Source organism: Odontesthes bonariensis, chromosome 3 (genome assembly GCF_027942865.1).
Source record: "Odontesthes bonariensis isolate fOdoBon6 chromosome 3, fOdoBon6.hap1, whole genome shotgun sequence".
Lineage (NCBI taxonomy): Eukaryota > Metazoa > Chordata > Actinopteri > Atheriniformes > Atherinopsidae > Odontesthes > Odontesthes bonariensis.
This window is the reverse complement of record NC_134508.1, coordinates 448,803-520,564: the sequence shown is the minus strand read 5'-3', so window position 1 is coordinate 520,564 and position 71,762 is coordinate 448,803. Positions and strand designations below refer to the sequence as shown.

Sequence of the window (71,762 nt, the reverse complement as noted above, 5' to 3'; positions counted from 1 at the left end):
GCGGATCTCCAGCAGAATAAAGCTGGATATGTTCACAGATGCTTTTACAACTCGTGTATAAAGCAGTTCCAACAGAACAATGTGCAGAGAAAGAAATCAGGTGGAAAAATAGATATGAATAGAGATGAACTTTATTTGTCTGGAAGGTGGAAACACTGAAAAGTGTTTGCACACGAGTTCGCTCATCATTACCCTGCAGTTATTTACTCCTGTAACTCCTCCTCTTCCCTCGCTTTGCTTTATTATTCACAGACAGCCATCTTTTTGTGGATGTATCCTCACACATATTCATTAATAGGTACCAGGGAAGCTCTTTCCTCTCGTGTTTGGGGGTTCAGTCGGTTTAAAGAACCTGAGTTAGCGTCTCAGATGTTGACCTCCTGCTGAACTCTTCACCCGTCGGCTCCTCCCCGACACCCGGCCTGTTTTACGGCACCAGGAACTCGTTGGCCGCTGCTTTTTGAAGTGGACGTTCATCAACATTTCGTTGGCGGAGCCGAACTGTGCGGCTCGAGGGCACGCGGGCACATTTTACACAGGAAGTGACACAACTGTACATGCACTCTGGGCAGTTATTCAGCCGGTAAACTCTGTATTTACCCACCAGGCTCGGGTTTCATGCAGTAAAACCCAACAGAACGTAGCTGTATTCTGCTGTAGCCCCAGTATGAGGGGCTCTGGAGCTCCTTCAACACTCCCAGAGGAAGCAGTTTGTTTCCTTATTGTTGCTTTCTGCCCCCACTGGAGCGCAGGAAGTTATTGTGTTGGTGCCACAGTAGTCTCAGGTTTAATATGGCTCCCTGCGCCGGCACTAACTGGGATCCCCGATGGCACATTAGAGAGCTGAAGGGGGACCGTGGAGCCATTAAAATGATATGAATGATATATCTGCCTCCAGCCATTCAGTTAGAAATAAATCCTTCCAGAAAATGTGAGAAATATTCCGCAGGGATTCCATATTCAGTATATTTTTACTTATTAACCGGCTGCACAGGGACAGCCAGAGTAACACAGAAAACTCTCAGAGAACAGAAAGAAAAAACCTTCTTCAGAGCAGAAGAAAGTAAAAACCCATCAGTAAACAGCAGGCAGAGTCGTGGCTTATTGAGCTGAAAGTCAGAGTTTTCTGTCCCGAACACCTTTAACCTCTCAGAGCTCCTTGTGTTCAGGGTTAAATCCTCCATAAAAAGCTCCATCCTTCCAGTAACCGATGATATTTCAGGCAGGGAAACCCGCCACAGATACAGGAAATCAGTCATTTAGCTGCCACACATGTTTTAAACCTCCAATATATTAAATTATTGGAAACATGAACACAAAAAGATAAATGAAAACACTTTTCAGAGCAGAACTCTTTCAGTGGGGGAATATCTTGCATTTAAAGTGAGTAAAAAGCCACGAACCAACACAGAAAGAAACACAGGAGCAGATGTGTGTATATATATATATATATATATATGTATATATATATATATATATATATATATATATGTATATATATATATATATATATATATATATATGTATATATATATATGTGTATGTTTATATTTATATATATATATATGTGTATGTTTATGTTTATATTTATATTTATATATATATATATTAATGCGATAATCACGAGTTAACTCGCCCAGGCCTAATTTTCTGTGAATGAGATCTCCGTAGGTGGATTATGCCTCTGAACTTCACTGACACGCCTGTGACGTGCACGTGACGTGCACACGCTGACGTGCAGCCCCACCCAAACCTGCTGACACGGACCCCCACCCTCCCACCATTCAAACAGTGACGTGCCCCCTTCAGTTGCCATGGAGACGGCTGCATTAGCTCTAGCTCTTTATTTCTTTATTTCCCGTCGGTCCCTGGAGTCCATGTGTTCTCCATCCAACCAGGAGTTCGGTGTTCGGACCTCGTTTTATCTCCTTCTGTGCAGTTTTCTGCTTTTTAATCCGTCCAGCTTCCCGACTCTCAGACACACGAAGAGTCGGCCGATGCCACCTTCGTTTCCAGACTGTTTTCCTGCCCCGGCTGGGTAACCCAACACCGAATAAAAGGAAACCCAGAGTTCTGGTTCTGGTTCCTCCCTCTGTTAGCTGTCCTTAGACCTCATTAAGGATTCCATCTCTGCTTTGTGTAACTGCTCCGCGGTTCCTTTGTCTCCCTCGGCTGAGATGTGACCGTTTCCCGATAATATGATTTAATAATGATGTTTTCCAGCTTTTTGCTGAATGTATGTGTGTGTTTTTATTCTCCTTTTACAGCCCTGAAGCTCCCATAAACCGCAGAACAGAAAGTTATAGTAACACCAAATAGCATTTGGTTTCAACTGGAAGCGACAGCTGTAAGAACTCATAAGGAGTCGCTTAGATCTGGTCTGAGTGGACGATTCAGGCTTCTCAGAGAAGGGAAATCCAGCCTGTCCATGCAGAGTCAGTCAGAAAGCATCAGAATCAGGCGGGATGGTCAGAAAACAGCTGATCGGTAAAGGTTTCCACCCAGAATCTGAGGAGTCCCACCTCGGGTTAATGTGAGGACACCTCCTGCTCTGAAAGGCAGCAGAAGTCTGGCCGCCCGACACTAACACACAAAATAAAAACACCTGCCTGGGAAGGATCTGGAGAGAATCAGCTACAAGATGGAGATCAGGAATTCAAGCGTCCCAAAGAGGAAGAAGATGTGAGGAATTAGGAAACAGATACAGAGGAAGCAGAACCAGAACCAGACCGGGGTGAGAAGGGGAGAACCTTTCTCTGGGGAACCTTTCTCTGGGGAACCTTTCTCTGGGGAACCTTTCTCTGGGAGCCTTTCTCTGGGGAACCTTTCTCTGGGAGCCTTTCTCTGGGGAACCTTTCTCTGGGGAGCCTTTCTCTGGGGAGCCTTTCTCTGGGGAACCTTTCTCTGGGGAGCCTTTCTCTGGGGAGCCTTTCTCTGGGGAACCTTTCTCTGGGGAGCCTTTCTCTGGGGAACCTTTCTCTGGGGAGCCTTTCTCTGGGAGCCTTTCTCTGGGAGCCTTTCTCTGGGAGCCTTTCTCTGGGGAGCCTTTCTCTGGGGAACCTTTCTCTGGGGAGCCTTTCTCTGGGGAACCTTTCTCTGGGAGCCTTTCTCTGGGAGCCTTTCTCTGGGGAGCCTTTCTCTGGGGAACCTTTCTCTGGGGAGCCTTTCTCTGGGGAACCTTTCTCTGGGAGCCTTTCTCTGGGAGCCTTTCTCTGGGGAGCCTTTCTCTGGGGAACCTTTCTCTGGGAGCCTTTCTCTGGGAGCCTTTCTCTGGGAGCCTTTCTCTGGGGAACCTTTCTCTGGGGAACCTTTCTCTGGGGAACCTTTCTCTGGGGAACCTTTCTCTGGGGAACCTTTCTCTGGGAGCCTTTCTCTGGGGAACCTTTCTCTGGGAGCCTTTCTCTGGGGAACCTTTCTCTGGGGAGCCTTTCTCTGGGGAGCCTTTCTCTGGGGAGCCTTTCTCTGGGGAGCCTTTCTCTGGGAGCCTTTCTCTGGGGAACCTTTCTCTGGGAGCCTTTCTCTGGGAGCCTTTCTCTGGGGAACCTTTCTCTGGGAGCCTTTCTCTGGGAGCCTTTCTCTGGGGAACCTTTCTCTGGGGAGCCTTTCTCTGGGGAGCCTTTCTCTGGGGAGCCTTTCTCTGGGGAACCTTTCTCTGGGAGCCTTTCTCTGGGAGCCTTTCTCTGGGGAACCTTTCTCTGGGGAACCTTTCTCTGGGGAACCTTTCTCTGGGGAACCTTTCTCTGGGAGCCTTTCTCTGGGGAACCTTTCTCTGGGAGCCTTTCTCTGGGGAACCTTTCTCTGGGAGCCTTTCTCTGGGGAGCCTTTCTCTGGGGAACCTTTCTCTGGGAGCCTTTCTCTGGGAGCCTTTCTCTGGGAAACCTTTCTCTGGGAGCCTTTCTCTGGGAGCCTTTCTCTGGGGAACCTTTCTCTGGGGAGCCTTTCTCTGGGGAACCTTTCTCTGGGAGCCTTTCTCTGGGGAACCTTTCTCTGGGGAACCTTTCTCTGGGGAACCTTTCTCTGGGAGCCTTTCTCTGGGAAACCTTTCTCTGGGAGCCTTTCTCTGGGGAACCTTTCTCTGGGGAGCCTTTCTCTGGGGAGCCTTTCTCTGGGGAACCTTTCTCTGGGAGCCTTTCTCTGGGAGCCTTTCTCTGGGGAGCCTTTCTCTGGGAGCCTTTCTCTGGGAGCCTTTCTCTGGGGAGCCTTTCTCTGGGGAACCTTTCTCTGGGGAGCCTTTCTCTGGGGAACCTTTCTCTGGGAGCCTTTCTCTGGGGAACCTTTCTCTGGGGAACCTTTCTCTGGGAGCCTTTCTCTGGGGAACCTTTCTCTGGGAGCCTTTCTCTGGGAGCCTTTCTCTGGGGAGCCTTTCTCTGGGGAACCTTTCTCTGGGGAGCCTTTCTCTGGGGAGCCTTTCTCTGGGGAACCTTTCTCTGGGGAGCCTTTCTCTGGGGAACCTTTCTCTGGGGAGCCTTTCTCTGGGGAGCCTTTCTCTGGGGAACCTTTCTCTGGGGAGCCTTTCTCTGGGGAGCCTTTCTCTGGGGAACCTTTCTCTGGGAGCCTTTCTCTGGGGAGCCTTTCTCTGGGGAGCCTTTCTCTGGGGAGCCTTTCTCTGGGGAGCCTTTCTCTGGGGAACCTTTCTCTGGGGAGCCTTTCTCTGGGGAACCTTTCTCTGGGGAGCCTTTCTCTGGGGAGCCTTTCTCTGGGGAACCTTTCTCTGGGAGCCTTTCTCTGGGGAGCCTTTCTCTGGGGAACCTTTCTCTGGGAGCCTTTCTCTGGGGAACCTTTCTCTGGGAGCCTTTCTCTGGGGAACCTTTCTCTGGGAGCCTTTCTCTGGGGAGCCTTTCTCTGGGGAACCTTTCTCTGGGAGCCTTTCTCTGGGAGCCTTTCTCTGGGAGCCTTTCTCTGGGGAACCTTTCTCTGGGGAACCTTTCTCTGGGGAGCCTTTCTCTGGGGAGCCTTTCTCTGGGGAACCTTTCTCTGGGGAGCCTTTCTCTGGGGAACCTTTCTCTGGGGAGCCTTTCTCTGGGGAACCTTTCTCTGGGGAACCTTTCTCTGGGGAACCTTTCTCTGGGGAACCGACCCGTATCGAACTGCATAGTGGAAACGAGGCTTTTGTGGCCTCTTCAACACGATAATAAAGTTGTGTGCATGACTGTGCATGTGCAGGGCTCACGGTGCTGTTACATCTCATACCTGCAGGGGGAGCCAAAGATCCGATAAATAGTGTTTTGGTCCACATTAACGATATTTATGTAGCATCTTTAACCTCGGACAGGTTCCATAAACCAGGGGTTCCCAAACTTTTCAATGCCGAGGCCCCCCAAACAGCTTCTGGCCCCTTTGCAAACCACAGACAATGCTACAAAATATGTAAAGAAACATCAACTTTTAGAAGGTATTTTCTTTCTTTTCTTCCCGGACAGCAGCTCGCTGTGTGAACGCAGCCTGACTAAATGCTCTTCTTTACGTCTGAAGAAGTCTGCCGGATGTTTTTGTATCAGGTGACGCTGAAGTTTCAAAGGTTTTGATCACTCGTTTGAGAGGGTCTCCAGACAGAGGACGCCATTTTTCTGTACGGCTGTAAAGCCAAACTTAATGTATGCTGCCTCATACTTTCTGATTTTAGTCGGCCAGTTCTTTCAGTCTCTTCCTAGTCAGAAATCTGTCCATTTTGGCTAAGCTAGCTACACGCTAGCTTGAGGAGCAGCGCAGCTTCAGAACAGGCGCAAACCGCCATGATACCATGTTTTGACTGGCAGCCAATCAGAAAGACAAGCATGGCAAATAACATTTCCATATGATATATTATTATAAATTGTATTTTACAATACTGATTTTTTTATAATGATGTTTAAAAAAAATTGAATTCTATTTTTGCATTTTTCTCTTATCTTCACTCCAATTTTCTGAGGCCCCCCTAGCGCCCCGTGGTGGCCCCCACTTTGAAAACCACTGCTATAAACCACTCAACTCACACGTTTGCATGTCTCTGTTTATTCAATAAGAACGTTTTCTCAGTCACACGACCACAAACCAGGAAGCACATCGAGGATAATGATCGGTGACTGGTCCAAAGAGACTTTCCCTCAGTGAGAGGTCGCAGATAAAACCTCCGGCTGCTCCATCCACAGCTTTGTTCTTTGGTTCCTGTTGGGATTCGTGTTGCTGATTCATCTGAATAACAACAATCGTTGGTAATAAAATTGTGTTTGTGAGTTTTTTAAGGTTTGAACAGAAAACATGCGCTGGCAGGGCCGCGGTCTCACCTCAGGATGCTGGACACGGCCTTTTGATCTGTCTGCACACCTCAGCGCTTTGCTTAAACACGGAAAAGGAAAGAAATAAACACAGGACTGTAACACCAGCCCACACTCCAGATGGGCCTGAATATAGAAGTGAAAATTATAGCTGAGACTTTCCCCTTCTGAATGAGACGCGATCAGGAGTGACTCAGCGCTTATGATCCGTGTCGCGGACGTCAGCCGTCTGAGCTGCGTGTCACTTTTTCTCTCTTTACGGGAGTGGTTTCACATGTTGGGCGTATTTGCTTTGAATTAGATTCACCAGGTTGCATCTTGCTTGTTTGGTTTAATTCACATGACAACCGGCACACGGATGAGTCGAGCTGTGGAAGGAAGCTAAAGTGGCAGCCTGGTTTCAGGCCTCCTGTCTGACCTGATGTTCAATTTTCTTTTTTTTTTTTTTAAAACACCTAATAGTAAGGCAGAAAGTGTCATAAAAGACACAAATAACGTACAGCTACAAGCAAGAAACAACCACATATGAACATGCTTTGAATCTAGAATAAAACAGAAGACAGAAGACTGATCTGATTTAAATATTTACATCATCCACACGCTACATTTTTAGGCTAACATACCTGCTAACTTTATCTGGTTTAGACTGACATGCTAGCTAGCCTTTTTCTAATGTAGCAGCTGATTTTATCATTGTTTTTCATGTTGACAGGCTTAAATAGATGCTACGTTTTTCTGTTTTACAAATGTAGCGACTAAATGTTCTTTTCCAACAGCAAACTACCTAGCTGACTATATTTAAGGCTAACAAAGCTGCTTTGTTTATCTGGTTCACACCAATGTAGGAGCTAAATGTTTTATTCTAACAGCCAGCAAACTAGCTAGCCAGTCAACCAGCTAACTATATTTCCTTTATGTTGCAGTAGACGCTAACGCTAACTCAAGTCATAGAGGGAAGTATAAATGCATATACAAACATAACAACACCGTTTCTACTTCTGTATTTCACTTGTCAGCGTTTTCTGTATCATTTACAATAGTTGTACCTTCTTGGGTTTTTGATTGGTTGTGCAGGCAGATCACGCCAGGTTATAAACATGGAGAAGTGCATTAGCCTATTAGCCAAAAAACACCAAAACACCCAATGTGCCAAGTGTGGTGCAGCCACTTTAGCCCCATTCATTAGGGGCCGAATATTCTGCACGTGCCAAACATAAAGCTGTAACACTCCACCACACTGAAAGATTGAAATATTTTAGTCTATCGACACTCCCAGGTTACCAACTCGGTCAGTGATTGTAAGGTCCCGAGTCTCAAGATATTTACCAACGCTGACCCTCTTCTCTTTGCTACCAAACAGAATGATCTCAGTTTTGTCTTCATTTAATTGTAGAAAATTCTCTCTCATCCAGGTGTTTACTTCCTCCAGACACTGACACAGTACGTCTGCTGGGCTGCAGTCGCCATGGTGACAGAGACGCATAAAGTTGTGTATCGTCGGCAGAAACTGTGATAACTGATGTTAAAGTTCTGCAATATCTGACCCAAAGGGAGCATATACAAGTTAAACAGAAGAGGTCCAAGAATGGACCCCTGGGGGACTCCACAAGTCATGGCCACTCGCTCAGATTCGTAGCTGCCAATTATAACAAAATAACTTTGGCCTTCTAAGTAGGACCTGAACCAGTTAAGGACCGCTCCAGAGAGTCCAACCCAGTTTTCCAGTGTTCTGTGGGTAGGTTTTGGGCAACGCCAACAACGCCGGTCGCTCCGGCCGCTCATCGACACCAGTCCACTTTGAAAATTAATGGCAGCTAGCCGCTTTTGGTGCGAGCGCCCGGTTCGTCGACTGATTTTTATGTACAGAAGCCGTTGAGCAGCTGATGATATATTCTATGATTTTATGAAGCTGACGAGCAGTAGGTGGAACTAATTTTTATATTTCTGTCAAAGAATTTAAAAACGACAAAAACTGATGGCAAAAAAGCATTTTTATGAAGAGTATTTATTTGTTGGAGTTTTGGGACTAATTCTATTTCTTTAAACTTTGAAACTTTCTATGTGAGGCTCCAGGACTGTAAATTTGAGGAAATTTGGAAGAAATGGAAAATTTATGTTCTCCCGAGACGCCCAACCTATGTTTAACAAGAAGGAAGCATATTAACATCTTGCTTGTATGTTTTAGTGTTTTTTTTTTTTGCTTTGTGGTTTTATTTTTATATTTCACCTCATGTTCTGTTCTAATTATTAAAAAAAAGTAAAAGGATCAGACTGTAAAGGGATGTAACCTGTGATAATAGTATGATTGATTTGTAACGATCCTAAATAAAGACAAAATTAAAAAAAGAAACTGCATCTGATGCAGCTCAGAGACCGAAAAAACTCAAACTTCTGTAAAAATGCATCTCAATCTATGACAGACTGGCATCCATCTTCTGCTGTGGATAAATCCACCGATTCTTTATTTTCATCTTTGCTGTTTCTTTGTTAAAAAGATGTTAAACAGGCTTCATAAAGCTCGAGTAGTTCAGCTGATGGAGGCTGAAGGTCGTCCTGGGTTTGAGTCCCAGGCCAGGTTGTCTTCCTCCCACTTTCTTATCCACATACCTTCAAATAACGGCCGTGAACAACCCCAAAAGCCTCAAACATAACGTATCGTATCATGTAAAGAAAATGAACATTTAGAGGAAGCAGGAAGCTGTGGACGTACACACCTCCACACACTCGCCTCGCCTCGTGTTGTCCCTGAAAAACAGCTTATCATAACATTTACAGGCCACCCCGTGAAGGTATTTCTGCAGCCCATATTTATGTGGTTCTATTGGGTGTATCATAGCGTGGCAGCTCCGGGCGGTTTTACGTTGGAGTGGCAGTGTTTATGAAGAGGGTAAGAGTGGGAGACAGGCTTCCAGCCGGGTCCAAAGCTAACTCTGTGTGGGTGTGCAGTCTAAATTTGTGTAATTGTGTTGGCGAGGACGTCCAGCGCCGAAGGTGTCCAAGTTGGAAACTGCACAACTCTGCATGCATGGGATGTTTGACAGAGAGAGTCTGACACAGGCATTGCTTCTTTAAACAGCCGAAATATAAACCATTTAAATGGAATAATTACTCAATGCTGTCAGAAAGCTTCCAACGTTACCCTTCATTAATAGAACGGCAGTGCTGGTAAGAATAAAAATGTAGTGGCAGTAAAGTGGATTTATTTACCCTAACCCTTAATCTTAAATCTTTATCTTAAATCTTAATTTAGATGAAAGTCGTGGTTCTGTACCTTTAAGTTAGATTATTAATGCCGGGGAGTGTTTTCAGTACTTCTACTTTGTGTCTAATCTCCCTTTTTGAGGACTTCCAGAGCATCAGAATAACGGATATCTGGACCAAGACTTCCTGATTTATGCTCCCGTCACTGCGTATTTAAACATGTTAATAAAAGGTTCAATTACAGCCAAAAGTAGAGAATAGACAGAATACTTCATTTATCCCCAAAAGTAAAGTTTCCAACCAACTGCTAAAGGTTTCAGTTTGTGTCTGAATCCGTCTTTATGGAGTCCTGAAACAAATAAAGGTGCTTTAAAAAGATAGAGAAACAACACGTTAGTACCGAGTAACCGCGATAGTAGTACCGAGTAAACGCGATAGTAGTACCGAGTTAACGCGATAGTAGTACCGAGTTAACGCGATAGTAGTAGCGAGTTAACGCGATAGTAGTACCGAGTTAACGCGATAGTAGTACCGAGTTAACGCGATAGTAGCGAGTAACCGCGATAGTAGTACCGAGTAACCGCGATAGTAGTACCGAGTAACCGCGATAGTAGTACCGAGTTAACGCGATAGTAGTACCGAGTTAACGCGATAGTAGTACCGAGTTAACGCGATAGTAGTACCGAGTTAACGCGATAGTAGTAGCGAGTTACCGCGATAGTAGTAGCGAGTTACCGCGATAGTAGTAGCGAGTTACCGCGATAGTAGTAGCGAGTTAACGCGATAGTAGTAGCGAGTTACCGCGATAGTAGTAGCGAGTTACCGCGATAGTAGTAGCGAGTTACCGCGATAGTAGTAGCGAATTACCGCAATAATAGCGAGTAAAGGCGATAGCAGCGAGTTTACGCGATAGTAGTAGCGAGTAAAGGCGATAGTAGTACCGAGTTAACGCGATAGTAGTACCGAGTTAACGCGATAGTAGTACCGAGTAAAGGCGATAGTAGCGTTAACGTGATAACAACGAGTTAACTCGCCCTAATATTAATCATCTTAAAGCTGCAGTCTGCAACTCTTTTTCAAGCATAATGTCTGGAACTGTCCGGGGATTCTGAAAGTAGTACATTAAATACCCCAATACAAAAAAAAAAGAGTTCTCTAGGTCCCCTATATGTCCCGCTAGGTCCCTCCAAAGCCAGCAGGTTTGTTTACAAAATTGCAGACCGGACCGGTAAAAGGTAACCAATCAGGTTACGAGCTGGGCTCTGCTGCCTGTCAATCACCGATTGTGCACGCGCGATACAAGGTAGGCTCGTCCCCACGCTTATTTATCTGGACTATTGAACTTCATTACGGGCTAGTCTACTTACTGTGTCTTCCATGATCGCAAATGACAGGTGAGTTGATGAATGAGGAGTCGTGTACGCGCATCTGGCGTGCACGTAGACGTGCACGAGTTCTCATGTGTTTTGAAGGGGCGGGACAGGAAGTTGAATAACTTTTTATTTTTCGGTTAAAAAATAAGCATTTCTTGCATTTTGTGACTACGGAGGTCACCGTTTTCAACTTCAAGCGTTCTGATAGATCATGTAAACTCTTAAAATGCCAAAAATTAGGACTTTACGTATGACAACAACAAATCCTGCATACTGCAGCTTTAATGTATGATATTTCTGTATAAGCAGCATGATGTCAGCGCCTGATTGGTTCACAAACAGAACTGATGGAGCTGCATGTTGGGCTCAGAATGAGGCTCAGATTGTGGGCTTATCTCTTCCAGAGGAGATCGTGTTGTGTTGGACATCTTTGGACATGTTTGGACATGTTTGTGTGTTTGTGTGCTCGTTCAGGTGTCGGCCACATTGGGAAGGAGAAGACAACGAGGGGAAGAGAAGTCGAGGCGACAGGTACTTGGCAGCTTAAAGAAGCCTTTCTGCTGCACACATGGACGCACTTAGAGCCAGAACATGTACTGAGACACAAACGTTTCCTGGCATGTGCGGAAAGTTAGATGCATGAAAACATACGGAAAGGAAAACATGTAGCAGGGAAAAGGCTTCAGTTCCACTCAGACAGACAGATGTGTCTGAGCATGTCCACAGACCCAAAGCTCATCAGTGGGTCTCTGTTCCAACCCATCTCACAGAAAAACCTGTAATACCCACGTTGGTCCACAAGGGAAAACGTGGTATTTGCAGTGGCCCCCAAAATTGTGACTATAGCTGGTTTCAGTCACGTGGTCGTAACGGGGCGCGGTTTTCAAATGGTTGTCAGGAAGTAAATATGGCGACTACGTCTATGGAGGAAACCGTTCCAGAGAGATTTAGAGCCAGTTTCTAGAATCTGATACAAACAATTAGTGAGTAAATATGTTGGGCGGGACCCGTACCTCATGAAGACGAGTGAATTTTCTGGAGAATATAAGGATTTGCCGACCTGGATGCTCGGCTGTCTGCATCAGATCTGCGCTCATACCCGGGCTCTCAGCGGTCTGTTGGAGATCCAACATGGCCACTGCACATGCCGACCGTGGTTGTTGGTCCTCCTTGAGCTTCATCCTTTGCTCTCGTTGAAGAGATGCCTCGGATTTCGGCTTAGTGGTTTCATAACCGAGCTTAACCGTTGGAGCCCAGTCTACCGACTCAACGTCACCCCAAGCGCTAGGGACGCATGAAAAGTCACAATGAAGCCCATATTAGACTACCGGAAACGTAATAATCATCACTAAGTAAATGAGTATTTAACAACACCCCAATGCGATATAAACACAGCCACAAAAACAAAGTTAGCAGTTAGCTAACATAGCTCTGCTCCTCCCGACTGCAGACGTAGGTTTGAAATCCATTTTTTACGGCGTTGTTCTGTTAGCTTTTTACATTTCTCACCTTTGTGTACGACCACCTTTGGTATTTAAAAAAACTTTTTTCTTTTTCACGGGTAGAACGGTTGGAGCAGCCGTAAACAGCACAAAACACGGCCATCTTGATTTTTTTACACAGCAGTTCTATGGGCAGACTTCACTTCCTGACATCCACGTTTTATTTGGCCTGTTCATTTACACTGCTTCCCAACCAGGTCACGTGACTATCAAGTTTCCCTCAGCTGAAAAAGGAAAATGGCCGACTGTCAACCTTTTTTCTGTGAAAAACATAACATTTTAATTGCATTTCGATGGCATTTCTAGCAAGAACTATGCATCATATTTTCAGAATCTTCGTTCAGAGAATGTAGACGATCTTTCGTTTATTAGTTTCGCCGAAAATTTTGGCATCTCCTTGAAAAAATGTAAGAATATCACGTTTTCTACCGTTGTTAAGGTGGTTGCTATGGACGCTGCTATCTCAGCCGAACTGTGAGAATCCCACGTTTTCCCTTGTGGACCAACGTAGCTATCACACGTTGTTCTGTGAGACTGGGTTGGTGTTCCTCGCAGCTGTTCAGCTGTAACTCTGCACACTGAACGCTGTTCAGATTCTGGGAAATAAGTCTGGATGGGATGGACATCGGGTCAGAAAGCCCCCTGAACAGCTGATTTCTGCAGGAATCCTTTCAAACGTTTGTTTTCAGGAGAAGCGAGAGGAAACAGAAATTGGAACAGAAATTTCACTAACATCAGGTCCTCTCTGTGGGGAAACTCTCCGGCTGAGCTGCTGCTGTTACAGAGAAGGAAACTAACTCTGAGTTTCATCACCAGGCCGTCCAGGTAAACCTGAGAAAGAACCTCACACACAGAGCGGCTCAGCAAACAGAGTAATTATCTGGTGGAGGAGTCCACCAGCCGTGGGTTCTGGGCTGCTCAGGCTAACTCTGTAAATGAACTCGTGTGTTCGTCCTGACTGACTGCGATAAATGGAGCGCTCAGAGTCAGGCACAGCGTGGCAGAGTTAAACAGTTAAACAGCAGCATTAATTATCTGAAACCTTTTGCTCTGTAAATAAACGTCTGTTTCACGGCTCCGTGTTTCCCTGATCTACAGCCGCCGACTGATTAACGGGCCGAGTTTGGGAAGTGACCACAGCAGGGAGAGAAAACACTTTCTGCTCAGGTGCTCTGCAAATATACAGCGAGCAGCACGAGTCCGGCTCATTCAGGAGTCCATTACAGAGCAGACGGGACCTAAAAGGGCCCAACAGAGGGACAAACCGACACCACAACACAAAGTGCCCAAAGTTTAGGGCTTAAAAATGTCACGGCTGGATTGTAGCCGTCTGAGAAATATGAGGACTCAGAGCAGACGAGGTTAAATATAAAGGTGTTTATTATATAGTATGAGAATGGAGAGTGCAGACTGAATCCAGGAGATAACCGGGGAGGCCCCCAGGCACTCACCCTTCCTGGATCTATTGAAATCTGTGATCAAGGATGGAGCGTCCAGGAACCCAAGAACGCTCCTCAGGACCATATCCCTCCCAATCCACCAGATGCTGTAGGCCCCGCCCACGTCGGCGGACAGAGTAAGCGGGCTGATCACCAACAATCCGGGCGGGAAGAAACAGGTTTAATAAGAGACACACGGAAGGTAGGATGAATACGCCGGGACAGCTGCAGGATTGGTGACCGAGTCGATCTCAAAAGGCCCAATAAATTTGGGGGCCAATTTCTTGGAGGTGGATTTTAATGGTATGTTCCTGGTGGATAACCAGACTTGTTGGCCACGAACGTGTGTAGGAGCAGGAATACGGTGGCGGTCTGCGTTCCATCGTGCGCAACAAGGCCTCACAAAGGATTTTAGGTCAGTTTTTGGTTGTGTTATATAAGTTGACCTCATTTTAGTTGGGCCCAAACTTGTTTTTTTGTATGATTTAATTGTTATTCATATTTGACTTTTTTGGATTTATTCATTTTTTGGAACTATTAAATTGAAATTGTTCCCAATTTTTTGAATACCTTTGCCCTTAATTAAGCATGGTCCCTCACACACACTGACAGCATTCCCCAGCCTCCAAACTTTGTGCTTCTGATCAGTTTTAAGGTGAACCGCCCTTCGTTCGGGCCCAAAGCTGTTTAGCTTTACGACACCATGTCACGCACCGGCGGCTGGACAAAAACACACGTTTACCACGATAACCCAGGTTAAAAGATTGAAAAAAGACGGCGTTTTCACTGCAAATAAAGTTTTAAAAAAGCCAAAAACAGCACTAAGGGAGGAAGAAGAGACGTACAGCGTTAGCTTCATTCATGCTAGGAGCTGGTCTCTGGTTCTGACCCGTTTGCTCTGGTTAAATCTTTATCTTTCCTCCATCTGCTCTTTGGAGGCTGTAAATCAGAGGAGATGGAAGCCGTGATAAAGTTTCTCCACTTTGGTCTCTAACAGGAAACATTACAGCAGCCTGTGAGCCATCATGATGTTATTCATCGCTGAAACATGTTGGATCCTTATCGCTTCATCTCTGACTCAGAGGGGATTAGCTCCTCAGTTCTGCTCCAACATGGAAACAAGTTCTCCTCAGTTTCAGCCTTTAAAACCTTCAGTCTATAAACTGGAACATTTGACTGATTCCACACATTCAAACCCTTCAGAAATCAGAGTTACAGATAAACTGGGACGTTGGGTTTATGTTGGTCCATCTCATACATTAAAGTAAGAGCAGAAACAGTCTGTTGGTGTTACAGGGTTTGGGTCCTGTAGCGCCGTCCTGCCGTGGCGTCTGAGGGTCCAACGCATGAAACTGTTCACGGTTCAGAGGCAGGTCTGTTTTCTGGAAGTTTTCTGGTGACGCTTTATTAAATGGGGCCTTAAACCCTCCATCTGCCCCGGGCCTCGCTGCCCCTGCTCGGTCAGCAGCTTTTATAACATCGGAGGTCTGTTTTCAAGACAAACCGCGGCCTCTTCTTAGGTTTGGTGAGTCAGGAGAGAAGAAGAAAACGTGTCTCAGAGGTTCTACTGAAAGATTCTCAAAAGAAAAAGTGACTTATTCCATGACCGCCCCTCCTGCCTCTGATGCGGTCAGTGTGTTGGGGTAGTTATACGTTGGAGTGCTTAGATCAGCAGCAAGACGTCGTCCTCTGAGGCAGTTCCTGATCACAACTCGGTGTGTTATAGGGCTGTAGGGATACACTAATCCCACCATACGATTCAATACGTTCAATATCCTACGATTCGATTAGATTGATGCGATTCAATACAATTCGATACCCCAGAGAAGAGGAAGATGGATCACAGAAGAAAAAAAGTAAAGAAAACCAGTGGAAACGTGTTCAAAATGTTCAGGAGAAGTTGTGGAATCCAAGGCACCGCACGCAGTGATGTCATCAGTGAAGTCATCACAAGCAAACCAGGTGACTAAACTTACGACCTTTTTACGACAGTTTTTATTCCCATTTCACTTCACCTCTGAGCATTTTTCGGACATTTAGAAAACCGAGTTGTTTATTTCTCTCAATGCTTCCTCGCTGATTTTTAAAGATTCTTTCAGAAGTTTAATTCCACATCAGGTAATCCCATAAAAAAAAAGTAAGAATTAGGGTCAAAATGTTATTCAGACCAACCAAACTAAACCTTTGTTCCGAAGTGAAACCAACAGAAACTGATATTTGATCTAAATCAGGTGTTACTGAGAGCTTTTTTATCTCCTGAAATGTTGAATCTGACAATATCCTGTTCAGCTGTTTTCTTTCACCTAAAATATTTGCTGTAAGAGCCTCCGTAACCTCTGATTTCTGAGACAAACTTGTTGTTTTTCTGTGCAGGACTGACTGTGCTGTGACAGGAACTCGTATTCATCTTATTTCTGACATCCCTGAACAAGTGGAGAATTAGTTCTGGGCGAGTGGAGCCAAAGCACACAGGTGGTCAAAATGTTTCTTTAAAAAAAAGCCTTTTATGCAGCTGGAGGTGCGTTCTGTAGGAAGGGAGTCGGGCTGGATGATGAATCACCAGCACTGATATCTCCTGTTTTCAGCACCTGGTAATGATAATGGAGCTCCAGAATGTGTCTGCAGTCCAGCTCGGTGTGTGGTCGTGGAAGCTCGTAAGAGGCTGAAAGTGAAGCCGACAACGAGGAGGAGAGTCCTCACTCCTTCTAGCCGGGGAGCCTCCCCTCTGCTAGCTTCCTCCTGTCTCTCTGCTAGCTTCCTTCTCAGCTAAGATGCCAACTGATTTCCATTAAAATGCTAACTTGAAATGTTCCCTTGTGTTTGTTCCGCTCAGTGGACTCGATATGTGAACTGGCTGCTTGCTGCTGAGATGCTGTAGCATTGACGTTGTGCTATCGTGCTAAGCTAACTGGCTTCTACAATGTAAACACTGTACAGAAGGAAGCTAGCGGAGAACAGAAGGAAGCTAGCAGAGAACAGAAGGAAGCTAGAAGAGAAGCAGAAGGAAGCTAGCAGAGAACAGAAGGAAGCTAGCAGAAGGAAGCTAGCAGAGAACATAAGGAAGCTAGCTGAAGGAAGCTAGCAGAGAACAGAAGGAAGCTAGCAGAGAACAGAAGGAAGCTAGCAGAGAAACAGAAGGAAGCTAGAAGAGAAGCAGAAGGAAGCTAGCTGAGAACAGAAGGAAGCTAGCAGAGAACTGAAGGAAGCTAGCAGAGAACAGAAGGAAGCTAGCAGAGAAACAGAAGGAAGCTAGCTGAGAACAGAAGGAAGCTAGCAGAGAACTGAAGGAAGCTAGCAGAGAACAGAAGGAAGCTAGCAGAGAACAGAAGGAAGCTGAGGCTTGGCTGGGCGGTAGAGACACCTTTTCATTTCTGTCCTGTATTTTTTCAAAAAGCAACTTGTGTTTATTGTTTTGGACAAATAGTGGTAAAAACAAGACAAAGCTTGACAACAGTTATACACACTGACCAAAACAATCAACAAAGTTACATGAAACAGAATAAAAGAAGCACAAGATGATGATGTCCTCTAAATATTCCAACATAAATAAAGGGAAACACAGCTGTTCTGAGGAGGAACAGAGTTGTGGGTGTGTTATCAGCTGAGGAATCCAACTCTGAACTATAAATCCAGCGTTAATGTTGACTTTAACACTCAATTTTTAGATCAAACCAATATTTGATTGTCCTCCTTGGAAGGAGGATCAGCCTGAAGTCTCTAAAGTGGTATTTAAAGAGTTCCAAATTACCTCTGAAGGGCCCAGCTGACCCTCGCTGTACTGTCAGAGTTGTTATTCCTGAACACAGAAACAAACCAGCCTGATTATGGGCTGTGATCCTTCATGTGTACACACAACAACTACACTGTTTCCCCTTCTGTTTGTTAAGATTTCACCAAATCGACTAATTCTAATTATAAAGCGGTTATTAAAGATCCCATTAGGGTTTAGATCTTCAGGGTGAAACCCTCCGGGTGTCTCTGAGTATCTTGGAGAACGAAACTTCTCTGACCTCCTGCATGTTGCTGCAGAGATTGGGTCAAATATACAGCAGAAAGCATGACGTCTTCAATGTTTGACACTTTTTACTTTCCTTTTGGTTTATCCCTTTGAATCCTCATGAAGAACAAACCATCAGAAAAGCCTGTCAGAAATATTAGGAATTATCTACTGTCTGTTTTTCCTGTGAACATCATGAAATGTGTTGCTCTTTTGTAAATATAATGTGTAATCTGTCAGAGTTATGACCCAGATCTGTGCCCACAGGTGAGGGTTGGAACAAAGATGGAGCAGTAACCTGAAAGCTTCCGGCTCAGCTCCATCTCGGACTCCAACTCACCATCACTCAGTGGGGTCACATGGCTCTGAAAGGATCGGATTATTGGCTAAATTACAATCAGACTGAGTTCAGGTTGGCTAAATTACAATCAGACTGAGTTCAGGGTAATTCTCCTTGGATATGTGGCGGTGAATGAATGGGATCAGAGGCACAAAGCGTGTCATACCCCGGTATGATAGGTGGCGCTGTACCCATTCCAGCTGTTGCTAATAGAGCCACTTCCTGTTGACCTCTTCACCACCAACAACAACAACAAACTCAGGCGTTGGAGAAAGATGGAGAACGCAGAGCCAGATGAAGCTACGTCCCTCTACATTTGCTCTGTGATGAGCTGCTTGTTGCACAAACTCGATGCCCAACGGAGCGTTCTCCATCGCGTTGTTTGTTTCTTTCTGACGGCGACAGCAACAGGAATATCGTCTCCTTTGACTTCCGGGTCACGCCCCCGGGAAAACATCTGGAGCATGCGCAGAACGCAAAGTCTGATTCACCACGAGCTTCAGCGTCTACAAGCAGGTTTAGAGTGACTTTCAACCCACTTATCTCGGGGTCTGAATCCCATCCGATCCAGTTCTTAGTCAGATTAAGGTGTCTACATGCACTTAATAACTCAGTCTTATTGTGATTTAGCCAATAATCTGATCCTTTCAGGGCCATGTGACCCCACTGAGTGAGAACAAGATCCAGAGATACTGAAACCCCTCCCCCTGAGGCACAGACTCCTCCCCCTCAGGCCAACAGAACCACATCATCTGCATACAACATGTATGCAACAATCTTTTTATTGATGTAGGTTTTTTGTGTGTAACTCCTTGAATCTTTCCAACAAAGAACAAAGACTGACCCAAAATGTTCTGACACGTTTCCATCAACCAAATTACATCCACACCTGGATATAACATGGATTAAATCAGGCTTGTTGGGGGTCGGCTTGGTTCAGTATTTGAATAAAGTGACGAAAGGTTGGAAAAGAAACAGCAGGAACAAGAATAAATGGAAATGAATGGATCTTCTGTAGCCCAACATGAACGTATGCCTCCTCCAGATGTCTCCCAGGATGGAGTTTTTAATGTGTGAAGCAGCAGCCCTGATTCATGACTCAAAGTCGGAGGTTACAGCTGACTCAGCTGCTTTTTGACAACCGGTCGGAGATGTTTAACTCTGAAGAGAAACACCCCCTCCTGGCCACGTTTCTCAGATCAGTAAAATCAGTTTTATGGAAAGAAGAAGGACTCAGATAATATGCAAATAAAGGCTGAAGCCCTCACAGCTGCGAACGTAGGCGTCAAACACGGCGAGCCAGAAACAACGGCGCTGTTTTCCTTCTTCACAGCTATTGGCGAGGCTCGGTGATAAAGTTCCTCCCAGATATCTGTCAGATAAACCTCCAGCACTGAAAACCTGAACAGGGTCAGCTGGGCTGAGCCAGATCTGATAGCAAAGAGAGCCTGGGAAAGCGCTTTGGAAGGAGATGTGGAGGAAACCTCAGAAACAGTCTCAGATGGTGATGAGGACCGCTGGGACGGAAGGAAAACCTGCAGATAATGAAGGAAAGGCTTTTAAAATAAAGAACAAACCTTTATGTGGCGATAAGCAACAAGGACTCAATGTCATCTCATACAAAGGAAGAAACTGTCTTCGTTTTCCTCAAGACCTTCTGCATGTTTGGTAGTAAGTGAGGTGGTTAGTGAGGTAGTTAGTGAGGTAGTTAGTGAGGTGGTAAGTGAGGTAGTTAGTGAGGTAGTAAGTGAGGTAGTTAGTGAGGTGGTTAGTGAGGTAGTAAGTGAGGTGGTAAGTGAGGTAGTTAGTGAGGTGGTTAGTGAGGTAGTTAGTGAGGTGGTTAGTGAGGTAGTTAGTGAGGTAGTAAGTGAGGTAGTTAGTGAGGTAGTAAGTGAGGTGGTAAGTGAGGTAGTTAGTGAGGTGGTTAGTGAGGTAGTAAGTGAGGTGGTAAGTGAGGTAGTTAGTGAGGTGGTAAGTGAGGTGGTTAATGAGGTGGTTAGTGAGGTAGTTAGTGAGGTGGTTAGTGAGGTAGTAAGTGAGGTGGTTAGTTAGGTAGTTAGTGAGGTGGTTAGTGAGGTAGTTAGTGAGGTAGTAAGTGAGGTAGTTAGTGAGGTGGTAAGTGAGGTAGTTAGTGAGGTAGTTAGTGAGGTGGTAAGTGAGGTAGTTAGTGAGGTGGTTAGTGAGGTGGTAAGTGAGGTAGTTAGTGAGGTGGTTAGTGAGGTAGTTAGTGAGGTGGTAAGTGAGGTAGTTAGTGAGGTGGTTAGTGAGGTAGTAAGTGAGGTAGTTAGTGAGGTAGTAAGTGAGGTGGTAAGTGAGGTAGTTAGTGAGGTAGTTAGTGAGGTGGTAAGTGAGGTGGTTAGTGAGGTGGTTAGTGAGGTAGTTAGTGAGGTAGTTAATGAGGTGGTGAGGTAGTGAGGTGGTTAGGTAGTTAATGAGGTAGTTAGTGAGGTGGTTAGTGAGGTAGTTAGTGAGGTGGTTAGTGAGGTGGTAAGTGAGGTAGTTAATGAGGTGGTTAGTGAGGTGGTAAGTGAGGTGGTTAGTGAGGTGGTAAGTGAGGTAGTTAGTGAGGTGGTTAGTGAGGTAGTTAGTGAGGTGGTTAGTGAGGTGGTAAGTGAGGTGGTAAGTGAGGTAGTAAGTGAGGTGGTAAGTGAGGTGGTAAGTGAGGTAGTTAGTGAGGTAGTTAGTGAGGTGGTTAGTGAGGTAGTAAGTGAGGTAGTTAGTGAGGTGGTTAGTGAGGTAGTTAGTGAGGTGGTAAGTGAGGTAGTTAGTGAGGTAGTTAGTGAGGTGGTTAGTGAGGTGGTTAGGTAGTTAATGAGGTGGTTAGGTAGTTAATGAGGTGGTTAGTGAGGTAGTTAGTGATGTGGTTAGGTAGTTAGTGAGGTGGTAAGTGAGGTAGTTAGTGAGGTGGTTAGTGAGGTAGTTAGTGAGGTAGGTAGTGAGGTGGTTAGTGAGGTGATAAGTGAGGTAGTTAGTGAGGTAGTAAGTGAGGTGGTAAGTGAGGTGGTTAGTGAGGTGGTTAGTGAGGTAGTTAGTGAGGTGGTCAGTGAGGTGGTTAGTGAGGTGGTTAGTGAGGTAGTTAGTGAGGTGGTAAGTGAGGTGGTAAGTGAGGTAGTTAGTGAGGTGGTTAGTGAGGTAGTTAGTGAGGTGGTTAGTGAGGTAGTTAGTGAGGTAGTTAGTGAGGTGATAAGTGAGGTGGTTAGTGAGGTAGTTAGTGAGGTGGTTAGTGAGGTGGTTAGTGAGGTGGTAAGTGAGGTAGTTAGTGAGGTGGTTAGTGAGGTGGTTAGTGAGGTAGTTAGTGAGGTGGTTAGTGAGGTAGTTAGTGAGGTAGTCAGTGAGGTGGTTAGTGAGGTGGTTAGTGAGGTAGTTAGTGAGGTGGTTAGGTAGTTAGTGAGTTGGTTAGTGAGGTGGTTAGTGAGGTAGTTAGGTGGTTCCAAACCCAACCAAGGGGAGGAAACCAAGAACAGCAGCTCAGGAGGCCGAAGCAACTCCGAGACATGGGCTGTGTTCCAAACCGCATACAACATACCAGTTAGGGTTTCCAGTGGTTAGGGTTAGCGTTTCCAGTGGTTAGGGTTAGGTAGGGTTAGGGTTTCCAGTGGTTAGGGTTAGGTAGGGTTAGGGTTTCCAGTGGTTAGGGTTAGGTAGGGTTAGGGTTTCCAGTGGTTGGGGTTAGGTAGGGTTAGCATTTCCAGTGGTTAGGGTTAGGTAGGGTTAGCGTTTCCAGTGGTTAGGGTTAGGTAGGGTTAGCGTTTCCAGTGGTTAGGGTTAGCGTTTCCAGTGGTTAGGGTTAGGTAGGGTTAGCGTTTCCAGTGGTTAGGGTTAGCGTTTCCAGTGGTTAGGGTTAGGTAGGGTTAGCGTTTCCAGTGGTTAGGGTTAGGTAGGGTTAGGGTTTCCAGTGGTTAGGGTTAGGTAGGGTTAGGGTTTCCAGTGGTTAGGGTTAGGTAGGGTAAGGGTTTCCAGTCATCTCCTTCCCGTCCCCTCGGAGGAATGAAACCAAACAGAACAGAAGAGAGGAGGAGGAGGCCTGCCCAATAGGAATCTCTCCCGCTTTCTCACCTAATTAAAAACTATTTGGATTCATGAAGTGTGCAAAGCTGATCTAGAGGTGCCCAAGATGAAGAGTTAATGACAGGAAATGATCCCGGCCACTTTAATAGGATCAGAGGGCTTCTTCTTCTCCTGTTAGGAGTACATGCACCTGTAAAAGCACCTGACTGCAGACACAAGTTCAGGCTTTTAAACTCGGCAGTTTTCATTGTCTCTGCACAGAAATGAAAAGTGTTCGACGCTGTTGGAAAGAATAACTTCAGTGAGCAACTCACCCCGTGTGATGGTAAATAATGTGCAATAATGCACTGGAATGTGTAAAAGGCTCCGGGACATAAGCAGAGCTTTGCTGCTGCGCTCACAGCTACAGAAATAAAGAAGAAGAAGGAGGTGAAGTCCTGATGGAGTCTGTATACAGATCATCTTATTTCTGGGAGATTCACAGACGTGTTGGGAGCATTATCAGATGTTAAGCTACAGTTTGATTTTCTGTCATTTATGTTCCAGAAGAAGTTTCATCCTGTTCTTCTATCAGGACTTTCTGAAGGAACTTTAATCATCATGAGATCAGAAGAGAAAAACACTCAGATTTTAGATGAAAAGGCGATTACTCTGTGCGATGCAGATGTGGACCTGGACCCTGTGCAGGTCTACAGCCGTCAGCCTCCCGGTGTGTGCGGTCCTCTCCGGGGGAACGAGCCTTCCTGAAACATCATTGTTAAATGCAGTAATGGGGCGACCATTAAAGTTGTGTTGGATGAAGTTAGGTCCCGTTAAACGAGCCCTGCTCAGCATCTGGTTCTGTTTAGGCCCGAGCCGGCGAACACAATAGGCCTCTTCAGCCCGGCTCCTGATCCTGTTCGCTCAGACTCGGCCTGACGCTTTGCCACAACTCCAGGCCGCAAACAGAAACACTGAAACCCGAAACCCGTAAACAGCCCATGTTTCTGCTCTACGACACATTTCACTGCAGAGTAATCTGATTACATGCCCGTAGAAATAATTCAGAAGAAGTCTTTTCATGTGCATGTGACCAGGTGGAGAAACCCTTCGTTATCCAGCCGTGTAACGACTGGAATAAAACTTCATTTGTGTTCCACAGTGATGAGTTTAAACCCAGTGGGAAGTTATTTTGTTTTCAAACCACAGCGAGAGGAATTCCTCACGTGTGATAACTACGAATAACAGCAAATCTGTAGTTTCTTACCTTCTGTGTCGTCTGTGGGGAAACAAACAGCTGGAATCACTGAGTTCAGCCAATAAAACCAGATTAAAGTCTCCTTCATGTTCAGAAATAAGATGCATTTTTATACAAACTGCAAATATGTTCAAACTTCATCAGTTCCCAAAATTTAACTGAACACATCGAGAAAATGTTCATTCATGAGTGTTTCAGTCTTTAACTATGAGCTTTATCAGGATGTTTTAAGCCTGATCTTAAAGGTAGAGAGGGGACTGATAACTGAAGGCTCTGCATCCCAAACTGGCAGCTGGTTCCACAGAGAGGGGCCTGATAACTGAAGGCTCTGCCTCCCAAACTGGCAGCTGGTTCCACAGAGAGGAGCCTGATAACTGAAGGCTCTGCCTCCCAAACTGGCAGCTGGTTCCACAGAGAGGGGCCTGATAACTGAAGGCTCTGCCTCCCAAACTGGCAGCTGGTTCCACAGAGAGGAGCCTGATAACTGAAGGCTCTGCCTCCCAAACTGGCAGCTGGTTCCACAGAGAGGGGCCTGATAACCGAAGGCTCTGCCTCCCAAACTGGCAGCTGGTTCCACAGAGAGGGGCCTGATAACTGAAGGCTCTGCCTCCCAAACTGGCAGCTGGTTCCACAGAGAGGGGCCTGATAACTGAAGGCTCTGCCTCCCAAACTGGCAGCTGGTTCCACAGAGAGGGGCCTGATAACTGAAGGCTCTGCCTCCCAAACTGGCAGCTGGTTCCTCAGAGAGGGGCCTGATAACTGAAGGCTCTGCCTCCCAAACTGGCAGCTGGTTCCACAGAGAGGGGCCTGATAACTGAAGGCTCTGCCTCCCAAACTGGCAGCTGGTTCCACAGAGAGGAGCCTGATAACTGAAGGCTCTGCCTCCCAAACTGGCAGCTGGTTCCACAGAGAGGGGCCTGATAACTGAAGGCTCTGCCTCCCAAACTGGCAGCTGGTTCCACAGAGAGGGGCCTGATAACTGAAGGCTCTGCCTCCCAAACTGGCAGCTGGTTCCACAGAGAGGGGCCTGATAACTGAAGGCTCTGCCTCCCAAACTGGCAGCTGGTCCCACAGAGAGGGGCCTGATAACTGAAGGCTCTGCCTCCCAAACTGGCAGCTGGTCCCACAGAGAGGGGCCTGATAACTGAAGGCTCTGCCTCCCAAACTGGCAGCTGGTCCCACAGAGAGGGGCCTGATAACTGAAGGCTCTGCCTCCCAAACTGGCAGCTGGTTCCACAGAGAGGGGCCTGATAACTGAAGGCTCTGCCTCCCAAACTGGCAGCTGGTTCCACAGAGAGGGGCCTGATAACCGAAGGCTCTGCCTCCCAAACTGGCAGCTGGTTCCACAGAGAGGGGCCTGATAACCGAAGGCTCTGCCTCCCAAACTGGCAGCTGGTTCCAAAGAGAGGGGCCTGATAACTGAAGGCTCTGGTTCCACAGAGAGGGGCCTGATAACTGAAGGCTCTGCCTCCCAAACTGGCAGCTGGTTCCACAGAGAGGGGCCCGATAACTGAAGGCTCTGCCTTCCAAACTGGCAGCTGTTTCCACAGAGAGGGGCCTGATAACTGAAGGCTCTGCATCCCAAACTGGCAGCTGGTTCCACAGAGAGGGGCCTGATAACTGAAGGCTCTGCCTCCCAAACTGGCAGCTGGTTCCTCAGAGAGGGGCCTGATAACTGAAGGCTCTTTCTCCCAAACTGGCAGCTGTTTCCACAGAGAGGGGCCTGATAACTGAAGGCTCTGCCTCCCAAACTGGCAGCTGGTTCCACAGAGAGGGGCCTGATAACTGAGGGCTCTGCCTCCCAAACTGGCAGCTGGTCCCACAGAGAGGGGCCTGATAACTGAAGGCTCTGAATCCCAAACTGGCAGCTGTTTACACAGAGAGGGGCCTGATACCTGAAGGCTCTGCCTCCCAAACTGGAAGCTGGTTCCTCAGAGAGGGGCCTGATACCTGAAGGCTCTGCCTCCCAAACTGGCAGCTGGTTCCACAGAGAGGGGCCTGATAACTGAAGGCTCTGCCTCCCAAACTGGCAGCTGGTTCCACAGAGAGGGGGCTGATAACTGAAGGCTCTGCCTCCCAAACTGGCAGCTGGTTCCACAGAGAGGGGCCTGGTAACTGAAGGCTCTGCCTTCCAAACTGGCAGCTGGTTCCACAGAGAGTGGCCTGGTAACTGAAGGCTCTGCCTTCCAAACTGGCAGCTAGTTCCACAGAGAGGGGCCTGATAACTGAAGGCTCTGTCTCCCAAACTGGCAGCTGGTTCCTCAGAGAGGGGCCTGATAACTGAAGGCTCTGCCTCCCAAACTGGCAGCTGGTTCCTCAGAGAGGGGCCTGATAACTGAAGGCTCTGCCTCTCAAATTGGCAGCTGGTTCCATCAGAGAGGGGCCTGATAACTGAAGGCTCTGCCTCCCAAACTGGCAGCTGGTTCCACAGAGAGGGGCCTGGTAACTGAAGGTTCTGCCTTACAAACTGGCAGCTGGTTCCACAGAGAGGGGCCTGGTAACTGAAGGCTCTGCCTTCCAAACTGGCAGCTGGTTCCACAGAGAGTGGCCTGGTAACTGAAGGCTCTGCCTTCCAAACTGGCAGCTAGTTCCACAGAGAGGGGCCTGATAACTGAAGGCTCTGTCTCCCAAACTGGCAGCTGGTTCCACAGAGAGGGGCCTGATAACTGAAGGCTCTGCCTCCCAAACTGGCAGCTGGTTCCTCAGAGAGGGGCCTGATAACTGAAGGCTCTGCCTCTCAAATTGGCAGCTGGTTCCATCAGAGAGGGGCCTGATAACTGAAGGCTCTGCCTCCCAAACTGGCAGCTGGTTCCATCAGAGAGGGGCCTGATAACTGAAGGCTCTGCCTCCCAAACTGGCAGCTGGTTCCACAGAGAGGGGCCTGATAACTGAAGGCTCTGCCTCCCAAACTGGCAGCTGGTTCCACAGAGAGGGGCCTGGTAACTGAAGGCTCTGCCTTCCAAACTGGCAGCCAGTTCCACAGAGAGGGACCTGATAACTGAAGGCTCTGCCTCCCAAACTGGCAGCTGGTTCCACAGAGAGGGGCCTTATAACTGAAGGCTCTGCCTCCCAAACTGGCAGCTGGTTCCACAGAGAGGGGCCTGATAACTGAAGGCTCTGCCTCCCAAACTGGCAGCTGGTTCCATCAGAGAGGGGCCTGATAACTGAAGGCTCTGCCTCCCAAACTGGCAGCTGGTTCCTTCAGAGAGGGGCCTGATAACTGAAGGCTCTGCCTCCCAAACTGGCAGCTGGTTCCACAGAGAGGGGCCTGATAACTGAAGGCTCTGCCTCCCAAACTGGCAGCTGGTTCCATCAGAGAGGGGCCTGATAACTGAAGGCTCTGCCTCCCAAACTGGCAGCTGGTTCCTTCAGAGAGGGGCCTGATAACTGAAGGCTCTGCCTCCCAAACTGGCAGCTGGTTCTACAGAGAGGGGCCTGATAACTGAAGGCTCTGCCTCCCAAACTGGCAGCTGGTTCCACAGAGAGGGGCCTGATAACTGAAGGCTCTGCCTCCCAAACTGGCAGCTGGTTCCTCAGAGAGGGGCCTGATAACTGAAGGCTCTGCATCCCAAACTGGCAGCTGGTTCCACAGAGAGGGGCCTGATAACTGAAGGCTCTGCCTCCCAAACTGGCAGCTGGTTCCTCAGAGAGGGGCCTGATAACTGAAGGCTCTGCATCCCAAACTGGCAGCTGGTTCCACAGAGAGGGGCCTGATAACTGAAGGCTCTGCATCCCAAACTGGCAGCTGGTTCCACAGAGAGGGGCCTGATAACTGAAGGCTCTGCCTCCCAAACTGGCAGCTGGTTCCAATGAGAGGGGCCTGATAACTGAAGGCTCTGCCTCCTAAACTGGCAGCTGGTTCTAAAGAGAGGGGCCTGATAACTGAAGGCTCTGCCTCCCAAACTGGCAGCTGGTTCCACAGAGAGGGGCCTGATAACTGAAGGCTCTGGTTCCACAGAGAGGGGCCTGATAACTGAAGGCTCCTGGTTTGTGTCCTTTTAACTGCAGTCATTTGCTTTGCATTGAGTTTGATGCTCAACTGTAACATTAATTCATTAAACTCTGCAGAAACAGTGAATTTAAAGTTGTGTTCGGTGTTAAGTTCTCTTCAAATATCCACAAATCAAGTTGAGTATTCACACGTCTTCCTTCGTGTTTCTGCTGTTATAAATCCAGGTTTTACACTGGAAACGGTGATAAAAACATGTTTAACGGCCTCATGACTCACTCGGTTTAACGGCTGCACAGCAAACTCTGACCTGACGAATAAACTCTGAATGAAATGTCAGAGCTACAGAAACTCTTCTCAGGACTTAAAACTCAATTATTTTAGGCTAAGAAGTTTTTCTAAAAACAGGGTTCTTCCCTCCTCCTTCCCACGGAACAACACAGGTCAAAACGCTTTGCTTTGTCTTTTTTAATCATTAATGATTTCATTAAACAATAAATTGTAAAAATTATAAAGGGAACATTCAAAGGAAAAAAAGAATACTGGGATAAAAGCTTAATATAGACCAATAAGTAATGAATTATTTAACCGATAAAGAACATTTAGATTCAAATGGCAGTAGTGTAAATAAATATCATTATAGACACAAAGCTGTCAATGGTTGAAAATTAGATTCGACTCCATTTTAGTAGCGTTTAAAAGCATATTGAATTATTTTTTAAGTTGTACATGTTGTATTTGTTTAGGATTATGGTAGTTTCAGTCCACCATACATTCCCTATGACTTCTTCTCCTGTAAATGAACAGTCCAAAGGCTTAGTTATCTATCAGGGTGTGTGGTATGATGGAGACCGAAGAGTGAGCAACCAATCATCCAACCAATCATCCAACCAACAAGCAAACCAACCAAACCACCAACCAATCATCCAACCAACAAGCAAAGCAACCAACAAACAAACCAAACCACCAACAAATCATCCAACCATCCATCCAACCAAACAAACATCCAACAAGCAAACCAAACCACCAACAAATCATCCAACCATCCATCCAACCAAACATCCAACTAGCAAACCAAACCACCAACCAATCATCCAACCAATCATCTAACCAACCAAACATCCAACAAGCAAACCAACCAACAAACAATCCTAACCACCAACAAATCATCCAACCATCCATCCAACCAAACAAACATCCAACAAGCAAACCAAACCACCAACAAATCATCCAACCATCCATCCAACCAAACAAACATCCAACAAGCAAACCAACCAACAAACAAACCAAACCACCAACAAATCATTCAACCATCCATCCAACCAAACAAACATCCAACAAGCAAACCAAACCACCAACAAATCATCCAACCATCCATCCAACCAAACAAACATCCAACAAGCAAACCAAACCACCAACAAATCATCCAACCATCCATCCAACCAAACAAACATCCAACAAGCAAACCAACCAACACACAAACCAAACCACCAACAAATCATCCAACCATCCATCCAACCAAACAAATGAAGGTGACTAAAAATGAACTAAAATTTACTAAATTAAACAAAAAGCTCTGCGGGTAACAGAAGCCAAAAGTCTGAATATAAATCCAATAAAAGGAACTTATGGAGACCAGGAAACTATAACGGCACATGAGAAGATGCGTCAGAAAAACCAAGAAGTGTTTATTCTGATTAGCTGAGAGAATGCAGGTGAGTATCTGGTAAAAAGGTAACTGAGGACATCTATGGCAGATGACAAACACCCAGAACTCCACGACCCACGGCGGCTTTTCCAGAAGTTTAAAGGTTTTTGGTCTGTTGCATTCCCAGCGAACTCTGAGCTTCAGGGTACATTAGACCCTTCAGCGGGAGAATAACCAAACTAACCCTACATCAGTCACACTTTTAGGTGAAGTGAGATGACGAGCTCACTGTTTTATTAAAAAAAAGAATGAAGAAATTAAGTAAACCAAGAAGGAAAACTTCGTAAAGGCATCTTTTCTGATGCTGAGTGGGACCAGAGTGAACTATGGGGGCCATTAATACTGACTCAAACAACAGTCTGAACTGGATAATCCATTGTGTTTCTCCTTAAACAATCCCATTCCACAGGAGGAGGAAAAAACACATTCAGAAAAGCATAGCGTGAAGTCAATTTCCCAATTATGCTTCATTTCCTGTCGAGCCAACACACACTCACACCGTCATAAATCATAGGAAATATCAGTCGCCATAAATCATAGGCGCAGATTTAAATCAGCTGTTTGCATAATCCAGCGCCAGTATCTCACATAGGCTAATGTGTGGAAATGTGTGCTAATTAAAGCCAGGCCTGCAGAGCCGATGTTAGCGTCTGTTAGCTGTTAGCGTCTGTTAGCTGGTTCCAGCTCCGCTGCAGCGTGACAGTAGCTCACATTAACTCTGGTCTGTGGGACCATTTCGCCTCCACACTGACTCCTCGATGACCCGGACTTCGTTCTTTCAAGGTTTCGACAAACAGAGAATGCTTGAAAAAAAAAAAAAAACATTGGAATGTATTTCTGTTCCAGTAAGACTGAGATTTGGTCCCGCACAAGACGAGACAAACTGCTAAACAGAAGTCCAGTTGGGCTACTTTTAGTAGAGTCCCTCATTTAGAATACGTTTCACCTGACTTTAGAAAACAATTAATCATTGTGTTGGACTAAAATTAACCCGTTAACCCTTTGTGCGGTCTTAACATTGTGTTCCCTCCCCTATGGCTATGGCTATGGCTACAAGAAAGGTACTTAACTTCGATGATGAGGGACAAGTGAGGATCTGGCTATGAACAGGGAAAAACCTGGTGGAGACTAAATAATGTGGAGGGTGATTAGTGATTGTGTGCAGCTGATGGGGAAAACACAGGTGAGGGAAGTGAAGCTGATGGCAGGAGAAACACTGAGGAAAAAGGTGGCATGGCAAAGCTAAATACGACAACCTGAACCTTAAACTTAACAAAACTAAGACATGGTAAAAACTGAGAACTTAAACAGAAACTAAAAACGTGGCAAAAAACCCACAGACATGACAATATGTCACTGTTTTGTCAAATGTTTTTGTCTCTAATATAACGGGACAACTGGAAAAAGCCCGATGCTAGCCAGCTAATGGAAACATGCTGCCAGCTAACATTGCAGAGCCAGATATATTTTGGTTTAATCTGGAAATACTGTGACGAGGAAGATGATAAGATTGCCCGGCCAAGCTGTAGTTCAACTTCAGTTTGCATGTAAATGTACCAACTTCTTTTTCCATTGTCATTAGAAATGTTAGGTTATTGCTGCTTTTGTTTTCCATCTGTGCATGTTTAGGATTAGGCAGAAAACTACTTTCAGGTTTAAAAATGACTTGATTTCGGCTTCCTTCTAAATGAATTAATTTGAAACATTTTCACAAATGGGCTGATGAGAAGTCAACATACTCACAAAGAATTATATCATCTTCATCAGAAGTGACTTGTAACTCTCGGATTTCTTTAAAACCAGGATAGTTTGGCGTTTTGTGACCAGCACAATGTCTGAGAAATTCACATTAAATGGCTCTCATTCAAAATGCATCAACACATATTTTAGGCAGCTTCTTATCTCAGTCTAATAAACCTGCCTGTTAGGATAAGTGTAGCCAGCTGTTGGTGTTTTAGCTAGCTTTAGCCTCAGGTAGCAGGATGAGTTTCCAGAATTTTAAAGGCAACAACATTTCCCTTCCTGTTACTCCTGCAAACTGGCTTCATTAAATCCAATCAAAAAGTTCATTAATTCATTCTGGGTATAGAGTCTGTTTTATGGGTAATTTTCAGTATTTGTGTTGTGACTCAAAAGTTCAAATTTAGTATTACAACAAACCTTTTCACAAAGAGCTAAAGCTTACAGCTAGCTTAGTTTATCTGGTCTTAGCTTAGCTTGGCTTTTGAGAATCTAATAAAACAGTTGATTTGTTCATCTGTTTCAAGCTGCATTCTCCCTCTAGCATCTTTTTTAACTGGTGTTATTTTATTTATTGTGTTTTTAATGTGTTGTAAAGTGTCCTTGAGCGTTGAAAAAGGCGCTTTTTTAAAATTAAATTTATTAGTATTATTATTATTATTATTATTCTCGGTATAGAGTCTGCTTTATTGGTAATTGCTTTATTTTGGTCATTTTTAATACTACAACAAACATCTTTTTCACAAGAAGCTAAACCCTTCAGCTAGCTTAGCTTATCTGGTCTTAGCTTAGCTTGGCTTAGTTTGGTTTATTGCAAATCGTTAGCCAAACTAACCCAGTGCAGATTATCTTCATATTTACTGTACCAAGGTTTAGCATGAGATTATATAAACTGCTTCCCTGCACTGATTCACTGTGGCATGGAAACTAAACATACATTTATTTATATATCAGAGTCATTCAAAACTCACCCTGCTCAACATAGAAAGACAAACAAGGATTTTGAGAGTTTTGTCTTGTTATAGTATGACAATTATAATAATGTTGTGATAATATTGCAATCTTTAACTCGTTAGAGCATCTTAAATTCTACCCATGATGCATGTTTGCTGCATACAGAACATATCTGCCTCTCTATCTGAGTGGAGTATTATTCTAAGCATACCAAGACAAGCCGTTTTCTCTCATGGATATTTGTCCAAGGCTGGATTTTTAAGTGCAGTGAGAAAAAACAAACAGTGAATTCCTCTTATCTGTGACTGGCATTTGTTACCCAGAGCTAAATTTAGGTGTGTCAGGTCTGAGAAAACGGGTTCCTTCCCACAGCTGAAAAGAATGAGCCGATTGTTTAACCGAACACAAATCACAAACTCCATCAGTCAGAGCCTTCAAACGAACAGATTTCTCATGTAAGTCGAAGCTGCCGTAAACAAAATGTGAAGCTGGCGTCTGAGGGAGGGATTAAACGGTTTTTACTGCGTGTTGATGTCAATGTCCCTTTAAACATAAAACTGGGTTTATATATTGGACATGAAAATGATCCTTTCTCTTTCCCTTACTTTCCAAAAATTAGGTTCATAGTTAGCAATACTTAGCTTAGCATATTTGTTTTTTTCACACTTCCTTCACAACATTTTGACTTTAGTTTTGTCTTCTTCAGGTGTTAAGTGTGATCTGTTCCCCGTTTCCCTTCGTCCAAGCCTTTTGTTGGATCTTTAAATATGCTTAATTTAGTTTAGGCACCCCCTTTACTTCTCTTATCCCTCTGTGTCCTTAGGTTTAGGTTTAGGGTGGTGGGAGTTAGGGTTAGGGTCAGACTAACTGCATCGGGCATGGGTAGGGCATGGGTAGGGCATGGGTAGGGCATGGGTAGGGCATGGGCGTCGCACCCGTGGGGGATGGGGGTGTTTCGACACCCCCACTTTTACAGCAAGATGATTTCATCCTTTTTGAATTTTCAATGACCAAATAAAGTTTTAACAAATCATCTATGAATCTGTGCCCTCTTTAGAATAATTCCATCCAGATCTGAGCAGTCTAACTATTGTAGTTTCCATACAGGACCCAGTTTAGGGCGATCAAAATGCAGTGAAATGGCCCTTTATGCCCATCCATTTAATTTGCAAATCGGATGCCAACTTCAGCGTCGTGTTTATGGGCTTGATGTGGCGCTCATGTGCCCCCCCGGGTCAGACTGTAACCGCTCTTCAGAGTTGTTGTTTCTTAGCTTCAGCTCTGCTCAGCCTCTGCTTGTCACTGGGTTTTTGTGGTGCGCGCGTGCACGTGCGTGTGCACGTGGAGGGGATCATACCACTGGCATGCCTCAGCTTTGATTAAAGGAAATGCTTACATCACTGCGTCTCCAAGAGAAACAAGCCGCTCGCTCTGTGCAGACGGCTGCAGCCAATGGCGGCGCGGCTCCGGCCGGCAGGTGCGCCTGAGACGTGTTGCTACGGAAACTGGGAAGCTGTGCTCATTTCTGAGGCTTCAGCCATCAAACCTGGGCACCAACACCGCTCCAAACGCCTTTATTACCCTTTATTACCCTTTATTACACTTTATTACACTTTATTACACTTTATTACAGTTTCCTGTGGCTCTTATCTCTCTCTGAAGTTTTCTTTCTTTTTTTTTTGCCAACGCCTTTTTTCTTTGTCACCATCTGTTTCTGGAGATTCTGTCATGTCTTTGCTATTCTTTGGGATCTTTTTGCACTCACTTAGAGTCTTTCTGAGTAGATTTCTGGTTATTTTGGGGTCCTTTTGTAGCAGTTTTGCAGCTTTGCAGTAATTTACGTCCTAATTCTCATTGTTTTGGGTCATTTTTGTGTAGTTTTTAGCTGGTTTAAGCGTTTTTTTGTGGTTGTTTGTGCTAGTTTTTGTTGTCTCCTTGTTGTTTTGCATCTTAAATCCATTTGTGGTCGTTCTTAATTAAAGTTTGATCCTTTTGTCGTAGTTTCTACGACTTTTACAACCTTTAATTTGCTACGCCGACTCTTTTTATTGCCACTTATGTTTTTCTGTGGTTGCTTTGCGTCTCTTAGATTTCTCCCTGTCATCCACGGCTTGGACCACAGAAGAAGAGTCAGAACAGCCTTCGCAGCACATCTGGATCTAAAGCTTCTGATGATCTTTAAAACTAAAACTTGACCAGATGGACACTTTTGCCCTGAGTCCCAAGCTGATAAAAACATATTTAATACGAAATAGAACTGATATGAACAAACATTAGAGACCTTTTCAGACTGGAATTATTCAGATTTAGTCTGTTTCCTCTCAGCATGTTAATTAATTCACAGAAAACCGCAAACAAAAACCAACAATTCTCTTTGTTATCAACACTTCTAACCATGATCATATTCCATAATCAATAGTGCTGTGTGTGAACGGTCAGAAAATAAGAAGTGACTCGGAATCATTGCCTGATTCCCTGTTTTCTTTTTAAAGCAGCTTATTCTTTGCACCTCTTTAAAGGGACAGTTCGCCTCTTCTGACATGAAGCTGTGTAACATCCCATATCAGCAGCATCATTTCTGAACATCTTCTTACCCCCTGCTGCGTCCTGTGAGCAGAGTTCCAGCCTCGTTTTGGTGCTGATGAAGGTAGTCCGGCTAGTTATCACGATAAGAACTTCAGATTATCACGATAAAACATCACTGCTTTTCTTGGTATCTTCTGGGTATTTGCTTCGGATGCACTTTCTGTTGTTACACTGATTCCAGGAGGACGTTTCCAGTTTGAACGATGCGCTGCTCAGGTGATCTCAGTTGTAAATTCTCTGAGGACACAGTTGGAATATGAGGAATGATGTGTTTGGCTGTCAGACTGTATGAGCAGACAGAGCCTGCAGACGGAGCCGTAGGAGTAAAGGTAAAAATCTGCACCTGGATGTTGAACTGTTAGCTTTAAACACTGTTAAAGGATTCAGCAGATTTATTTCAGTATCTGACACGGCCCCAGTTTATCATCAAACTTAATTCAGCTCCCAGGTCTGTTCCTGGGTGTTCCACACCTTAAACTCCTCATCTTCATCACCTCACTTATAACCAGACGTTGTGTCAAACTAACCCATTAAAGCGCAGATGTTCCAGATAAAACTCGACATTCTTGGGTTAAACTCTGAGAATGTTTCAGATTCCTCTGATAGTTTAGTCTGCAGAGACTCGGGGGGGGGCAGATAGGAGTTTGGAGCTCAGTCAGTTTAACATTTTTTATTGAAGACTAGTTTGAGCAACTTTCCCACATCGGGAGCAGGTCAGATTAGCACTTCATCATTGGCCGGTATTTATACATCAGACATTCCTCACATGCTTGATAAAAACAGTCGAAGGCTTACAGACGACTCCATCGGATAAGTGCTGGAAAAGGGCATTTTTAAGTGTCGTTCACTTTAAACTTTATACACCAATCAGGACACAGAAGAAGTAAAAGTCTTATATGTGACCATCAGCACCAGCAGGGACAGTTCGGTTCGGTTTGGTTCGGTTTGGTTCGGTTTGGTTCGGTTTGGTTCGGTTCAGTTCGGTTCAGTTTGGTTCAGTTCGGTTCAGTTCGGTTCAGTTCGGTTCAGTTCGGTTCGGTTCAGTTCGGTTCAGTTCGGTTCAGTTCGGTTCAGTTCGGTTCGGTTCGGTTCAGTTCAGTTCGGTTCAGTTCGGTTCAGTTCGGTTCGGTTCGGTTCGGTTCAGTTCAGTTCGGTTCAGTTCAGTTCAGTTCGGTTCAGTTCAGTTCAGTTCGGTTCAGTTCGGTTCAGTTCGGTTCAGTTCAGTTCGGTTCAGTTCAGTTCAGTTCGGTTCAGTTCAGTTCAGTTCGGTTCAGTTCGGTTCAGTTCGGTTCAGTTCAGTTCAGTTCGGTTCGGTTCAGTTTGGTTCAGTTCGGTTCAGTTCGGTTCGGTTCAGTTCAGTTCGGTTCAGTTCAGTTCAGTTCGGTTCAGTTCAGTTCAGTTCGGTTCAGTTCGGTTCAGTTCGGTTCAGTTCAGTTCGGTTCAGTTCAATTCAGTTCGGTTCAGTTCAGTTCAGTTCGGTTCAGTTCGGTTCAGTTCGGTTCAGTTCAGTTCAGTTCGGTTCGGTTCGGTTCAGTTCGGTTCAGTTCAGTTCAGTTCAGTTCGGTTCAGTTCGGTTCAGTTCAGTTCGGTTCGGTTCGGTTCGGTTCGGTTTGGTTCAGTTCGGTTCGGTTCAGTTCAGTTCAGTTCGGTTCAGGGAGTTTAGGAGCGGCGGCTCCATCCGTTACTCTTCTTCTTCTGTTTAGTCTTCAGCAGGGGCTCAGCTAGGGTATTTTTAGTGGTGCCAAGGCCCCACCGTGAGATAGCTCGGCACCCCCTGGCTCAGCACATTTTTAAAATATTATATTATGCAAAAACACATTTTTTTTTTGCTCAAGGATGCATTATTTTAGTGACCATTTTATTTATTTTCTAGCATTTGTTTTTGTTTTAACTCTTTACTCCCAAAATAAATGCTGAGTTATCTTCAGTATCTGTCTCAGGCTCTCTGGTATCCCTGTCGAGCCACAAAGTCTTTTGAAATGAAGAGGTCAAAATTAAATGTTGTAGGGAAAACACTACTCAAAGCAAAACTAACACGGCTCCAAAATTTATAAATGTACTTGTCGCGGCCTTTTAAATTTGATTTGAAATGATATATTTCCAAGAAAGGCGGTGGGTGGCAGCAGGTGGTGGTGTTCTTGCTCGCACTTCAGTTGTTAAAATTTATGTAGTTTATTTTTTCTTTTACCAACAAAAAATATGAACAAAACAATAACAAAAAATTCTTACGATTTAGATGAAAACGAAAGTTAACTTATTTGAAATGAATAAGATCTGAAAGTGGTAAAAAAATCATTCCACCACCACCTCCCGTCCTCACACCGGACATTTGACCAACAAAAAAAAGCCCCCGGTGTGTTCTTAATCTGTCCAAAAGTCACAGAAATAATTTAAACAATCTCAAGTACAAAATGAACCCCAGAACTTGACTCCAAATCAACCAAAGTACATTCCAATATCCCAAAGAAAACCAAACCGATAGAACCCATGACTAAGAAAACATAAATGGCCACAACAGTACTAGTTCGCCTCAATTAGTGAGAAATAATGTGCTTCTGTGAGCACTGGGGGCCGGGCCCCCCTAAAGACCAGATCCTAAAACCGCCCCTGGTCGCTGGTATGCCGGCTGACAGCCCACTCAGTGTCTGAAACACCAGCTTCTTTGGTCACCGTCGATCCTCCAGTTACAGATTCAGTGATAAAGTCAACGGACGAGTCGTTCCCCAAAGCGGGAAAAAGCGGGCGCCGTTCTTCCGGCTTTGGCTACCTGCACCCGCAGGACTCCACCACCATGTCCTCGTACTGCTTGTAGACGACGTTGTTGGCGGAGTCGATGTAGAGGATGCTGATGGGGCTGAGGCGGGTGGGCACGCAGCAGGTGGGCGGGGTCAGCTCCGGGTCCATGGAGTTGATCAGCGTCTGGATGATGGCGTGGTTGGTGGGCTCCAGGTGCGAGCGGATGGGGAAGTCGCAGGCGCCGTCGCAGTGGTAGGCGTCGTACTCCAGCGGCGCGATGATCCAGTCGTCCCAGCCCATCTCCTTGAAGTTGACGTGGAGGCGGCGGCGGTGGCAGCGCGGCCGGGCCTTGGCGGCCTGGTGCTGGGGGAAGGACGGCGGGGGCGGCTGCGCGGCCTTCTTGGCCCCGCGGGCCGCGGGTGCCCGGCGCGTGCGGCGCTGGGTGAACAGGTACTCGTAGACGGTTTTGTTGTCGTGACCCGAGCGCGCTTTGATCTCGTTGTAGAAGAGGTCTCGCTTCTTGCTCTTCCCGAAGGCCAAGAGGAAGGCCTTCTCCTTGTTGGTCCGGCCGGCCCGGGAGAAGCCCAGCGGGCGCAGGTCGGCGGGGCGGCCGCCCCTCGGCTCCGGGGCCTCCAGCTCGAAGCACAGCTGCTGGGAGCGCTGCTTCTTCAGGCTCCTGAACGCCTTAAATATGTCGAACACTTCCCACTTGGACCCGCTGAGCAGGTCCTCCACGGTCCTGGTCTGCAGCAGAGCCGGCTTCTGCTTCTCCGCGGTGCAGGTGAACAGCTTCAGGCAGGGCGGCCGGCCTCCTCTGCGGGGGTCAGACAGGCGCTTCCTCAGGATGCGCAGCTCGGCCCCCAGGAGCCCGTCCCGGTCCAGGGAGCTGATGTTGAATAGATACCTCTGACGTCGCAGCAGAGGCCCCGGCTCATCTGCCGGGGAGGAAACAGAGTCAGAAACAGTCAGAAACAGTCAGTAAATTTAAAAATTTAAAAAGAAAAAAATTCAAATTTCTTTAAATTCCTAAACTGTAACGAGTGAACATCCACTGAGGACCACTGGCAGTCTCAGTCTCATTTTCATTCAGCCGCTCTGCCCCCCGCCTCTGGAACTCTCTACCTCCCCTGCTCAGAAACACAGACACACTCCCCCATTTCAAATCGCAACTCAAAACTCATCTGTTTAAAACTGCCTATTCCATCTGACACAATTCCCTGCCCCCTTTTTTTGTTGTAAATGATTTTCTGTGTTTTATTGATTACTGGTGTTTTACTTCTTTTAATATTGATGTGTTTTATTTTGATGTTTTTTATCCACTTTGTAAGGTGACCTTGAGTGTCCAGAAAGGCGCCTCTTTAAAAATAAAATTTATTATTATTATTATTAGAAACAGTCAGTAAAAGTCAGGAACAGAGTCAGAAACAGTCAGAAACAGAGTCAGAAACAGTCAGTAACAGTCAGAAACAGTCAGTAACAGTCAGAAACAGTCAGTAACAGTCAGTAACAGTCAGTAACAGAGTCAGAAACAGTCAGAAACAGTCAGTAACAGTCAGAAACAGTCAGAAACAGTCAGAAACAGTCAGTAACAGTCAAAAACAGTCAGAAACAGTCAGATACAGTCAGAAACAGTCAGTGACATTCAGAAACAGAGTCAGAAACAGTCAGAAACAGTCAGAAACAGAGTCAGAAACAGTCAGAAACAGAGTCAGAAACAGAGTCAGGAACAGAGTCAGAAACAGAGTCAGAAACAGTCAGTAACAGTCAGAAACAGTCAAAAACAGTCAGAAACAGTCAGATACAGTCAGAAACAGTCAGTGACATTCAGAAACAGAGTCAGAAACAGTCAGTAACAGTCAGAAACAGTCAGTAACAGTCAGAAACAGAGTCAGAAACAGTCAGAAACAGTCAGTAACAGTCAGAAACAGTCAGAAACAGTCAGTAACAGTCAGTAACAGTCAGAAACAGAGTCAGAAACAGTCAGTAACAGTCAGAAACAGTCAAAAACAGTCAGAAACAGAGTCAGTAACAGTCAGTAACAGTCAGAAACAGTCAGTAACAGTCAGAAACAGAGTCAGTAACAGTCAGATACAGAGTCAGAAACAGTCAGAAACAGTCAGATACAGTCAGAAACAGTCAAAAACAGTCAGAAACAGTCAGTAACAGTCAGAAACAGTCAGAAACAGTCAGAAAAAGAGTCAGTAACAGTCAGTAACAGTCAGATACAGTCAGAAACAGAGTCAGAAACAGTCAGAAACAGTCAGTAACAGTCAGTAACAGTCAGAAACAGTCAGTAACAGTCAGAAACAGTCAGTAACAGTCAGAAACAGAGTCAGTAACAGTCAGTAACAGTCAGAAACAGTCAGTAACAGTCAGAAACAGAGTCAGTAACAGTCAGATACAGTCAGAAACAGTCAGAAACAGAGTCAGAAACAATCAGAAACAGTCAGAAACAGTCAGAAACAGAGTCAGAAAAATTCAGAAACAGTCAGAAACAGAGTCAGAAACAGTCAGTAACAGTCAGAAACAGTCAGTAACAGTCAGAAACAGAGTCAGAAACAGTCAGAAACAGTCAGTAACAGTCAGTAACAGTCAGAAACAGAGTCAGAAACAGTCAGAAACAGTCAGTAACAGTCAGAAACAGTCAAAAACAGTCAGAAACAGTCAGATACAGTCAGAAACAGTCAGTGACATTCAGAAACAGAGTCAGAAACAGTCAGAAACAGTCAGAAACAGTCAGAAACAGTCAGATACAGTCAGAAACAGTCAAAAACAGTCAGAAACAGTCAGTAACAGTCAGAAACAGTCAGAAAAAGAGTCAGTAACAGTCAGTAACAGTCAGATACAGTCAGAAACAGAGTCAGAAACAGTCAGAAACAGTCAGTAACAGTCAGTAACAGTCAGAAACAGTCAGTAACAGTCAGAAACAGTCAGAAACAGAGTCAGAAACAGTCAGAAACAGTCAGTAACAGTCAGAAACAGTCAGAAACAGTCAGTAACAGTCAGAAACAAAGTCAGAAACAGTCAGAAACAGTCAGCAACATGACAAAAACAGTCGGAAACAGTCAGTAACAGAAACAGAGTCAGAAACAGTCAGAAACATGACAGAAACAGTCAGTAACAGTCAGAAACAGTCAGTAACAGTCAGAAACAAAGTCAGAAACAGTCAGAAACAGTCAGTAACATGACAAAAACAGTCGGAAACAGTCAGTAACAGAAACAGAGTCAGAAACAGTCAGAAACATGACAGAAACAGTCAGAAACAGTCAGAAACAGAATCAGAAACAGTCAGAAACAATGAGTAACAGTCAGAAACAGTCAGTAGCAGTCAGAAACAGTCAAAAACAGTCAGAAACATGACAGAAACAGTCAGAAACAGTCAGAAACAGTCAGATACAGTCAGAAACATGACAGAAACAGTCAGAAACAGTCAGAAACAGTCAGAAACAGTCAGAAACAGTCAGAAACAGAGTCAGAAACAGAGTCAGAAACAGTCAGAAACAGAGTCAGAAACAGACGGAAAGTCAGAAACAAAGTCAGAAACAGTCAGAAACAGTCAGAAACAGAGTCAGAAACATGACAGAAACAGTCAGAAACAGTCAGAAACAGAGTCAGAAACAGTCAGAAACAGAGTCAGAAACAGTCAGAAACAGACGGAAAGTCAGAAACAAAGTCAGAAACAGTCAGAAACAGAGTCAGAAACAGAATCAGAAACTGTCAGAAACAGTCAGAAACAGAGTCAGAAACAGTCAGAAACAGTCAGAAACAGTCAGTAACAGTCAGTAACAGTCAGAAACAGTCAGTAACAGTCAGAAACAGTCAGTAACAGTCAGAAACAGAGTCAGTAACAGTCAGTAACAGTCAGAAACAGTCAGTAACAGTCAGAAACAGAGTCAGTAACAGTCAGATACAGTCAGAAACAGTCAGAAACAGAGTCAGAAACAATCAGAAACAGTCAGAAACAGTCAGAAACAGAGTCAGAAAAATTCAGAAACAGTCAGAAACAGAGTCAGAAACAGTCAGTAACAGTCAGAAACAGTCAGTAACAGTCAGAAACAGAGTCAGAAACAGTCAGAAACAGTCAGTAACAGTCAGTAACAGTCAGAAACAGAGTCAGAAACAGTCAGAAACAGTCAGTAACAGTCAGAAACAGTCAAAAACAGTCAGAAACAGTCAGATACAGTCAGAAACAGTCAGTGACATTCAGAAACAGAGTCAAAAACAGTCAGAAACAGTCAGAAACAGTCAGAAACAGTCAGATACAGTCAGAAACAGTCAAAAACAGTCAGAAACAGTCAGTAACAGTCAGAAACAGTCAGAAAAAGAGTCAGTAACAGTCAGTAACAGTCAGATACAGTCAGAAACAGAGTCAGAAACAGTCAGAAACAGTCAGTAACAGTCAGAAACAGTCAGTAACAGTCAGAAACAGTCAGAAACAGAGTCAGAAACAGTCAGAAACAGTCAGTAACAGTCAGAAACAGTCAGAAACAGTCAGTAACAGTCAGAAACAAAGTCAGAAACAGTCAGAAACAGTCAGCAACATGACAAAAACAGTCGGAAACAGTCAGTAACAGAAACAGAGTCAGAAACAGTCAGAAACATGACAGAAACAGTCAGTAACAGTCAGAAACAGTCAGTAACAGTCAGAAACAAAGTCAGAAACAGTCAGAAACAGTCAGTAACATGACAAAAACAGTCGGAAACAGTCAGTAACAGAAACAGAGTCAGAAACAGTCAGAAACATGACAGAAACAGTCAGAAACAGTCAGAAACAGAATCAGAAACAGTCAGAAACAATGAGTAACAGTCAGAAACAGTCAGTAGCAGTCAGAAACAGTCAAAAACAGTCAGAAACATGACAGAAACGGTCAGAAACAGTCAGAAACAGTCAGATACAGTCAGAAACATGACAGAAACAGTCAGAAACAGTCAGAAACAGTCAGAAACAGTCAGAAACAGAGTCAGAAACAGTCAGAAACAGAGTCAGAAACAGAGTCAGAAACAGTCAGAAACAGAGTCAGAAACAGACGGAAAGTCAGAAACAAAGTCAGAAACAGTCAGAAACAGAGTCAGAAACATGACAGAAACAGTCAGAAACAGTCAGAAACAGTCAGAAACAGAGTCAGAAACAGTCAGAAACAGAGTCAGAAACAGTCAGAAACAGACGGAAAGTCAGAAACAAAGTCAGAAACAGTCAGAAACAGTCAGAAACAGAGTCAGAAACATGACAGAAACAGTCAGAAACAGTCAAAAACAGAGTCAGAAACAGTCAGAAACAGAGTCAGAAACAGTCAGAAACAGACGGAAAGTCAGAAACAAAGTCAGAAACAGTCAGAAACAGAGTCAGAAACAGAATCAGAAACTGTCAGAAACAGTCAGAAACAGAGTCAGAAACAGTCAGAAACAGTCAGAAACAGTCAGTAACAGTCAGTAACAGTCAGAAACAGTCAGTAACAGTCAGAAACAGTCAGTAACAGTCAGAAACAGAGTCAGTAACAGTCAGTAACAGTCAGAAACAGTCAGTAACAGTCAGAAACAGAGTCAGTAACAGTCAGATACAGTCAGAAACAGTCAGAAACAGAGTCAGAAACAATCAGAAACAGTCAGAAACAGTCAGAAACAGAGTCAGAAAAATTCAGAAACAGTCAGAAACAGAGTCAGAAACAGTCAGTAACAGTCAGAAACAGTCAGTAACAGTCAGAAACAGAGTCAGAAACAGTCAGTAACAGTCAGTAACAGTCAGAAACAGAGTCAGAAACAGTCAGAAACAGTCAGTAACAGTCAGAAACAGTCAAAAACAGTCAGAAACAGTCAGATACAGTCAGAAACAGTCAGTGACATTCAGAAACAGAGTCAGAAACAGTCAGAAACAGTCAGAAACAGTCAGAAACAGTCAGATACAGTCAGAAACAGTCAAAAACAGTCAGAAACAGTCAGTAACAGTCAGAAACAGTCAGAAAAAGAGTCAGTAACAGTCAGTAACAGTCAGATACAGTCAGAAACAGAGTCAGAAACAGTCAGAAACAGTCAGTAACAGTCAGTAACAGTCAGAAACAGTCAGTAACAGTCAGAAACAGTCAGAAACAGAGTCAGAAACAGTCAGAAACAGTCAGTAACAGTCAGAAACAGTCAGAAACAGTCAGTAACAGTCAGAAACAAAGTCAGAAACAGTCAGAAACAGTCAGCAACATGACAAAAACAGTCGGAAACAGTCAGTAACAGAAACAGAGTCAGAAACAGTCAGAAACATGACAGAAACAGTCAGTAACAGTCAGAAACAGTCAGTAACAGTCAGAAACAAAGTCAGAAACAGTCAGAAACAGTCAGTAACATGACAAAAACAGTCGGAAACAGTCAGTAACAGAAACAGAGTCAGAAACAGTCAGAAACATGACAGAAACAGTCAGAAACAGTCAGAAACAGAATCAGAAACAGTCAGAAACAATGAGTAACAGTCAGAAACAGTCAGTAGCAGTCAGAAACAGTCAAAAACAGTCAGAAACATGACAGAAACAGTCAGAAACAGTCAGAAACAGTCAGATACAGTCAGAAACATGACAGAAACAGTCAGAAACAGTCAGAAACAGTCAGAAACAGTCAGAAACAGAGTCAGAAACAGACGGAAAGTCAGAAACAAAGTCAGAAACAGTCAGAAACAGAGTCAGAAACAGAATCAGAAACTGTCAGAAACAGTCAGAAACAGAGTCAGAAACAGTCAGAAACAGTCAGAAACAGTCAGTAACAGTCAGTAACAGTCAGAAACAGTCAGTAACAGTCAGAAACAGTCAGTAACAGTCAGAAACAGAGTCAGTAACAGTCAGTAACAGTCAGAAACAGTCAGTAACAGTCAGAAACAGAGTCAGTAACAGTCAGATACAGTCAGAAACAGTCAGAAACAGAGTCAGAAACAATCAGAAACAGTCAGAAACAGTCAGAAACAGAGTCAGAAAAATTCAGAAACAGTCAGAAACAGAGTCAGAAACAGTCAGTAACAGTCAGAAACAGTCAGTAACAGTCAGAAACAGAGTCAGAAACAGTCAGAAACAGTCAGTAACAGTCAGTAACAGTCAGAAACAGAGTCAGAAACAGTCAGAAACAGTCAGTAACAGTCAGAAACAGTCAAAAACAGTCAGAAACAGTCAGATACAGTCAGAAACAGTCAGTGACATTCAGAAACAGAGTCAGAAACAGTCAGAAACAGTCAGAAACAGTCAGAAACAGTCAGATACAGTCAGAAACAGTCAAAAACAGTCAGAAACAGTCAGTAACAGTCAGAAACAGTCAGAAAAAGAGTCAGTAACAGTCAGTAACAGTCAGATACAGTCAGAAACAGAGTCAGAAACAATCAGAAACAGTCAGAAACAGTCAGTAACAGTCAGTAACAGTCAGAAACAGTCAGTAACAGTCAGAAACAGTCAGAAACAGAGTCAGAAACAGTCAGAAACAGTCAGTAACAGTCAGAAACAGTCAGAAACAGTCAGTAACAGTCAGAAACAAAGTCAGAAACAGTCAGAAACAGTCAGCAACATGACAAAAACAGTCGGAAACAGTCAGTAACAGAAACAGAGTCAGAAACAGTCAGAAACATGACAGAAACAGTCAGTAACAGTCAGAAACAGTCAGTAACAGTCAGAAACAAAGTCAGAAACAGTCAGAAACAGTCAGTAACATGACAAAAACAGTCGGAAACAGTCAGTAACAGAAACAGAGTCAGAAACAGTCAGAAACATGACAGAAACAGTCAGAAACAGTCAGAAACAGAATCAGAAACAGTCAGAAACAATGAGTAACAGTCAGAAACAGTCAGTAGCAGTCAGAAACAGTCAAAAACAGTCAGAAACATGACAGAAACAGTCAGAAACAGTCAGAAACAGTCAGATACAGTCAGAAACATGACAGAAACAGTCAGAAACAGTCAGAAACAGTCAGAAACAGTCAGAAACAGAGTCAGAAACAGTCAGAAACAGAGTCAGAAACAGAGTCAGAAACAGTCAGAAACATGACAGAAACAGTCAGTAACAGTCAGAAACAGTCAGTAACAGTCAGAAACAAAGTCAGAAACAGTCAGAAACAGTCAGTAACATGACAAAAACAGTCGGAAACCGTCAGTAACAGAAACAGAGTCAGAAACAGTCAGAAACATGACAGAAACAGTCAGAAACAGTCAGAAAAAGAATCAGAAACAGTCAGAAACAATGAGTAACAGTCAGAAACAGTCAGTAGCAGTCAGAAACAGTCAAAAACAGTCAGAAACATGACAGAAACAGTCAGAAACAGTCAGAAACAGTCAGATACAGTCAGAAACATGACAGAAACAGTCAGAAACAGTCAGAAACAGTCAGAAACAGTCAGAAACAGAGTCAGAAACAGTCAGAAACAGAGTCAGAAACAGAGTCAGAAACAGTCAGAAACAGAGTCAGAAACAGACGGAAAGTCAGAAACAAAGTCAGAAACAGTCAGAAACAGTCAGAAACAGAGTCAGAAACATGACAGAAACAGTCAGAAACAGTCAGAAACAGAGTCAGAAACAGTCAGAAACAGAGTCAGAAACAGTCAGAAACAGACGGAAAGTCAGAAACAAAGTCAGAAACAGTCAGAAACAGAGTCAGAAACAGAATCAGAAACTGTCAGAAACAGTCAGAAACAGAGTCAGAAACAGTCAGAAACAGTCAGAAACAGTCAGTAACAGTCAGTAACAGTCAGAAACAGTCAGTAACAGTCAGAAACAGTCAGTAACAGTCAGAAACAGAGTCAGTAACAGTCAGTAACAGTCAGAAACAGTCAGTAACAGTCAGAAACAGAGTCAGTAACAGTCAGATACAGTCAGAAACAGTCAGAAACAGAGTCAGAAACAATCAGAAACAGTCAGAAACAGTCAGAAACAGAGTCAGAAAAATTCAGAAACAGTCAGAAACAGAGTCAGAAACAGTCAGTAACAGTCAGAAACAGTCAGTAACAGTCAGAAACAGAGTCAGAAACAGTCAGAAACAGTCAGTAACAGTCAGTAACAGTCAGAAACAGAGTCAGAAACAGTCAGAAACAGTCAGTAACAGTCAGAAACAGTCAAAAACAGTCAGAAACAGTCAGATACAGTCAGAAACAGTCAGTGACATTCAGAAACAGAGTCAGAAACAGTCAGAAACAGTCAGAAACAGTCAGAAACAGTCAGAAACAGTCAGATACAGTCAGAAACAGTCAAAAACAGTCAGAAACAGTCAGTAACAGTCAGAAACAGTCAGAAAAAGAGTCAGTAACAGTCAGTAACAGTCAGATACAGTCAGAAACAGAGTCAGAAACAGTCAGAAACAGTCAGTAACAGTCAGTAACAGTCAGAAACAGTCAGTAACAGTCAGAAACAGTCAGAAACAGAGTCAGAAACAGTCAGAAACAGTCAGTAACAGTCAGAAACAGTCAGAAACAGTCAGTAACAGTCAGAAACAAAGTCAGAAACAGTCAGAAACAGTCAGCAACATGACAAAAACAGTCGGAAACAGTCAGTAACAGAAACAGAGTCAGAAACAGTCAGAAACATGACAGAAACAGTCAGTAACAGTCAGAAACAGTCAGTAACAGTCAGAAACAAAGTCAGAAACAGTCAGAAACAGTCAGTAACATGACAAAAACAGTCGGAAACAGTCAGTAACAGAAACAGAGTCAGAAACAGTCAGAAACATGACAGAAACAGTCAGAAACAGTCAGAAACAGAATCAGAAACAGTCAGAAACAATGAGTAACAGTCAGAAACAGTCAGTAGCAGTCAGAAACAGTCAAAAACAGTCAGAAACATGACAGAAACGGTCAGAAACAGTCAGAAACAGTCAGATACAGTCAGAAACATGACAGAAACAGTCAGAAACAGTCAGAAACAGTCAGAAACAGTCAGAAACAGAGTCAGAAACAGTCAGAAACAGAGTCAGAAACAGAGTCAGAAACAGTCAGAAACAGAGTCAGAAACAGACGGAAAGTCAGAAACAAAGTCAGAAACAGTCAGAAACAGTCAGAAACAGAGTCAGAAACATGACAGAAACAGTCAGAAACAGAGTCAGAAACAGTCAGAAACAGACGGAAAGTCAGAAACAAAGTCAGAAACAGTCAGAAACAGAGTCAGAAACAGAATCAGAAACTGTCAGAAACAGTCAGAAACAGAGTCAGAAACAGTCAGAAACAGTCAGAAACAGTCAGTAACAATCAGAAACAGAGTCAGAAACAGTCAGAAACAGTCAGTAACAGTCAGTAACAATCAGAAACAGAGTCAGAAACAGTCAGTAACAGTCAGAAACAGTCAGTAACAGTCAGAAACAGAATCAGAAACAGTCAGAAACAGTGTCAGAAACAGTCAGAAACAGTCAGAAACAGTCAGTAACAGTCAGAAACAGAGTCAGATACAGAGTCAGAAACAGTCAGAAACAGAATCAGAAACAGTCAGAAACAGAGTCAGAAACAGAGTCAGAAACAGAGTCAGAAACAGTCAGAAACAGTCAGAAACAGAGTCAGAAACAGTCAGAAACAGTCAGAAACAGAGTCAGAAACAGAGTCAGAAACAGAGTCGGAAACAGAGTCAGATACAGAGTCAGAAACAGTCAGAAACAGTCAGAAACAGAATCAGAAACAGTCAGAAACAGTCAGAAACAGTCAGATACAGTCAGAAACAGTCAGAAACAGTCAGAAACAGTCAGAAACAGAGTCATAAACAGTCAGAAACAGTTATAAACAGTCAGATACAGTCAGAAACAGTCAGAAACAGAGTCAGAAACAGAGTCAGAAACAGTCAGAAACAGTTATAAACAGTCAGATACAGTCAGAAACAGTCAGAAACAGAGTCAGATACAGAGTTTCTTTCTTTTTCATGTTTTTCTCTCATTTTATCCTCATAAAAACAGCCTTTCATTGACCCCAACATTTGAATATGAAGACACCTTAATTCAGGGTGTAATTCAAGTAAAACGCGTCTGCCATCTCGTTGTAGTGAGTAGAAACTGATTCGATGCGTTATGTGACCTTTTTCATGCAGTCTGGTGGCGCTTAAAGGGTTAACTTTACTTTTTTAAAGAATTTAAATATCTTTCTATGTGCAGAACGATGCTAACATACACACACATCACTTAAAGGGACAGTACGCTGCCTAACATTTGCTGCTCGGAGACGTACCATTTTTCAAATAAAAACAATGATATGCATTAGATATCGAGTCCCCACATCTCTGTGAATAAGTCTGGGTCCCCACATCCCTGTGCCCCCCCGCCTCCCGCCCTATGACCGCTGGGATAGGCTCCGCCCCCCCGCGACCCGACCAACGAAACGGGACTTAAAATGATTATTTAATTAAGAGAATAACAATCAGATTAAATGCAGACGATAGAATTTAACTGTGAAGTGTTTGTTTGTTTGTGAATGAAGAAATTTGTTTTATTTCACTGGTCACTTTGTATTTTTAAACTGTTTTTTAAATTCTTAATTGTTTTCAAAGTGTTTTATAATTGTATAAACATTTTTATTTCTTTATTATTATGGTTGCTACTGGATGCTTGAATTTCCTTCGGGATCAATAAAGTATCTATCTATCTAAATTACAGAAGTGACATGAAAATAGGGGCAACGAACTGGCCTCTGAGGGTTAATTCATGCAATTTAAAGTTTGATCCCACAGATATTCTTATAATTTAATAAATAATACCTGAATCCACTGGCTTTGTTAGGTTTTTCCCTTTTCTTATGATGCAACAACAGTGAACTGAAAGAATTATTTTACATTTTGATCTCTTTTAGTAAGTCTGGGTCCCCACATCTCCCATAAAGCGGTATGCACCCTCACCCACACTCAGCGGTGTGTGATGTTTTCTTTGGTTTTCAGGGAGGGAAACCAGCAAAGTTTCACATTCAAATTAAATCCAGCAAAGAAATCTCTTAAAACAAACACACATGTTTTTAATTGTATCATTATGGGGACCCCTCTCTCACTTATTACATCTTTAGGCCCTTTATCCAAAACTGAAACCTGATTCTAACCCGAACCCCAAAAACCGAGTCTGAACCCTGAAACAGTCCTCACTTTCCTCCCGATACGCTGAGACTCACTGTGGTCCTCACAGAGACGATTGGAAACACTCGTTTCTTCTCACGACACCGTAGCATGCATTGCAAAGTACATTAGAACCAGACAGGGAGACCACATCTGACTGTGAGCAGGCCTGTTATTACAGATCTGCTGCTCCTCACTGCAGACAGACAGCAGGCAGCATGGGCTGCAGAGGAAACTAACCACCGATACCGCACACAAACACGCCATCTTTGGACCAAACACGCCACCAAACACGCCATCTTTGGACCAAACACGCCATCTTTGGACCAGACACGCCATCTTTGGACCAAACACGCCACCAAACATGCCATCTTTGGACCAGACACGCCATCTTTGGACCAAACACGCCACCAAACATGCCATCTTTGGACCAAACACGCCATCTTTGGACCAAACACGCCATCTTTGGACCAAACACGCCATCTTTGGACCAGACACGCCATCTTTGGACCAAACACGCCACCAAACACGCCATCTTTGGACCAAACACGCCATCTTTGGACCAAAGACGCCACCAAACACGCCATCTTTGGACCAAAGACGCCACCAAACACGCCATCTTTGGACCAAACACGCCATCTTTGGACCAAACACGCCATCAAACACGCCATCTTTGGACCAAAGACGCCACCAAACACGCCATCTTTGGACCAAAGACGCCACCAAACACGCCATCTTTGGACCAAAGACGCCACCAAACACGCCATCTTTGGACCAAACACGCCATCTTTGGACTATCACGCCATCTTTGGACCAAACACGCCATCTTTGGACCAAACACGCCACCAAACACGCCACCAAACACGCCATCTTTGAACCAGAGACGCCACCAAACATGCCATCTTTGGACCAAACACGCCATCTTTGGACCAAACACGCCATCTTTGGACCAGACACGCCATCTTTGGACCAAACACCCAATCTTTGGACCAAAGACGCCACCAAACACGCAATCTTTGGACCAAAGACGCCACCAAACACGCCATCTTTGGACCAAACACGCCATCTTTGGACCAAAGACGCCACCAAACACGCCATCTTTGGACCAAACACGCCATCTTTGGACCAAACACGCCACCAAACACGCCATCTTTGGACCAAAGACGCCACCAAACACGCCATCTTTGGACCAAACACGCCATCTTTGGACCAAAGACGCCACCAAACACGCCATCTTTGGACCAAACACGCCATCTTTGGACTATCACGCCATCTTTGGACCAAACACGCCACCAAACACGCCATCTTTGGACCAAACACGCCATCAAACACGCCATCTTTGGACCAAAGACGCCACCAAACACGCCATCTTTGGACCAAACACGCCATCTTTGGACCAAAGACGCCACCAAACACGCCATCTTTGGACCAAACACGCCACCAAACACGCCATCTTTGGACCAAACACGCCATCAAACACGCCATCTTTGGACCAAAGACGCCACCAAACACGCCATCTTTGGACCAAACACGCCACCAAACACGCCATCTTTGGACCAAACACGCCATCTTTGGACCAAAGACGCCACCAAACACGCCATCTTTGGACCAAACACGCCATCTTTGGACCAAAGAGCTACATCTCAGACTCTGCGGGCCTCAGTCAGCATGTTAAAGGTTAAAGGTCACCCCAAGGTCAGAAACCCAAGAGCTACATCTCAGACTCTGTGGGCCTCAGTCAGCATGTTAAAGGTTAAAGGTCACCCCGAGGTCAGAAACCCAAGAGCTACATCTCAGACTCTGTGGGCCTCAGTTAGCATGTTAAAGGTTAAAGGTCACCCCAAGGTCAGAAACCCAAGAGCTACATCTCAGACTCTGCAGGCCTCAGTTAGCATGTTAAAGGTTAAAGGTCACCCCAAGGTCAGAAACCCAAGAGCTACATCTCTCTAAAAAGAACATGGCAGCACAGCTTAGGTTTGCAAAGCTGCATCTAAACAAACCACAAGACTTCTGGAACAATGTCCTTTGGACAGACCAGACCAAAGTGAAGATGTTTGCTCATAATGCACAGCAGCACGTTTGGAGGAAACCAAACACAGCATATCAGCACAAACACCTCACACCAGCTGTCAAGCACGGTGGTGGAGGGCTGATGATCTGGGCTGGTTCTGCAGCCACAGGACCTGGGCACCTTGATCAGGGGTTCACTTAGTTTCTCACTCACTGCTTCTGTGTTTTGTCTCAGTTTCTGTTCCGTAAATAACTGTGTTCCAATCCGCATACTACTCCTACTACTCCTACTAACTTTCTGAGTTAGTATGTGAGTTTGAGTAAGCAGAAGTTCCCGGATGCAAACTAGATTCTCCTAAATGTTGGGTATGCATCATGAGGTTACTACTCATACTCAAACTACCCAAGATGCAACGTAACGTGACGTCGCCGATCGTCATTTCCTGTCAAAACGGCAGTTTCAAGCTAGCTACAACAAGGGTAGGTTCACTTCCTGTTTTCAAAACAAAAGCACCAATTGTATGGTAATGGCTTTCCCTATGATAAAAGGTAACGGGTATTTTATTTTGTGAAAATAACAGGAAGTGCGTTAGCTCACTACGGCTAGCTTTAGTAGCGCCGAATTCGTGGGAACAAAATTGTAAACAGCCGGTATTTTGTCAGGTTTTCAACACGTTGGGGATCTAAACGACTACTTTCTCACCTGAAAATGTTTCAAATGTTGCTAAAGTTTACAGAGTTTAGAGCTTAAGAGAAATCAGCTTCAGGCCGGCTGATTTCGGCTCGGGCAGGAGCGAAATGCATTGTGGGTAAACGCTCTGCATACTGTTTGATCGATGAGTATGCAGTATGTAGTATGCAGTATGGAAGTATGTAGTATGTAGTGGCCATGGCTCAGTGGTTAGAGTCAGTCATCCAATAACCGGCAGGTTAGTGGTTTGATTCCCACTCTGGCCACTCAAAAGCATTGGTGGAACTGATAGCTGGAGGGGTGTCAGTCCACCTCCTTGTCACGGGTGAGTTCCCCTTGAGTAAGGCACTGCACCCCCATGCTCCCCAGGCGCTGAATGGCTGCCCACCGCTCCAGGTTGGCATCTGTCTCTGAGTGTGTGACCCTGTGCACGTGCATGTGTGTGTCAACAGGTGCCAACCTGGATGGGTTAAAAGCGGAGGACAAATTTCGTGTGTATGCATGACCAATAAATCTGATCTTAATCTTAAGTATGGAAGTAAGTAGTATGCGTAACACAGCCAATGAGACAGTGTGATGTGTGTTGGATTTAGTGAGTTTAACACCTGCTGAGGATCATCTGATCTTTCATTTTTTTTATGTTCTGATATGTGAGCTTTAGCTTTGACAGAAGGTGTATTTATTTTGTGTATAACTGGCCATATATGGGCGAGAATGACGGGATACAAAACTGATCCACAGTTCCAGTTCATATTTTATGAATGAGGCCTTAAGTTCCTGAAGTGGAGGTCATAAAGGGTCCAACAAGAACATTTCAGGGACCCTCAGGAGGTAAAACCAGCCATATGTTTGAAAAATAAGTGAAAGAAAGAGAGAAAAAGGGGAAGTGGAAGTTAAAAAAAAAACAAAGAAGGGAAGGAAGCCTGAAAAAAAGGACAAATTAAGAGAAAGAAGGTCCAAAAAAGAGAAGGGTGAGGTGTGCCGGGTCCTCTCAGCATGTGGACGAGGTGCTGAGGACTCACTGAACAAATAAAGCCCAAATTAAAAGTACATTAAGTGCTGCAAATGTAAACCTTCAGCAGCAGCAGAAACACTAAACTCTGGTCATTTAAACAATGTTTTAAACAGTTTTACACCATAAAAACAACCCTACACTGGGGGGGCCGGGAGGACTGTTTATTTGCCCTGCCAAAGACGTACATCACCAGATGTTAGGAACACACAGCAGCGCTCACAGACGTGCACGAGAATAAATAAACAACTCTACATACATGTGTGAGGCATGTTCCAGAGATTAAAGCCTGGTTTCAACTTCCTGCCTGCCACAAAAGTCCTCCTGTTCAAGCTACAGTACCGACAGGATGCTGAAAAGTAAAGCCACAACAGCTTTACTGCCCCCTGGTGGCTGGTTACAGCACAAAAATAAGCTCCGCCCACTACATACGAGCCCACCAAACAGCGACCGAACAAACAAACAAACAAGTGGAGCTGAACCGACTCCTCAGATAACTCGATTACAAAAAGCGAATTATCTGCTTCGATGCTTCGTTTAGCTCCCACCGACATGTTCTGCTCAGCGATCGCCCTGTTTCACACGTCGCACAACGTGCGCACGTTTGTAGAAGCTTGGTTTGATGGAGGAAACAACGAGGAGCAAAATCAAGAGGAAAAATGTCCAACCAGAGTAAGAACGGCTCATTTTATCAGGCCAGGTTGTATCTGTAACATCAGAGGCTGGTTAAGGTGTCGAGTTAACTGCTGTTATTCTGAGTCGCTGTGCTGTCTGATAACAGACAATAAAAAAAACTTTAATATTGACATCACAAAAGTTTTGTGCACAGGTTGAAACATTAACTGAGCGACACTTTCACCATGGAGAAACAGCACTACGGTCAAAAACCTGAAAAGAGAATGCAGGAAAGCTGAACGTAAGCGGAGGAAAACAAAGCTTCAGATTCACTATGAGCTGTACAAAGAAAGCCTGCGTAGTTCTAACAATGAGCTGCGCAAGGCCAGACAGCTGCATTTATCTGAAAACATTAATAAGAATGTCAACAATTCTCCAACTCTGTTTGCTATGGTTGAAAAACTCACAAATCCTCCTAAACAGTCAAACCCAGACCTCCTCTCCACTGAGAAATGCAACGAATTTGCCAACTTTTTTAGCCAAAAAAATAAAAAACAATTAGACAAAAACATTCAACTAATCTGTGTCTAAAAGCTAGAAATAACTCTGACGTTATGTCACAATTTAATATTGTTGATTTAAAAATCCTAGAGGAAACACACTGGAAAAAATCTAAATCTTACCAAGTAGATTTGTCTCATTGAGTATCTCATTACACTTAATATGAGACACAACTGCCTAACAAGCACCATTTCAGCCAGATATAGGGACTTGTTTTAATACAATACATCTGGAATATCTTGTTAACTGAAAAAGTCTTGAAAACAAATTGTTTTGAGTCATATTTCACATGAAACAAGCTTTTTTTTTCATTTGAAGAGGTTTTTAAGCTAATTTCAAGATCACTTTTATCTCAAAAGTCCTAAATATCACATTTTATTTCAAGAAATCTGGACAAGCCGATTTTCACTAGTTCCATTGGCAGATTTTTTTTGTTTATTTCAAGCAAAAACGTCTTTTATTTGTTGTTTTTTTACTTATTTTTGGAGGGGCATTTTTTCCAGTGCAGTTCGGCATCTGAAATCAACAACTTGCACTCTGGACATAATACCATCCGACTTTTTAAAAACTGTTTTTACTTCAGTAGAAAGTGATCTCCTACGAATAGTTAACAGCTCACTGGCATCAGACATTTTTCCCAAGTCACTAAAGACAGCTGCCATTAAGCCACTCCTAAAGAAGAGAACTCTAGACGCCTCTATGATGAACAACTACAGACCTGTCTCTAACCTCTCTTTTATATCCAAGATTATTGAGAAAGTTGTATTTAACCAGCTCAACGACTTTCTGAATGAAAGTGGAAGTCTTGATAACTTTCAGCTATGAATTTGAGCGAGTGGCCATGACTTGTGGAGTCCCCCAGGGGTCCATTCTTGGACCTCTTCTGTTTAACTTGTATATGCTCCCTTTGGGTCAGATACTGCAGAATTTTAACATCAATTATCACAGTTTATGCAGACGATACACAACTTTATGCGCCAGACGTACACTGGGAAAAATCTAAATCTTACCAAGTATATTTGTCTCATTGAGTATCTCATTACACTTAATATGAGACACAACTGCCTAACAAGCACCATTTCAGCCAGATATAGGGGCTTGTTTTAAAACAATACATCTGGAATATCTTGTTAACTGAAAAAGTCTTGAAAACAAATTGTTTTGAGTCATATATCACATGAAACAAGCTTATTTTGACATTTGAAGATGTTTTAAGCTAATTTCAAGATCACTTTTAACTCAAAAGTCCCAAATATCACATCTTATTTCAAGAAATCTTGACAAGCCGATTTTCACTAGTTCCATTGGCAGATTTTTTTGCTTATTTCAAGCAAAAACGTCTTTTATTTGTTGTTTTTTTACTTATTTTTGGAGGGGCATTTTTTCCAGTGTACTGTGTCAGTGTCTGGAGGAAGTAAACACCTGGATGAGAGAGAATTTTCTACAGTTAAATGAAGACCAAACTGAGATCATTCTGTTTGGGAGCAAAGAGAAGAGGGTCAGCGTTGGTAAATATCTTGAGACTCGGGACCTTACAATCACTGAGCGAGTCGGTAACCTGGGAGTGTTGATAGACTCAGATCTGACTTTCAGCAGCCACATCAAAGCTGTCACCAAGGCAGCTTTTTACCACCTCAGAAACATCAACAGAATTAAAGGTTTCCAGGAGAAACTCATCCATGCACTCATCTCCAGCAGACTCCATCACTGTAACGCTCTTTTAACTGGACTTCCCTGACATATTAGCTTCATCCCCACTGAGCTTCTGCTCCTCCGGCCTCTGAAAGCATCCAGATGACGTCCTGAACGCTCTGAAGGGGTCGGCCCTGAATCACAACGAGGTTAAAGTCGCCTTCAGTCCAGATATCTTTCACATGATGCTGTAAATCCTGATGAAACTATCTGGGGAGACTCAGAAAACTAAAGTACGACCTGAGCAACACGCTCCAGTTGTGATTTATCAGCGGTGGTATGGAAGTTTTTCTGTGCCATCAGAGTTTGAATACGAATTTCTAAAATTGATTTTTTTACAGCATCAAAATCAGACTTTGAATTTGAAAAGCCAACAGTGATTGTCAGCCATGTCCACCAACGCGGGTGATGATGCTTCGGTGAGTGAGTTTACTTTATTTGCCATTTGTGTTAGTAAAAATTGAGTAATAGATATTACTCAATATCTATTGAGCTGATCTGTCCAATGTAGCGTGATTTGATTGGCTGCCGTTGGATGAATTGAAACACTGCCTATCATGTTAGCAGCATTTGCCTGATTGTAAAAGCTGCTGTTAGTAACGGTTAAGGCTAAATGAATGCCTTCTCAGGCATTACATTTAGATGAAATCATGAGAGACAGAGCCTGACTGGCTCAGAGCCAGAGGCTGGTGGTACTACCCCCAGTTCACCTCTACCTCCAGCTTCTCCTTTCACCAGAGCAGGAAGAGTTAAATTACCCAGGCCAGGATAGACCAATGTGGACCTCACCGTTGTTGGGTTTGTGAGCTCATGACTCGTGTTACTTCTAAACTAAACAAAGTTTGTTTGTTGTCCTTTTTCTCCAGATGAGAATCGATAAGTGAACCGACAAAGAACCGAATCGTTAAGCAGAATCGAAAATGGAATTGGAATCGTAAAAATTTCTACATTCAGGCGGTTCACAGCCCAGTTCCCAGCGCCGCCCTCCTCTGGTGGCCTGCAGACTGCAGCTGGAGCCCCTTCCTCCTCCTCCTCCTCCTCCTCCAGCCCACCTGATCCTCCTCTTCATCAACTCTCCTCTAACACTCAGCAATGAACACACTCTACATCACATCAGCTGTCTTAGAGCATCTTAAAGACGGCAACAGGCAGACGTGTCTCACAACTTTCATTTATCTGATGAATATGTGGATAAGGCTTTGGATAATCCAAATGCTTTGAGGATCAAATTCAGGCAAATATGAAGTCCTTTGACTTTAAATAAAGTTTTTTGTCTGTATATCCCTGGAAAGCCCCACAGTTTGAGTTTATATAAAGTTTTTTGTCTGTATATCCCTGGAAAGCCCCACACTTTGACTTTAAATAAAGTTTATTTTTTCTGTATATCCCTGGAAAGCCCTACAGTTTGACTTTAAATAAAGTTTTTTGTCTGTATATCCGTGGAAAGCACCACAGTTTGACTTTAAATAAAGTTTTTTGTCTGTATATCCCTGGAAAGCACCACAGTTTGACTTTAAATAAAGTTTTTTGTCTGTATATCCCTGGAAAGCCCCACAGTTTGAGTTTAAATAAAGTTTTTTGTCTGTATATCCCTGGAAAGCACCACACTTTGAATTTAAATAAAGTTTTTTGTCTGTATATCCCTGGAAAGCACCACACTTTGAGTTTAAATAAAGTTTTTTGTCTGTATATCCCTGGAAAGCCCCACAGTTTGACTTTAAATAAAGTTTATTTTTTCTGTATATCCCTGGAAAGCCCTACAGTTTGAGTTTAAATAAAGTTTTTTGTCTGTATATCCCTGGAAAGCACCACAGTTTGACTTTAAATAAAGTTTATTTTTTCTGTATATCCCTGGAAAGCCCCACACTTTGAGTTTAAATAAAGTTCTTTTTCTGTATATCCCTGGAAAGCCCCACAGTTTGACTTTAAATAAAGTTTTTTGTCTGTATATCCCTGGAAAGCACCACAGTTTGACTTTAAATAAAGTTTTTTGTCTGTATATCCCTGGAAAGCACCACAGTTTGAGTTTAAATAAATTTTATGTCTGTATATCCCTGGAAAGCACCACAGTTTGAGTTTAAATAAAGTTTTTTGTCTGTATATCCCTGGAAAGCACCACAGTTTGAGTTTAAATAAAATTTTTTGTCTGTATATCCCTGGAAAGCCCCACAGTTTGACTTTAAATAAAGTTTTTTGTCTGTATATCCCTGGAAAGCCCCACAGTTTGACTTTAAATAAAGTTTATTTTTTCTGTATATCCCTGGAAAGCCCCACAGTTTGAAATTAAATAAAGTTTTTTGTCTGTATATCTGTGGAAAGCACCACAGTTTGACTTTAAATAAAGTTTTTTGTCTGTATATCTGTGGAAAGCACCACAGTTTGACTTTAAATAAAGTTTTTTTGTCTGTATATCCCTGGAAAGCACCACAGTTTGACTTTAAATAAAGTTTAAATAAAGTTGTCTTTTGTCTGTATATCCCTGGAAAGCCCCACAGTTTGAGTTTAAATAAAGTTTTTTGTCTGTATATCCCTGGAAATCCCCACAGTTTGACTTTAAATAAAGTTTTTTGTCTGTATATCCCTGGAAAGCACCACAGTTTGACTTTAAATAAAGTTTAAATAAAGTTGTTTTTTGTCTGTATATCCCTGGAAAGCACCACAGTTTGACTTTAAATAAAGTTTAAATAAAGTTGTTTTTTGTCTGTATATCCCTGGAAAGCACCACAGTTTGAGTTTAAATAAAGTTTTTTGTCTGTATATCCCTGGAAAGCCCCACAGTTTGACTTTAAATAAAGTTTTTTGTCTGTATATCCCTGGAAAGCACCACAGTTTGACTTTAAATAAAGTTTAAATAAAGTTGTTTTTTGTCTGTATATCCCTGGAAAGCACCACAGTTTGACTTTAAATAAAGTTTTTTGTCTGTATATCACTGGAAAGCACCACAGTTTGACTTTAAATAAAGTTTTTTGTCTGTATATCCCTGGAAAGCACCACAGTTTGACTTTAAATAAAGTTTAAATAAAGTTGTTTTTTGTCTGTATATCCCTGGAAAGCCCCACAGTTTGAGTTTAAATAAAGTTTTTTGTCTGTATATCCCTGGAAAGCACCACAGTTTGACTTTAAATAAAGTTTTTTGTCTGTATATCCCTGGAAAGCCCCACATTTTGACTTTAAATAAAGTTTTTTGTCTGTATATCCCTGGAAAGCACCACAGTTTGACTTTAAATAAAGCTTAAATAAAGTTGTTTTTTGTCTGTATATCCCTGGAAAGCCCCACAGTTTGAGTTTAAATAAAGTTTTTGTCTGTATATCCCTGGAAAGCACCACAGTTTGACTTTAAATAAAGTTTTTTGTCTGTATATCCCTGGAAAGCCCCACAGTTTGAGTTTAAATAAAGTTTTTTTGTCTGTATATCCCTGGAAAGCCCCACAGTTTGAGTTTAAATAAAGTTTTTTGTCTGTATATCCCTGGAAAGCCCCACAGTTTGACTTTAAATAAAGTTTATTTTTTCTGTATATCCGTGGAAAGCACCACAGTTTGACTTTAAATAAAGTTTAAATAAAGTTGTTTTTATGTCTGTATATCCCTGGAAAGCCCCACACTTTGAATTTAAATAAAGTTTTTTGTCTGTATATCTGTGGAAAGCACCACAGTTTGACTTTAAATAAAGTTTTTTTGTCTGTATATCCCTGGAAAGCCCTACAGTTTGAGTTTAAATAAAGTTTTTTTGTCTGTATATCCCTGGAAAGCCCTACAGTTTGACTTTAAATAAAGTTTTTTTGTCTGTATATCCCTGGAAAGCACCACAGTTTGACTTTAAATAAAGTTGTTTTTTGTCTGTATATCCCTGGAAAGCACCACAGTTTGACTTTAAATAAAGTTTTTTTGTCTGTATATCCCTGGAAAGCACCACAGTTTGACTTTAAATAAAGTTGTTTTTTGTCTGTATATCCCTGGAAAGCACCACAGTTTGACTTTAAATAAAGTTTTTTTGTCTGTATATCCCTGGAAAGCACCACAGTTTGACTTTAAATAAAGCTTAAATAAAGTTGTTTTTTGTCTGTATATCCCTGGAAAGCCCCACAGTTTGAGTTTAAATAAAGTTTTTGTCTGTATATCCCTGGAAAGCACCACAGTTTGACTTTAAATAAAGTTTTTTGTCTGTATATCCCTGGAAAGCCCCACAGTTTGAGTTTAAATAAAGTTTTTTTGTCTGTATATCCCTGGAAAGCCCCACAGTTTGAGTTTAAATAAAGTTTTTTGTCTGTATATCCCTGGAAAGCCCCACAGTTTGACTTTAAATAAAGTTTATTTTTTCTGTATATCCGTGGAAAGCACCACAGTTTGACTTTAAATAAAGTTTAAATAAAGTTGTTTTTATGTCTGTATATCCCTGGAAAGCCCCACACTTTGAATTTAAATAAAGTTTTTTGTCTGTATATCTGTGGAAAGCACCACAGTTTGACTTTAAATAAAGTTTTTTTGTCTGTATATCCCTGGAAAGCCCTACAGTTTGAGTTTAAATAAAGTTTTTTTGTCTGTATATCCCTGGAAAGCCCTACAGTTTGACTTTAAATAAAGTTTTTTTGTCTGTATATCCCTGGAAAGCACCACAGTTTGACTTTAAATAAAGTTGTTTTTTGTCTGTATATCCCTGGAAAGCACCACAGTTTGACTTTAAATAAAGTTTTTTTGTCTGTATATCCCTGGAAAGCACCACAGTTTGACTTTAAATAAAGTTGTTTTTTGTCTGTATATCCCTGGAAAGCACCACAGTTTGACTTTAAATAAAGTTTTTTTGTCTGTATATCCCTGGAAAGCACCACAGTTTGACTTTAAATAAAGTTTAAATAAAGTTGTTTTTTGTCTGTATATCCCTGGAAAGCCCCACAGTTTGAGTTTAAATAAAGTTTTTTGTCTGTATATCCCTGGAAAGCCCTACAGTTTGACTTTAAATAAAGTTTTTTGTCTGTATATCCCTGGAAAGCACCACAGTTTGACTTTAAATAAAGTTTTTTGTCTGTATATCCCTGGAAAGCACCACAGTTTGACTTTAAATAAAGTTTAAATAAAGTTGTATTTTGTCTGTATATCCCTGGAAAGCCCCACAGTTTGAGTTTAAATAAAGTTTTTTGTCTGTATATCCGTGGAAAGCACCACAGTTTGACTTTAAATAAAGTTTTTTGTCTGTATATCCCTGGAAAGCCCCACATTTTGACTTTAAATAAAGTTTTTTGTCTGTATATCCCTGGAAAGCCCCACATTTTGAGTTTAAATAAAGTTTTTTGTCTGTATATCCCTGGAAAGCCCCACAGTTTGACTTTAAATAAAGTTTTTTGTCTGTATATCCCTGGAAAGCACCACAGTTTGACTTTAAATAAAGTTTAAATAAAGTTGTTTTTTGTCTGTATATCCCTGGAAAGCACCACAGTTTGAGTTTAAATAAAGTTTAAATAAAGTTGTTTTTTTTCTGTATATCCCTGGAAAGCACCACAGTTTGAGTTTAAATAAAGTTTTTTGTCTGTATATCCCTGGAAAGCCCCACAGTTTGACTTTAAATAAAGTTTTTTGTCTGTATATCCCTGGAAAGCACCACAGTTTGACTTTAAATAAAGTTTAAATAAAGTTGTTTTTTGTCTGTATATCCCTGGAAAGCCCCACAGTTTGACTTTAAATAAAGTTTTTTGTCTGTATATCCCTGGAAAGCACCACAGTTTGACTTTAAATAAAGTTTTTTGTCTGTATATCCCTGGAAAGCACCACAGTTTGACTTTAAATAAAGTTTAAATAAAGTTGTTTTTTGTCTGTATATCCCTGGAAAGCCCAACAGTTTGAGTTTAAATAAAGTTTTTTGTCTGTATATCCCTGGAAAGCACCACAGTTTGACTTTAAATAAAGTTTTTTGTCTGTATATCCCTGGAAAGCACCACAGTTTGACTTTAAATAAAGCTTAAATAAAGTTGTTTTTTGTCTGTATATCCCTGGAAAGCCCCACAGTTTGAGTTTAAATAAAGTTTTTGTCTGTATATCCCTGGAAAGCACCACAGTTTGACTTTAAATAAAGCTTAAATAAAGTTGTTTTTTGTCTGTATATCCCTGGAAAGCACCACAGTTTGACTTTAAATAAAGTTTTTTGTCTGTATATCCCTGGAAAGCCCCACAGTTTGAGTTTAAATAAAGTTTTTTTGTCTGTATATCCCTGGAAAGCCCCACAGTTTGAGTTTAAATAAAGTTTTTTGTCTGTATATCCCTGGAAAGCCCCACAGTTTGACTTTAAATAAAGTTTATTTTTTCTGTATATCCGTGGAAAGCACCACAGTTTGACTTTAAATAAAGTTTAAATAAAGTTGTTTTTATGTCTGTATATCCCTGGAAAGCCCCACACTTTGAATTTAAATAAAGTTTTTTGTCTGTATATCCCTGGAAAGCCCTACAGTTTGACTTTAAATAAAGTTTTTTTGTCTGTATATCCCTGGAAAGCCCTACAGTTTGAGTTTAAATAAAGTTTTTTTGTCTGTATATCCCTGGAAAGCCCTACAGTTTGACTTTAAATAAAGTTTTTTGTCTGTATATCCCTGGAAAGCACCTCAGTTTGACTTTAAATAAAGTTTATTTTTTCTGTATATCCGTGGAAAGCACCACAGTTTGACTTTAAATAAAGTTGTTTTTTGTCTGTATATCCCTGGAAAGCACCACAGTTTGACTTTAAATAAAGTTTTTTTGTCTGTATATCCCTGGAAAGCACCACAGTTTGACTTTAAATAAAGTTTTTTTGTCTGTATATCCCTGGAAAGCACCACAGTTTGACTTTAAATAAAGTTTAAATAAAGTTGTTTTTTGTCTGTATATCCCTGGAAAGCCCCACAGTTTGAGTTTAAATAAAGTTTTTTGTCTGTATATCCGTGGAAAGCACCACAGTTTGACTTTAAATAAAGTTTTTTGTCTGTATATCCCTGGAAAGCCCCACATTTTGACTTTAAATAAAGTTTTTTGTCTGTATATCCCTGGAAAGCCCCACAGTTTGACTTTAAATAAAGTTTTTTGTCTGTATATCCCTGGAAAGCCCCACAGTTTGACTTTAAATAAAGTTTTTTGTCTGTATATCCCTGGAAAGCACCACAGTTTGACTTTAAATAAAGTTTAAATAAAGTTGTTTTTTGTCTGTATATCCCTGGAAAGCACCACAGTTTGAGTTTAAATAAAGTTTTTTGTCTGTATATCCGTGGAAAGCACCACAGTTTGACTTTAAATAAAGTTTTTTGTCTGTATATCCCTGGAAAGCCCCACATTTTGACTTTAAATAAAGTTTTTTGTCTGTATATCCCTGGAAAGCCCCACATTTTGAGTTTAAATAAAGTTTTTTGTCTGTATATCCCTGGAAAGCCCCACAGTTTGACTTTAAATAAAGTTTTTTGTCTGTATATCCCTGGAAAGCCCCACAGTTTGAGTGACTTCTGTCACATTTATAATATTTTGTAAAATATGGTGTAAAAAAGAATGAATAAAAGTCAAATTAATGCTGCATTTTTGTTTGTAAAGTTTCATAATTTCTTCACTGAAGTTGGAGGATTTTTCAAGCCTTTAATGTTGGAATCTGACTTTAAAAGAAGCTTAAAGGGACAGTTCGCCTCTTTAAAGGGACAGTTCGCCTCTTCTGACATGAAGCTGTGTAACATCCCATATCAGCAGCATCATTTCTGAACATCTTCTTACCCCCTGCTGCGTCCTGTGAGCAGAGTTCCAGCCTCGTTTTGGTGTTGATGAAGGTAGTCCGGCTAGTTATCACGATAAAAACTTCAGATTATCCCCGTGCTGCCGCCTGCCGACAGCTGCGCCTGTTACGGTGTTTGCTGCTCGGTCTGCGCAGCAGGCAGTGATACGCAGGGAGAGAAAATAGCACCAAGAGATTGTGAGGTCTGACTTTTTCCTGGAGAACCATTTTGTGATGCAAATGTATTACTCTGTTGAACGCATATTGTTCTGAGAAGCAAAACGCTTTATTTTTTAAACCCCAGCCAACTAGCCGGACTACCTTCATCAGCACCAAAACGAGGCTGGAACTCTGCTCACAGGACGCAGCAGGGGGTAAGAAGATGTTCAGAAATGATGCTGCTGATATGGGATGTTACACAGCTTCATGTCAGAAGAGGCGAACTGTCCCTTTAATGCCCCATCAGCTGGCGGGTGAAACGGGGCAGTTACCTGTTCCTTTGTCCACGAAGCTGGTGATGGTGTTGGCCAGGCCCGCCTCGTGCAGCGCGCTGCCGTTCAGCTCCCCGCTGGACAGGGACCAGTACAGGGACAGCATGTAGTCATGGGGGGTCACCAGCGGCTGCTTGGGTCCCGCTTTGGGGCTCCTGTCCGCCGGATCCGCCGGAGCAACTTTCCCCAAACTCTTCCCCAGTGAGCCTCCACCTCCACCTCCAACAGCCGCGGTCCCTTTCCCAGCTGCACGTGAGTTAACAGCTGCAGGAGCGTGCGCTTTGAGGCGCGCATCCCCGGCGGGCGGCCAGGAGCGCGCAGCCTCTCTGCGCGCAAAGCCCGCCGCTCTGTCCCGCTGCTGCTGCTGCTGCTGCAGATGTTCCCGCTGCTGCTGCTGCAGATGTTCCCGCTGCTGCTGCTGCAGATGTTCCCGGTCCGTCTCGCCCCTGATCGGCGGCGGCCCCGCGCGGCTGTGCGCGGACGCTCTCCGGGTCCCGGCCGCGGTTAGCGGCTGCTTCCCGGCGCTGTGCGCCCCGCGGGCGGCTCCTCCCCGGACCGGCTCCCCCGCCGCCGCTGCCTCTCCCAGCCGCTGGTGCTGGTGCTGGTGCTGGTGCTGGTGCTGGTGCTGGTGCTGGTGCTGGTTCTGAGCGGGTCTGGTCCTGCTGAGTGAGGCCGGGACCGGGTGCAGGTGAAGCAGAGTCCAGCAGCTGAGCAGCAGAGAAACGCGCTTCCCAACTTTCATCCTAAAGTCCTGTTGCCCCCCGACAGGCCGGCATGGCAATAAAGTGAACGAGCTGTTTGCCTGGAAGCAGAAGCGTGCGCGGTGCCGTGCACCCTCTCATCCTCTGATGCCCCTCTGCGTTCTGCCCCCGGGATGAGCGACCTCTCCTCCGGGAAACGGGCTGCGAACATCGGCCGGGCTGAGGACAACCAGAGAGTTCCAGAGGCTGAGGGTCCTGTGAAGTCTTATAGTCCCACGCACCGTGTGTGAGAACCATAGTGCTCGTGAGACCCTGCCTGCCACGGAGCTCTGCGCGCGTCTGTTCTGCAGGATATCTTGTAAGAAACTTCTTTAAATCCAACTTTTTTTTTTCCACAGAGAGGCAAGAATGGCGTCATCATGCCTTTTTTTTCTGCTTCCCTCCAGAAGTTTGAACTCCGTCCAGTGAAAATATTTCCCTCACGCACCAACCGCGCGCACACACCTGCAGGTGCGCACAGATCCTCCAGCGGACCTGCGCGCAGGAATTCCACCGCGCGGTTTTAATTACCCCGTGATGTCATGCTGTCCGAACTCATTTAACAGCAGATTTCTGCTGAAGTCTTCCTCCCTGTTTCCACCGATGATTCACTCAGGCTGCCCCCCACCGGCCCCCCACCGGCCCCACACCGGCCCCCCACCGGCCCCCCACCGGCCCCCCACCGGCCCCAGCAGCGGACCGCAGAGGAAGGAAAAACGCTGCTTTATGTTCCTGAAGTGGACTTTTTTTCAGGGCTTTCACTTTCTCTCAGCATCAGGGGCAGAAGAGTCTCAGGTACCCGGGGGCCCCAAAATAAAAAGGGCCCCAAAGCAGCCGCGTGCACCTGAAGAGTTATTTATCAGGAGCAACTGAGCAAATGGTCAGTTTGTTGTAACTTTACTCTGTTTTTGCTGTTTTACGTTTTCTGTCAGTCGGATCTTTATAGTCAACACTGTTTTTTAACGCTGTTTTAACGTTGTTTTATAACACTGTTTTAAAGCTTTTGTAACGTTGTTTTAACGCCGTTTTAACGCTGTTTTAACGTTGTTTTAACGCTGTTTTAAAGCTTTTGTAACGTTGTTTTAACGCCGTTTTAACGCTGTTTTTTAACACTGTTTTAAAGCTTTTGTAACGTTGTTTTAACGCTGTTTTATAACACTGTTTTAAAGCTTTTGTAACGTTGTTTTAACGCTGTTTTAAAACACTGTTCTAACGCTGTTTTAACGTTGTTTTAACGTTGTTTTAACGCTGTTTTATAACACTGTTTTAAAGCTTTTGTAACGTTGTTTTAACGTTGTTTTAACGTTGTTTTAACGCTGTTTTATAACACTGTTTTAAAGCTTTTGTAACGCTGTTTTAACGTTGTTTTAACGCTGTTTTATAACACTGTTTTAAAGCTTTTGTAACGTTGTTTTAACGCCGTTTTAACGCTGTTTTTTAACACTGTTTTAAAGCTTTTGTAACGTTGTTTTAACGCTGTTTTAAAACACTGTTCTAACGCTGTTTTAACGTTGTTTTAACGCTGTTTTATAACACTGTTTTAAAGCTTTTGTAACGCTGTTTTAACGTTGTTTTAACGCTGTTTTATAACACTGTTTTAAAGCTTTTGTAACGTTGTTTTAACGCTGTTTTTTAACACTGTTTTAAAGCTTTTGTAACACTGTTTTAACGCTGTTTTAAAACACTGTTCTAATGCTGTTTTAACGCTGTTTTAACGTTGTTTTAGCACTGTTTTATAACACTGTTTTAACGATGTTTTAACGCATTTTTAACGCTGTTTTAAAACGCTGTTTTAACGCTGTTTTAACGCTTTTTTAACGCTTTTTTAACGCCGTTTTAATGTTGTTTTAACGCTGTTTTAACGCTGTTTTAACGCTGTTTTAACGCTTTTTTAACGCCGTTTTAACGCTGTTTTAAAGCTTTTGTAACACTGTTTTAACGCTGTTTTAAAACACTGTTCTAATGCTGTTTTAACGCTGTTTTAACGTTGTTTTAGCACTGTTTTATAACACTGTTTTAACGATGTTTTAACGCATTTTTAACGCTGTTTGAAAACGCTGTTTTAACGCTGTTTTAACGCTTTTTTAACGCTTTTTTAACGCCGTTTTAATGTTGTTTTAACGCTGTTTTAACGCTGTTTTAACGCTGTTTTAACGCTGTTTTACCGCTTTTTTAACGCCGTTTTAACGCTGTTTTAACGCTTTTTTAACGCTTTTTTACAACACTGTTTTAACGTTGTTTTAACGCTGTTTTAAAACACTGTTTTAACGTTGTTTTAACACTGTTTTAATGCTGTTTTAACGCTGTTTTAACGCTGTTTTAACACTGTTTTGACGCTGTTTTAATGCTGTTTTAACGCTGTTTTATAACACTGTTGTAACACTGTTTTAACGCTGTTTTAACGTTGTTTTATAACACTGTTTTAAAGCTTTTGTAACGTTGTTTTAACGCCGTTTTAACGCTGTTTTAACGTTGTTTTAACGCTGTTTTAAAGCTTTTGTAACGTTGTTTTAACGCCGTTTTAACGCTGTTTTTTAACACTGTTTTAAAGCTTTTGTAACGTTGTTTTAACGCTGTTTTAACGTTGTTTTAACGCATTTTTAACGCTGTCTTAAAACGCTGTTTTAACGCTGTTTTAACGATGTTTTAACGCATTTTTAACGCTGTTTTAAAGCTGTTTTAACGCTTTTTTAACGCTTTTTTAACGCCGTTTTAATGTTGTTTTAACGCTGTTTTAACACTGTTTTAACGCTGTTTTAACGCTTTTTTAACGCCGTTTTAACGTTGTTTTAGCGCTTTTTAACGCTGTTTTAACACTGTTTTAACGCTGTTTTAACGCTTTTTTAACGCTTTTTTACAACACTGTTGTAACGTTGTTTTAACGCCGTTTTAACGCTGTTTTAACGTTGTTTTAACGCTGTTTTAAAGCTTTTGTAACGTTGTTTTAACGCCGTTTTAACGCTGTTTTTTAACACTGTTTTAAAGCTTTTGTAACGTTGTTTTAACGCTGTTTTAACGTTGTTTTAACGCATTTTTAACGCTGTTTTAAAACGCTGTTTTAACGCTGTTTTAACGCTGTTTTAACGCATTTTTAACGCTGTTTTAAAGCTGTTTTAACGCTTTTTTAACGCTTTTTTAACGCTTTTTTAACGCCGTTTTAATGTTGTTTTAACGCTGTTTTAACACTGTTTTAACGCTGTTTTAACGCTTTTTTAACGCCGTTTTAACGTTGTTTTAGCGCTTTTTAACGGCGTTTTAACGTTGTTTTAACGCTGTTTTAACGCTTTTTTAACGCTTTTTTACAACACTGTTTTAACGCTGTTTTAAAACACTGTTCTAATGCTGTTTTAACGCTGTTTTAACGTTGTTTTAGCACTGTTTTATAACACTGTTTTAACGATGTTTTAACGCATTTTTAACGCTGTTTTAAAACGCTGTTTTAACGCTGTTTTAACGCTTTTTTAACGCTTTTTTAACGCCGTTTTAATGTTGTTTTAACGCTGTTTTAACGCTGTTTTAACGCTGTTTTACCGCTTTTTTAACGCCGTTTTAACGCTGTTTTAACGCTTTTTTAACGCTTTTTTACAACACTGTTTTAACGTTGTTTTAACGCTGTTTTAAAACACTGTTTTAACGTTGTTTTAACACTGTTTTAATGCTGTTTTAACGCTGTTTTAACGCTGTTTTAACACTGTTTTGACGCTGTTTTAATGCTGTTTTAACGCTGTTTTATAACACTGTTGTAACACTGTTTTAACGCTGTTTTAACGTTGTTTTATAACACTGTTTTAAAGCTTTTGTAACGTTGTTTTAACGCCGTTTTAACGCTGTTTTAACGTTGTTTTAACGCTGTTTTAAAGCTTTTGTAACGTTGTTTTAACGCCGTTTTAACGCTGTTTTTTAACACTGTTTTAAAGCTTTTGTAACGTTGTTTTAACGCTGTTTTAACGTTGTTTTAACGCATTTTTAACGCTGTTTTAAAACGCTGTTTTAACGCTGTTTTAACGATGTTTTAACGCATTTTTAACGCTGTTTTAAAGCTGTTTTAACGCTTTTTTAACGCTTTTTTAACGCTTTTTTAACGCCGTTTTAATGTTGTTTTAACGCTGTTTTAACACTGTTTTAACGCTGTTTTAACGCTTTTTTAACGCCGTTTTAACGTTGTTTTAGCGCTTTTTAACGGCGTTTTAACGTTGTTTTAACGCTGTTTTAACGCTTTTTTAACGCTTTTTTACAACACTGTTTTAACGTTGTTTTAACGCTGTTTTAAAACACTGTTTTAACGTTGTTTTAAAACACTGTTTTAATGCTGTTTTAACGCTGTTTTAACACTGTTTTGACGCTGTTTTAATGCTGTTTTAACGCTGTTTTATAACACTGTTGTAACGATGTTTTAACGCATTTTTAACGCTGTTTTAAAACACTGTTTTAATGCTGTTTTAACGTTGTTTTAGCACTGTTTTATAACACTGTTTTAACGATGTTTTAACGCATTTTTAACGCTGTTTTAAAACGCTGTTTTAACGCTGTTTTAACGCTTTTTTAACGCTTTTTTAACGCCGTTTTAATGCTGTTTTAACGCTGTTTTAACGCTGTTTTAACGCTGTTTTAACGCTTTTTTAACGCCGTTTTAACGCTGTTTTAACGCTTTTTTAACGCTTTTTTACAACACTGTTTTAACGTTGTTTTAAAACACTGTTTTAACGTTGTTTTAACACTGTTTTAATGCTGTTTTAACGCTGTTTTAACGCTGTTTTAACACTGTTTTGACGCTGTTTTAATGCTGTTTTAACGCTGTTTTATAACACTGTTGTAACACTGTTTTAACGCTGTTTTAACGTTGTTTTATAACACTGTTTTAAAGCTTTTGTAACGTTGTTTTAACACCGTTTTAACGCTGTTTTAACGTTGTTTTAACGCTGTTTTAAAGCTTTTGTAACGTTGTTTTAACGCCGTTTTAACACTGTTTTTTAACACTGTTTTAAAGCTTTTGTAACGTTGTTTTAACGCTGTTTTAACGTTGTTTTAACGCATTTTTAACGCTGTTTTAAAACGCTGTTTTAACGCTGTTTTAACGATGTTTTAACGCATTTTTAACGCTGTTTTAAAGCTGTTTTAACGCTTTTTTAACGCTTTTTTAACGCTTTTTTAACGCCGTTTTAATGTTGTTTTAACGCTGTTTTAACACTGTTTTAACGCTGTTTTAACGCTTTTTTAACGCCGTTTTAACGTTGTTTTAGCGCTTTTTAACGGCGTTTTAACGTTGTTTTAACGCTGTTTTAACGCTTTTTTAACGCTTTTTTACAACACTGTTTTAACGTTGTTTTAACGCTGTTTTAAAACACTGTTTTAACGTTGTTTTAACACTGTTTTAATGCTGTTTTAACGCTTTTTTAACGCCGTTTTAACGCCGTTTTAACGCTGTTTTAACGCTTTTTTACAACACTGTTGTAACGCTGTTTTAACGCTGCTTTAAAACACTGTTTTAACGTTGTTTTAACGCTGTTTTAACGCTGTTTTAACACTTTTTTAACGCTTTTTTAACGCCGTTTTGACGTTGTTTTAATGCTGTTTTAACATTGTTTTAACATTGTTTTAACGCTGTTTTAACGCTTTTTTAACGCTGTTTTAACGTTGTTTTAACGCTGTTTTAAAACACTGTTTTAACGCTGTTTTAACGCTTTTTTAACGCTGTTTTAATGCTGTTTTAACGCTGTTTTAACGCTGTTTTAACACTGTTTTGACGCTGTTTTAACGCTGTTTTAACGCTTTTTTAACGCTGTTTTAATGCTGTTTTAACGCTGTTTTAACACTGTTTTAACGTTGTTTTAACACTGTTTTAACACTGTTTTAACGTTGTTTTAACGCTGTTTCAACGCTTTTTTAACGCCGTTTTAACGCCGTTTTAACGCTGTTTTAACGCTTTTTTACAACACTGTTGTAACGCTGTTTTAACGCTGCTTTAAAACACTGTTTTAACGTTGTTTTAACGCTGTTTTAACGCTGTTTTAACACTTTTTTAACGCTTTTTTAACGCCGTTTTAACGTTGTTTTAATGCTGTTTTAACGTTGTTTTAACGCTGTTTTAACGCTTTTTTAACGCTGTTTTAACGTTGTTTTAATGCTGTTTTAACGCTGTTTTAACGCTGTTTTAACGCTTTTTTAATGCCGTTTTAACGCTGTTTTAACGCTTTTTTACAACACTGTTGTAACGCTGTTTTAACGCTGCTTTAAAACACTGTTTTAACGTTGTTTTAACGCTGTTTTAACGCTGTTTTAACACTTTTTTAACGCTTTTTTAACGCCGTTTTAACGTTGTTTTAATGCTGTTTTAACGTTGTTTTAACGCTGTTTTAACGCTTTTTTAACGCCGTTTTAACGTTGTTTTAATGCTGTTTTAACGCTGTTTTAACGCTGTTTTATAACACTGTTGTAACGCTGTTTTAACGCTGTTTTATAACACTGTTGTAACGCTGTTTTAAAGCTGTTTAATAACAATGTTGTAACGCTGTTTTAACGCTGTTTTAAAACACTGTTTTAACGCTGTTTTAACGCTGTTTCAACGCTGTTTTAACACTGTTTTAACACTGTTTTAACGTTGTTTTAACGCTGTTTTAACGCTGTTTAATAACACTGTTGTAACGCTGTTTTAAAGCTGTTTTAACGCTGTTTTAACACTGTTTTAACGTTGTTTTAACGCTGTTTTAACGCTTTTTTAACGCCGTTTTAACGCCGTTTTAACGCTGTTTTAACGCTTTTTTACAACACTGTTGTAACGCTGTTTTAAAGCTGTTTTAACGTTGTTTTAACGCTGTTTTAACGCTGTTTTAACGTTGTTTTAACGCTGTTTTAACGTTGTTTTAACGCTGTTTTAACGCTTTTTTAACGCTGTTTTAACGCTGTTTTATAAAGCTGTTTTAACGCTGTTTTAACGCTGTTTTAACGCTTTTTTATAAAGCTGTTTTAACGCTGTTTTAACGCTGTTTTATAACGCTGTTTTAACGCTGTTTTAACGCTGTTTTACAACACTGTTGTAACGCTGTTTTAACGCTGTTTTATAACGCTGTTTTAACACTGTTGTAACGCTGTTTTATAACGCTGTTTTAACACTGTTTTAACGCTTTTTTACAACACTTTTGTAACGCTGTTTTAACGCTGTTTTAAAACACTGTTTTAACACTTTTTTAACGCCGTTT

General features: G+C 42.6%; 1 protein-coding gene across 1 annotated transcript; it reads right to left on the bottom strand.

Annotated features, from left to right (window-relative positions):
- Positions 1–37,051: 37,051 nt before the first annotated feature.
- On the bottom strand, positions 37,052–63,932 carry gdf5 (growth differentiation factor 5). Its single transcript, XM_075460020.1, has 2 exons — positions 63,827–63,932; positions 37,052–37,959 (listed from the first exon to the last, which is right to left on the bottom strand). The coding sequence occupies exons 1-2, from the start codon at positions 63,930–63,932 to the stop codon at positions 37,052–37,054; spliced, it is 1,014 nt and encodes a 337-aa protein (XP_075316135.1).
- Between the last annotated feature and the right edge of the window lie 7,830 nt (positions 63,933–71,762).

Excerpts from the sequence above, each read along its gene's own strand:
- gdf5 (XM_075460020.1), bottom strand. The coding sequence starts at position 63,932 with ATGCTGTCCCTGTACTGGTCCCTGTCCAGCGGGGAGCTGAACGGCAGC. Across the intron at positions 37,960-63,826 it reads CTTCGTGGACAAAGGAACAG|ATGAGCCGGGGCCTCTGCTG; the intron begins GTAACTGCCCCG and ends CCTCCCCGGCAG.